The 72,089-nt window shown below is 33.7% G+C and overlaps 3 protein-coding genes across 3 annotated transcripts; 1 reads left to right on the top strand and 2 right to left on the bottom strand.

The window, feature by feature from the left end:
• Positions 1-13,145: 13,145 nt before the first annotated feature.
• Positions 13,146-30,728, bottom strand: LOC123543766 (L-amino acid oxidase-like). The gene is made up of 7 exons (XM_053522352.1): positions 30,433-30,728; positions 20,824-21,037; positions 19,834-19,918; positions 19,189-19,326; positions 17,782-17,883; positions 17,191-17,384; positions 13,146-16,406 (listed from the first exon to the last, which is right to left on the bottom strand). Exons 1-7 carry the CDS (start codon positions 30,513-30,515, stop codon positions 16,356-16,358), a joined length of 867 nt encoding a protein of 288 aa, XP_053378327.1. The 5' UTR covers positions 30,516-30,728; the 3' UTR covers positions 13,146-16,355.
• LOC128547798 (L-amino-acid oxidase-like) lies at positions 15,471-16,304 on the bottom strand. Its single transcript, XM_053520996.1, has one exon. The coding sequence runs from the start codon at positions 16,302-16,304 to the stop codon at positions 15,471-15,473; it is 834 nt and encodes a 277-aa protein (XP_053376971.1).
• An 824-nt stretch (positions 30,729-31,552) lies between the features above and the next one.
• LOC123530242 (peroxidase-like protein) lies at positions 31,553-48,855 on the top strand. Its single transcript, XM_045311011.2, has 16 exons — positions 31,553-31,706; positions 38,222-38,366; positions 38,962-39,085; positions 39,903-40,117; positions 40,325-40,510; positions 41,953-41,983; positions 42,336-42,490; positions 42,692-42,805; positions 43,355-43,453; positions 43,642-43,731; positions 44,054-44,261; positions 44,364-44,537; positions 45,074-45,301; positions 45,567-45,730; positions 47,506-47,602; positions 48,073-48,855. Exons 1-16 carry the CDS (start codon positions 31,701-31,703, stop codon positions 48,164-48,166), a joined length of 2,130 nt encoding a protein of 709 aa, XP_045166946.2. The 5' UTR covers positions 31,553-31,700; the 3' UTR covers positions 48,167-48,855.
• Positions 48,856-72,089: the final 23,234 nt, after the last annotated feature.

Here is a 72,089-nt window from a genome sequence, read left to right as displayed (position 1 = left end):
CTACATTAAAAAAAGACATAAAAAAAATACCGGAATTTCTACAGTGTTAAAATTTTTAAACCAAAAAAAAAAACCAAAAACGACGTCTTTTTTTTTCCCCAAAAGGGTTTTTTTTATTTTGATTTTTTCTTTCTTTATGTTGACAGCCAAAGAATTGGAGTTACTTTAAATCAGATGATAAAAACATGATGTATGAATAACTCACTGCTTCAATTTATTTTTCAATGAAGCTTTAACGTAAATCTTATAAACAAACTTTATCCTACATAAGTTAAAATTTTAAAACACACATATTAACTTTTACGCGGTGTGGACAAACATTTTGTTTTTAAAACAAAGGCGGAAAGTCTCGTTACTTGGGGTACAGGTCTGAACAGCCCCTTCCATTAAAAAAACCAAATTGGAAATGGTAGAGTCAAAAACTTTAGGGGACCTCCTTACAATGATGAGGCCCAGCTTCTTTTACATAAAAAGGGTTATATAACTGCGCTTATCGGGGCGGGTATCACCATTACTGGAAAAATTTAAGGTGCTAGTTCAAGGCATTTCCTCACATAATTCTTTTTAATAAATCAAAAACCTTGACAAATTGAAAACTATGTTTTTATTGCGCCAGTGTAGATGCATTTTATTATTTTATTATTTTTCCCATTATTACTCACACAATTTTATTATGTACGTGGAAGTATCTTGAGTGTGTATTTGTTGATTGTGAGGGGATTGATGTAAAAGTTTTGTGGAATATTTAAATATTTTCATTATGAAGTACTTTTTTAATTTATTTTGCTTTTTTTCGAAATTTCGTTGAATTTTTCTATAAATTTTCTTTACACACAAGTCAGGTGGTTTTTTTGACAAAAGTCTCTAGAAACTTTTAAAGAGGGCCGGCAGTTAATGCCCCAAGCAAAATATTTGTTGAAGCTTGAACCTTAACCGGTTACTTTGATAGTGTCTCAAAAAATTAAAAGATGTTTTTTTGTAAATTAGAGGGGTCAAAAGGGCAGCTTTGAAATTTGATTTTTAAAATTTTTTTTTGTGCTTTCTTTTAATATTATGTATGGCAATTTTCTGGAAAATTTTACCCTAAATGTATTATGAAAATATTTTTAGTCACCTAGAGTTATGAAACTAAAACAAATGACAAAAAAAACAATGTCTGAAAATTTGGGCAAAGGGGCGTCACTTTATCTATTTCGTTGAGACTGTCAATAGTTCTATTAATATTTACCAAAATGATAAAAAAGGGAATCATTCAAAATTTTACAAAATTTTAAGGAATTAGGGGAAAAAGGGTTTTTACAAATACAAAAAATCTATCTAGCTTACTTTTTGAATTACTCCCTTTTTTAAACTTACATTTAAAAAAAATTTTTTTTCCAAAGAATAACTCTAAAAATTTAAACCAAACATTTTTGTGAATTTCCGCAAGATAAAGACCACTGAACTGAAGTGTTAAAATCATAGTCTATCTCGCTCTTTTTAAATTATCTCCCTTTATAGAATTAATTTTCTGAACCATACGTTAAAACACTAAATACATTACTTTCTATTCATGGGCTAAAAAGTACTTACGTTTTCTGGCACGTTATCGTTACAAAACTTTTGTCGAAAGGGTTTTTGGTACCCTACTTGCTTGCTTTAAGGGATTTTTCAATTTAAAGAAAACATATCAGCAGTGGTCACAAACAAAATATGACATAAAGTAATATTTACCGTTTATGTACTTGTTAAATCAGCCTCAGCTCCTTGCACTTACGTTTTCATCAATATAATCAGTACAGCACAACATATGTCCTTTATTTTCCCTTTGCTGCATCTTAATTTTTTTCGTTGGGTTTAACGTCGCACCGACCATGATGGTCATATGGCGACTTTCCGCTTTTAAAGGTGGGGGAGACCCCAGTGCCCCTCCGGCATTTTTCTCACGAGCGGGCGCCCGGGGAGAACCACCGACCTTCCTAACCCTGGGGGCTTCCCCACATGAAGAATTCAACGCCCCCCAGGAGTCGAACCCCAAACTGAAATTTTTAGTAATTTAACCAGGGAGTTTAAACTTGTTTTTAAAAATTGGGGGTTTTTTGGCTATTGATTTTACTCGATTATCGAAAATATAAGGAGGGCTATCCATCGACCCGGCGTCGGCGTCTTCCGCGCCCCAACTTTTTGGGTTTAAAAATTTTTTTTTTTACATTACTATTTTTTCTACCTATCTCTGTAATTACTTGATTGATTTTATTTTTCACTTAAATAATTATCCTTCATACCCCCTATCATCGACCCAAGGGGCCCTAACTTTACCAATATTTTATGATTTTTTTCCCCCTTTTTGCTTTGATTTCAGGTTAAAAATTTTTTATGCATTTCACTCTACTGTTTTTTTGAAAAGGGTTTGATTCAAAATTTTAAAAATTTTTTCAACACATCACCCTCATATAGAAGCAAGTACATAACTCTGGCACAATTTTTTCCCCAATTATACCCCCTTTTTTTTCTTAGAATTTCAGGTTAAAGTTTTAAAGCACTTTCACTTATTCTTTATTGCTGAATGGATCGATTCAAACTTAAAATAAGTTAACACACACCCACCATATGACCAAGGTGCATAAATCTGGTCAGTTTTTTTATGAATTAAGCCCCCTTTTACTTAGAATTTAAAGGGTTTTTTTTGATGCGTTTCACTATTCCCCGTTATTAGAAGCATTTTAAATTCAAATTGAAAAAGTTGTTTTCCAAATATCACCCTCTCATATGACACAAGGTGCTAACTTTTGCACCCGTATTTAATAAATTTTTTCCCCCTTTTTTCTTGAATTCTTATAATGTTTTGAAAAACTTTTTCTTACCTCTCTTTTACTTAAAATCTTTTACCAGGTTATTGCGCAATATCTTCCCACCATTGGAATCACTCCAGTAAGCCCCCGTTTCCTGAGATGTGCCCGTTTTACATCCAGCTTTTCTCCTAAACTATTTAAAACTATTGCTCTAAAAATTAAACCTTATTTAAACCCTCAAAGCTGACTCTGTAAAGCAAAAAACTAACTCAGTCCTTCTTTTTGCAAAAAATATATCCCCTTTTTTGGGCTCAGAAAAATCAATTTTTTGCTTAAAGTTTGCGTTTATCAAATTTTCTCTTAACGGTCAAAGTCCTGCTTTAAAACTTTTAGCATTTTGCTTTTTAAAAAAAAAACTGCAAGTACAGTAACCCCCACATTGTTTTGCAAGAATTTCACCCCTTTTACTTAAAATATCTGGGGATGACAATATTTCTATTATTAGAGACAAAAAACAATGAGCATCTGCTCCGAAGGGGTCCTCTTGTTTTATTTTTACATCTTTCATGGTAACATATGTACCCAACTTATTTTACTTTTGAAAAAATATACTGCATAACCGGGATAATTCGATTTTATTTTATTTGTGAGTTCTAATTACAAGTCGCTTTTTCAGATTTAAAATGAAATGCCCTCCCCCACATTTCCCCCACTTTGAGCAATGGTGTCTACCCCTGATACTATATATCATGCTTTGTTTTGTGTACCATTTATTTCACCAAAATCACGTTTAAATTAAACTTAGAGCCAAAATTTTCAAATTTTCACAATGGCATTAGGTTACAGGTTAGTTAACAAATATCTTTAAAAAGCCCTTTTTAATAATTATTTAGTAATTTCTTTAAATGCATTCTTTTGCCAATGCGCTATTGGGAAAAACTTTTTAATTAAAAATTTTTATTAATAAAAAACCCCAAAAAACCAAAATTAAAACTCTAAATTCCCTTTATAATTCCCATTTCCCCCTTTTCAATACTTTTTTTTAACCACCCCTTAATCTTTTCTACACCCCTTTCCCGGGAAATAAATTTTTCCATCCATTTCAGTACTTTTAAAAATAATTTTAAACCATTCCCATCCTATTTCTTTTCCCCAAACAAATATTTAACAAAACTTATTTTTCTTTAACAATTTACAAACCCCCTATTTACATTTTTAAAAACTTTCCCCAAAAACCCCACCTCAAATACATAAAAATTTCTCAATTTTTTATAAACCCCCAAACCCCTTAAAAACCCCCAAAACAATTCATTCAAAATAATCACAACACCCAAAAACTTTTTTTTTAAAAATTACTTACCTTTTTAATAAAAAAATAAATTTTCCCAAAACCAAAAAAACACACAAAAATTTTCAAAAACCAAAAAACCAAACAAAAAAAAAAAAAAAAAACCTTTTAACAAAAAACATCTTTTCTACAAAACATTTAAAACTTCTCACCTTTACCTTTTTCCCCAAATTTCCATTTAAAAAAACATCTTAATTAAACTATTCATTACCCCCCCACCAAAATAAAAATTTTCCAAACCCTCCAAAACCCCCCCAAAAAAAATTTTTTTTTTTTTTCTTCCCCCCCATTTAAAAAATTCCAAAAATTTTTGGCGCACTTTTTTTGGACGTAAAATGTAAAAGTTTGAAAAAAAAGCGTGCAAAGACTCAGCTCGCTTTTCTGAATCAAGCTTTGCCAGTAAAGGGGGTAATGTCAGAAGCTTTGAAATAACAGAGCTATTGGGAAATAAAAATAATTAAAAATATTCTATTTAAAAAGGGGGATAACCCGTTTGGATTAAGCTTGAGTATTTTTTTTTTGGTGGACTTTGACAGTAAATACTTTCTAAATTTCAATCAAAAGTTTAAAAGATTAGAACACTCACAGAGATTTTTTGATGGTCAAAAACATTGGCCAGCTAAAAAAGCTACATTTTCCATAAATATGGCGTAAGGTTTTGCACTGTTGTTTATTACAATTTTTTTAACAGCATTTTTAAAAGCAGCCCTTTTTTGATTAAGTGACTTAAAAAATGTTTTTTACTTTTTTTCACGATTCGTTTGTTGTGTGTTGGAGGGCAGGTTTTTTCAAACCCTTTGGGACTTTCTTTTTTAATTTAAAAGGGGGTATACTTCTATTTTAAGGGTTTTTTTTCACCCAGGCCAAAAAAAGACAAAAAAAAATTTTTTTTCGCTTTCGTCGCCTGATTTCTCAAAACCAAAAAAAAATTTAAATTATTTTTTTTTTCCTCGCCGCCTCTTTTTTTTCAGAAAAAATCCGGGGTAACCTTATCAAATTTGGTGTGGCCTTAGTTGATAAAGAAAATTTCTTAAACCGAAATCAGAAATATTTGGTTAAATAGACTCAACTGAATTAAAAAAAGTCAAGCGGTCCATAAGACAGCCATCAAATTTTTTTCCCTTGTTCTCGAATTTGAGCTTTGCCAGTAACAAAATTTATAAAAATTTTTAAACCCAAAACTCTAATTAAAAGGGGCCCCCCTGAAAAAAATTTAAAAGAGTTAGTGGTTTTTTTCCGGTGTAGACTTTTAAAGTAAAAAAATTTTAAAGTTTCAATCAATAGCTTTGACAGAACAGAGATATTTGACTTTTTTCAAAAACTTCAAAAACCAAAAATTCTTTTCAAAAAGGGCATAACTTCATCAAAAATTTAAAACAGAGTTATGGGAAATTGTTTCTCCCGTGTAGACTTTTTAGAAAATCCCTTTAAGTTTCAAAACAAAAGCTTTGATGTAAAAAATATAGTTACTTAATCAAAAAATTTAAACCCAAAGGGGACCCCGCTCCATACTGGGGCGAGAGCAAAAGCCCCCTCTTTTTCTTTGAAAAGTCGAGCTAATAAAGCAACGAAAGAAACATTTTTAAAAAATTTACAAAATTTCCGCCGAAGGGGACCTTCGGGAGTATTTCATGATAAAATGTATGAAATATTCATAAATTTCTGGCGTTTTTAAAACTGTAAAATAAAGCTTTTCCCAACACTGTATATAATTAATATATACCGAAAAAATAGCAAGTGCCCCAATATTTATTTGCCCAAAACTTAAAAAAAAAAAAAAAAACTTCTTTTAAAAGTAGTATACACTCAAAAATATTAAAAAATTTATAAATGCCGAACTTTCAACAAAACCCCAAAAAAAAGTCTTCGATTAAAATTCATTCTTTTACGATTTCAACAATTTTTGATAGGTCACAAAAAATAAAAAAAAATGTTTCAATTTTTCATGTCATACTAAAAAAGAAATAGATAATGAAAAAAACTCGGTTTTAAATTGCTTTTTTTTAAAAACGCATTCACCATTAAAGCATATTTAACCCTTCGCTAGAAAAAATTTTTTGTATGAACAGTTCTTTCTTAGAAAGGTATTTACTTGTTCGCTAAAAACACAGCTTTTATTTTTTTTTGGACTTTTTTACAACGGGGTGAGTTTGTAAATTAATAAAGTTTATATGTTTTGGGGTCACTTTATTTTTGAAATTTTATTTTGTTATTAACAAACTTTGTTCTAAAAGTATGCTAAATTTCAAATTTGTATTTACAGAATTTGCAAAGATATTGGAAAAATAGCAAATGCGGTTAGCTATTTTGTTCTGTATATATACTCTATGACCTTTAACCTTTATATATGAGCATACAATACGTTTTCGAGTGCGAGTCATAATTTATATATTGGATACAAGTGTATGGTTTATTTAATCCTAATATTGTAAATCAAATCCTGTATAATGAGAAATTATTCATGAATAATTGCATCAGTGCCAAAAATTATGTGAAAATATCAGTTTTAACGCATGACCTTTTGACCTCTATAACTTGCATATAATGGTCATATATTTTTAGAGACAGCACCCAGATGAACCAGGGATGTTTAAACTTTAATAAAGTCTTTTTATCCTACCTTCATGCAAAATAAAGGCAAAAATCGAGGGGTCAGATAAATTTTGCTTTATCTGGTCAGTGACTAAATAAAGCTTGGCGGACTACTTTTTGGATTTTTTTTTAAACGACGCCATCTTGTTTTTGAGAATAACTGCTAAAAGACATATTTATGCAATTATTTTCATAAACGCGCTTTTATTAGGTATGTGAGACCATCACAAATGTATAGTGTATGCATACCGTACTTGCAATTACTATAAAAAGTTTTTATAACGGAAACGCTCGGAGAAACGGGAAGTGACTCATGTATAGCGTTTGTTCAGAATTTTAGCTTTCTACTCGTCAATCTAGGAATATATTGCATCTGTAATGGAGTGTTATTGAATAAAATCATCGAGGAAACGGTTTGCCTATTCGTTTTGTCAAGCGGCAATATGGCGTGTATATAAGTCTCGTCAATCGTTTGCTTGGTGAGGATGGGCAATCCAACATTCAACTGAACTTCGGACAAAACTTCACTTGGCAGCAAATTAAAATTATTCTTTAATGTTCAGCAGAACAGAGAAGTCAGACACAAAGCAGAACAAGGTTAGCCTTTGTTTTTCGGCTCTAATTTTATAATATTTTTATTTTAAAGACCTGTTTGTGTAATGGTCGGGCGTATTAATTTCTGTGCAAGACAGACTCAGATCTAGTTGGTGGTAAATTTTGAATTTAAATTAAAGAATGATTTTAGATCAGAAGGTAGGATAAATAGAACATTAGGTTACTGTCTTATAAATTTAAATTTATTAAGTTCGTCTACGAAAAAATAAAAGTCTCGGCCGACTCACTTAATAAATTTAAATTTATAAGACAGTAACCTAATATTCTCTATATCTCCAAGCATTAACATTCCGGCCCTCATAAACTTTTTTCAGGGCCTAAAACCACCAGACTACAATGATTGACCAGTTACCACGTTTCGTGTCAAACACCAGTACAATAGACGTGAACTACGTGATATTGGAAGGTATGCCCGGAGGAAATCTCGGCCAGATGTTACTCTTCTGACTATAATAACAGTTAGGTATTTTGAAATACAGAGGTACAAGAGGGGGTAAATATAGAGTTAAGTCAATATGGGATGTCAATGAAGGGGTCCATTTTTAGCTCGACGTTTCGGAGAAAAAGTAAAGCTTTTGCACTCCCCTGGCGTCGACATCGGCGTCGCCATTGGATAAAGTTTTTGATAAAGTCAAATATCTATGTGACTATCAAAGATATTGACTTGAAACTTAAATGGTTATTTACTATCAAAGTCTACACCAGGAGAAACAATCCCCATAACCTGTTTTGAATTTTGACAGAGTTATGCCCCTTTTTAACTAAGAATTTTTGGTTAAAGTTTTTGATTAAGTCGATATATCTGTTAATTCAAAGCTATTGACTTGAAACTTAAAGTATTTATCTACTATCAAAGTCTACACCAGGACAAACAATCCCCATAACTCTGATTTTAATTTCAATGGAGTTATGCCCCATTTTAACTTAGATATTTTTGTTTAAGTTTCTGATAAACTTAAATAACTCTGTTACTGTCAAAGCTATTGACTTGAAACTTAAAATAGTTATTACATATCAAAGTGTACACTTGGAGAAACAAACCCCATAACTTTGATTTGAATGTAGTCAGAGTTATACCCCTTTTAAACTTGTTTAAAGTTTTATCAAGTTTTTACTGGCAAAGCTCTAATTTTGAGTCAAGCACTGAAAATGTCGAGCGCGCTGTCTTACGGACAGCTCTTGTTATACTTTACAAGTACTGTCTGAAGCAATCACAATTATAGTTCGACCACGAAATGAAATTTGTAGCAACATTTCAAGTTGTATGGACAGCCAAAATCTTGAAATTCAGCAGCATAATACAAAAACATTACCAAAATTAGGTATGTATCCATTAAAACTGGGAGAAGTGAGAAGAAAAATCGTGTATGCAGTTTCAATCCAAGATCTGTCAAAAATCAGACAATTTCTCTATGTGATTATATAGTTTGAAATGATTGTTTTTGGTAGCACTTGCTGAAACTTGGCTCGGAACTACTCTGGATAAAACGTGTGTTGGCGAACTTTTACCGAATGGTTATTCAATTGAAAATGTTGCACGGTGCAGCGGCAGCCGTGGAAGGGGTGTGTCTCTCATACATAAATCTGCATGATTGTACTCTTTGTGTTGTTGCATCTAGTCGTGACAAAGAGTTTAAATTTAAAAACATGGATTGTAATTTTAGTATCAATAAACTTTCTGACAGTGACAGTTATATGTAGACCACCACCAACAAAACAAAATTGCTTAAAGACTAGTGTGTTTCTAGAAAAAGAATAGCCTACTTTCCTGGGCAGATATGCTACAATTAACAAAGTAATCTTCATTGTGGTAGACATGAATTTTCACCGACACAATTATAGGTCTTGGTGCAGGATTTGACAACAGTATGGATATGGAACAACAAGTCAATTCTATGTGCCGGGCTGGATATGCACAACTACGCAGAATAGGTCACATTAGACGGTATCTTACCAGTGATGCCGCAAAGACCTCTATCAACAGCCTGGTTACTTCACGGTTAGACTAATGTAATGCCTTGTTAAGTTGGTATTCAAAACAGCACAGCTAACAAGTTGAAAAAGTCCAGAACACATGCAGTCTGATCATGGTCTGCACTGTTCGTTATTCACCCAATAAATTTTCAGTGAACACCCCTTCAAATAATAAATGGTATTGCCCAAATTGAATGCCCATTATAGAAATTTAGCAGGGTAATTGTTAAGGTAGGTAAATGTCGCAAATAAATTGTGCATATGGCTTGTTAGAGTTACTATTTCAAAAATTGGAGATACACAAAGTACTTATTGTAGCATTATTTTTTGCAATGACAACACATTATATTCCCTATAGAATTGCTGTTGATGTATCCAGTGGTTATCAAAATATGGTTCGCTATACGATTACAAGGAATCTGGTTCGACGAGTTCGATATAACCGAGTTTACTGTACATGATAATCGAATGATCTTAGTTTTAACAAAATTACAAGTTTCTTTGAATCCATGATACTAAGTTAGTTCCGAAAGATATTTCTCCAAATTCAAAGTATAATAATGTTCATAACTGGCTTATTAAGTTAAAATATAAAAATATATACTACTGTAGTTTTAATGCAGTTGCTGATCTTGCCGTTAATGTGACACCCTCTGAAGTATGAGATTATGAAAGTACCAGCCAATTTCAGTTTAATTAATTAATCTTTTAACATTAAAACATTGGAGAAATTTCAATTAAAATAAAAAGATGGAAAACTGCAAGTCGTTTAACACGACATAAACGAAAATGCTGCTCGGTTTAATTGAGCCAGTGGCGATGCAAAGTCATATGAGCCGTGCCATGGGAAAACCAACATAGTGGGTGTGCGACCAGCATGGATCCAGACCAGCCTGCGCATCCGCGCAGTCTGGTCAGGATCCATGCTGTTCGCTTTTAAAGCCTATTGGAATTGGAGAAACTGTCAGCGAACAGCATGGATCCTGACCAGACTGCGCGGATGCGCAGGCTGGTCTGGATCCATGCTGGTCGCACACCCACTATGTTGGTTTTCCCATGGCACGGCTCATATTATTTCAGTGTGATTTTTCGAAAATGTAAAATTAATTATTGTAAATATGTCTTACTTTCATACGTTGAATTTTGCCAATATCATATAAAGAACAGGTTGTCTTTGTATTCAGATACACTTTAACAATTATATCTAGGGTAAAATGGGGTAACTGGGACAATGGGGAAACTGGGACACTTTACACTTTTCAGTAAATTGGGGTAAATATTGGTTACGTTCCCAAAATAAGATCATATGTTGAAAAAGGACATTTAGTGTTAAAGCCTAATATGACAAAACTTTTCTGCCGATGGATTGGAAAATATTTTAAGAATCGATTTTCTTAGACATATGTTGAGAGTATTACTAATTAAATAAAAATAAGAAAACATAAAATTACACGCTGTAAATAATTATGCATATTTTTTCAGATGGTGCATTAAAATATTCTCGTTATGTTCCTGTCTAGTGAAACGCACAGTAGAAATAGTCGTCTGACTTTATAGATGTATTTGATTATATGTGTACGGTATATCAATAAGATCTTAAAGATATTTAATTTCGGTACCGTAACGGCTTGATCATAAATGTGACGTCAATTTTGACACAAGAAGCTGGTTCTCGTATACACAAAATATCGCATTTAACTTGTTTCAAATATTGAAGCGTATTATGTATCATTGCAAATCAAGGACATGGCATTATTTTTTTTAAATTCTATAAAAAAGTATAATGATTTTGTTTTATTGACTTTCATTTTGAATAATAAAGTGGCCTGTCATGAACCGTTGCGTTGACGTCAGACAACGACGTTATAAAACAGGTGCTTGTTTGTGAAATATGGCATGTCCAAATATTTATATTAGTATGTGTTTATACCTTCAGTTATGGGAAGAGTTGCAAAACTGTAGGTATCACATTACTATTTCATACAATGGGATTTGTTTTTGAGAAATTACAACATACTTTATTTTTGAACGTTCCTTTTCAAAAGTGTCCCACTTACCCTAATGTATTGGGGCAAGTTGGACACTGTCGTTAAGAACAAAGTTCTCCATGATTTTATTTTTGAACGAACTGGATGCTGGAAGAAAATGGGGATATGCTCCAATGGATAGTACATAAAATGTTGTACATAACTGGACATAACCACTATAAATTGTCAACTTTTAATCTTTTTCCACAAATGAAATGAAAATAGGAAAGAAAGTCTAGTAATGACGAAACTCTGATATTTTGTAAGTATACCACTAGTTCACAGGCATGGTCATAATATATATTACCTTAACTCTAGTGCAACTACTGAATTTTCTACCCGATACCAAGTTTACATGATCTAAGTCACTGTTTAGTCACATATGTTTATTTAAAGGGAGATCGTTCCGTGAACCCCTCCCACTCATTCCGCGTAAAATCTGGTGAGTTTAGAATTTTTGATAGTCTAATAGGCTAATACTGATATTTCTTTCATGTTTAAAGAAACTGTCGGCAAATCTTATATTAATAAGTAGTATTTATACTAGGTGAAGCGCAAGAACCAACTGACAGTCAAGCCAACATAGTAGTTCTTTTAGTTAATTACTCCTTTAAAAGATGACGTTGTGTCAAATATTCAGGCTAAAGCAAACACCAAATACTGGCCAGACAACACATTTTAGGTACAGTTGCCAATAGTTTCCGAGAGCGTATGCCCATGTGTCCGTCTAGATCTCTTTAACCCTGCCTTCATTCCCCTCACATTTCATCCTCTCCTCCCCGAGTCTTCCTGTATGCAAAAAGCTAGTTAATGTCCTTATTTCTTTGTGAAAAAAGACACACATTTTAATTGTCCCGTTAATATTTGATAAAATCTATGTTTTAAGACTGTTTAAAATTTTGATCAGTTTCAAGTGTAAAAATCACATATATAAGTACATAATGGATTATGTCAAGTTTATGTTTAATTCATACATAGTAATTTACACTTATAACATTTTTCTATTTTAAACGATTTATTTAATAAGCATATATTGAAACAAATAATGACATAATTTAGGCAAAACTTGAACATATTGATTTCTTTATGCATCCTTGTTTTACAAAACAGTCATAAATTGTAATTAATACGGAGCTATATTTTCAGTTTAGAATTCGTTTTTGATCTGTGGACATGAACGGTTTCATTTGTCATAAATGCGACTGTAATATACATAAGTTCTAATAAAACTAAAATGTCCCAAGTTACCCCAACTGGGTGGGGTAACTTGGGACACTTGACCAATGTTTAGTTAATTTATAGTTAATCACAGGTTATCAGGTATTTGTAAAAGTTTATATTCGTCATATATTATATAGGTTGCGCATACTGAAATATCAATAAATCAAGTATATATTTTGTCTTTCTAAAATATTATTCAACAGTGATTCTTTAAGTGTCCCAGTTACCCCATTTTACCCTATATGTTGCATAGAATAATTGTTGTATTTGCCTCGATTAAGAAAACTGAAATACAAATTATCTTTACCGTTTTAAGTCTGACAAAATCGAAAGGGAGATCAGTTCTATTGTTTTTGACCAATGTTTAACGTGTCCCATATAACATTCTGTTTGTTAAGCAAAAACGAAAACAAAATCACGAAAATATATGTATATGCACACATTTCCAGGATTTCTACTATGTCTGATGAAACGTAAGTTTAATATACAAATATAGTCGCACTAATTGCTTAAATATAACAAATTGGATCTCAATTTACCACGAGAACAAAGCGTTTAATAAGAGAGGCACACTTCACAAAATACAAAGACAATAAGCAAATTGTACAGCGGTTTACTATATACTCATGGAACAAAGACACTCAGCGACATTAACTGACCAATACAAATAAAAATGTCAAAAAATTTGCAATGCAATCAAGTACTTATTGGGATTTCTTATTAAACAGACAGTACGGCTTTTCTATTCTGTAGATTAGTGACAGAGAGAATAAAACGTAGATCAATCATTTAGCATATTTTCGTACAAAAGATTATAAATAAAGGCATGCAAACGTAGTAAATAGGCATCTGTCTCCTCTAACTCCATTTAACTTCGATTGTTCTAGCATGTTTGTAACAGTACCTTAAAATACATTTGGAACAAATGTTCTGAAATCATTGTAACTAATTTTGTTACCACTTTCCAAATTTGCAGAAGGTGCAATTTTGTAATAATTCTGTACTGATGATACTGTTTTTTTTTTTGGGTGGGGGTTGGGGGGGGGGGGGGGGGGGGGAGGGGTTAACGCAATATTTCAGTTATGTAACGGCAGGCAGTTAACTTAACCAGTGTTGCTGAATTCTGTACCAGTACAAATCTGTTCCGCAAGTAACTGCCAACTTTACCACATAACCTAAAGTGGAGGGCGAATAATTTTGGACACATTGTCTTTTATCAAATCATCACGGGGACCATATACGCCCCGTCCGGGGATCGGACTGATGACCTCGTGATTTGTAGCTCTGGGCCCTCCCTATTGATTTAAGCGAGCGGGCTTGATGCAGTGTCGTAACACCTTCTCGTGTACAAGTGTATTCGGAACTAGACATGTCTAGCCAACAGTCAAATAAAGTAGCTTTATATTTACATAATCCCCAAACCCCTACATTAAATAAAGAAAACACGCGAAGAAAAAATAAAGTCAGACAGAAAAAAAGCACACCCTAAAAAGCCTTTCCCAGAACCAGAATACAGCACAAGATTGTCATTTATGAGTATAAAATGCAAGCATCTAGTTTATGTTATCTCAAAAGAAGAACAAGGTTTTTTTATTATGCAACAAAAAATACTATTTCATACACGCTTGTGCACAAGCTTGAATGGCAAATGTGCTTGAAAAATAATTGTTCTTTTCATTCAAATATTAGGACTTTCAAAGTAGACCTGATATATTTTCAGTCAGTAGGTTGTTTCATCTTTTCCGATGCCCTAGCATAAACACTAACTTTTATCTTCCAGATACAATTTTATGGAGTGGGCGGGTTTGTGACTGTTATACATAAAATGTATGCCCTTTCAAAGTTTTAAATATATGCATATATTATAGACAGGCTCGTGTGATTGGCTAGTTTACTCCTACCTTTTACCTTTGACAATATTATCAATTAAATACAATTTTTTTTTCCAATTACATCGCGTTAATGCATTTAGAAATGTACACAAGAAAATTAAAACCTATTGAAGCTGTCATTACAATGCACGGACAAAAAACACGCGATTTGCATTTCTATAGATACACATATATTGAATCTCTGTAGCTCTCATTCGAGAGGTACGAACGTTGTACTTCGAGATAATCGAAATTGGACTTAAGGTATTAGACCCCTAATAGAAATGTTAAAAATTGGCATTCGCTTGGCATAATTCTTGTTTCGCACTGTGTTGCAATTTTAAACAACTTTTACTGTGTCGGCTTCTTTTATAAATTTTGTATAATTTACAATATTTCCTCAAGCTCAAGTACAGGCAAATTGTAAAGTAATGACCACTCTCCAAAACGCTTGCAGAGAATTAATTAAACATTAAGTTTGATAAAAGAAACGTCAAACTATTGGTAAACAATTATAAAACACAAAATACAACTGTGTCCATTTCTTTCTTTTTCAAGAATGTCTCAAGTAAAAAGATTTCGTTCAAAATTAAGCTTGGCAGAGGTTAAACCTAGCTACATTTTTCCACAATATGTAATCTATAGAGTAAAGGCAAAATAGAGAACTTTTTCTGCATATAACTCAGTATTTTCAAAGATTTCTAACTCTGCCCCAATCTATTTCAGAGGAATATTAACTTTTAACAACAAGAAATCACTTATCAAATGAAAACAAATCACTTTTGTACAACAAATCAATAATAAGTCTCGATAAAAGTAAAAAAAACGTGCTAGAAGAAAAGGAAAATACGGAAAACAATGTAAGTTAAAGTAGGCTTATTGAGTATAGAATACTCTTCAAAAGTAGGTACACTAATACAGATCCAATACATTAAAGCTTACAACTGTAGGTAGAGTTTGTAGTCGGGGTCATAAGTATTTCAAAGCAGAATGGCATAACTTAATATATATCATAATGAAACTAAAGTCTGATTGTCTGCTAATGAGTCATCTATTTCTTTCCAAGCATTAGATATACAGGCGTGACAATTTCTTTGTCCTCTTGATGCGACTGGAAACAGTAGGCTTGCATTAGCCCGGAGAATATAGCTCCCTGAATCCAACCATTTGACCAGGACAGTGCCTCTCCAGCTAAGTATACGGTTTCTGTCGGTTTTGTCAGGCTATTCATATGATTTATGTACTCATAGGGCTTTAAATTCGCGAAAGCACCTTGGGATGTGGGATCGCTATACCATGCCTGAACGGTTCCAACCTCAAATTCGTGCTTTATTTCGGGATGGATCTTGCTTATGTCATGTACGGCACTGCGAATAGCAAGATCTTTCGGTTGTGAACCATACGTCAACGCATTGTCTTGCCAAGTATATACCATCAGCACTCCTCTTTCGTTGTCTCCAATTCCGGAGCTGTCGTAATCCGGGTAATGTAACTGTCCGATCATCATGTCAGTTTTGCTGAAACCTCCATGACCTACGTCTTTCTGCCAGAATCTTTTCTTGCATTGCAGCATTATCTTTGTAGAGGCAGCATACGAAATTTGCGAAATGGCTTTTTGTTTTTCAATGCTGAACGGTATATCGAGCTGTCGCAGGATTTGTAGCGGTAATGTCAGAATAACGGCATCACCTTCAAATGTTTCCTTGTGTCCCGTACTTGTGCTTTCTCCAGTAACCTTGACCATCTTGGCTTTCTTGTCCTTAACATGTTCAACGTTTTCCACCTTTGTTACCATGATTCCAAACTTGATGTGTTTCGAGAGATCGACAGACGGGTTCCAGCCATTTTCATTCTTTTTAGTGAACGCTTTCGGCAGGGTGTCCATTCCAAGCTTAGGTGTTTTGAGAGGATCTTGCCACCATTTTCCAAGATCCTCTCAAAGATGTGTTGCTATGTCCGTCCCAAGTGTTGGTGTATATGTAGAAACCTGTTATTGGAATATAAAAATAATGATTACTAAAACAGAATGATTAAATAAGCATTACGTTTGACATTTATAATGTTCGTTTCAAATTGAGTGGAAGGAGATTGATTTGTTGGATTTTAAGAGACACCAACACAATTTTAGGTCATGCTTTGGTGATAGAAGAAGATATCAGGTGACTCTCTGAGCCTAACTTAAGCGCGGATGACACTTTGGTAGAATCCATCGGGGGATGTGAAAGAACATTAGCAATCTGAACCGCTAAGCTACGACGGTAATAGTTTAATAAGTAAGTTAACAGCAAAAAGGCACAATGTTTGGCTTTCTCAAGTAATCTTCAATTTGACATGAACTTACTGTCTCAAACCGGGGATGTGCTTTTCTTGTTTTTTTTGGTTGTGCTGTTCAAAAGTATCTTCAAACAGATTTGATTATTTGGGGGCAAAATTGTTGGAAATTAATCTGGCAATTTTCACAACGTAACTACACACAAATTTACATTTGTATTTGTGAAAAGATACTTGGAAGCATGGAAAGCAACTAGGCAACATAATAGCAAACTCGGATTGATTGATTCTGTTCATTAGAGGTTATAAAACTTGCAACACACCTCACGTACGCCTAGCACCGGCTATAAATTCATATACATCGTACCCGATTTGCATTTACAATTCTAACTGACACATATTATGCTTCAGGTAAACTTCGTATATTCGTTAATTTTTGACGGATATTCTCTTATCATTTCTTTTGATTAGCAGTAATGTAGTTATTTCGCATATAATACCTTGAAGCATTCAATGGCTTGCTCTGTCCATGGAGTAAGCGGAGAACACTTCATTTCATCGGCACATAACCCTCTTAAGAAATCTTCTGTCGAAAGCTTACTCCATTTATGCAGCCAATCATGCCATTTCTTCTCTGATGGAGAGGGTCCTAGTTCATCTTTAATCGGTTTCATTGTTGCATCGTAGTATTTAACTGAAAGTCATTAATATGTCATTTATGTTTCTTCTTTGTACTGGTTTAGGAATAAAATAGAATAGAAATGAAAGACTAACGTATTATCATTATGTAAGTCCAGCCCTCTCGCCAGAAGTGTTTGCACGTCATAGGACATTTAGCACTATGTTTTTTCTCATTCTTGAAGTATTTAGTATGCTTTATTCACAAAACTGATAAATCCCAGTCAATGATATATTGCCCTTTTAGCTCTTATTACTAAAATAGAAAGGTGGCGAGTTCGATCTCCGGACTAGGCGAATGTTTTCATATATAATTCAAGAGAAGCCAACTAAAGCCATTCAAAACAAAACAAAATATTGTGGGAAATGACATTTAACGCAAAAAAAAAAAAAGAATTTCATGGATCACTTACGTATTCCATCAATCTTATATTTTGCTTTGTCCTCCTCAGTTAGATTATCGTCCCAGCCTGGCCAGAATTTGTCACTATACATTTTGTTGTTTTTCTTCCAATCTGAAATGAAGTTACATTACTTTTGTATTACACCTTTAAAATTTGAAGATTGTGATATCTTTAATTCAAAGGTAACAATTATTGTTTGCAAAACACATATGACCACTATGATAACTTAATAGATGCAGACGTAAATCCGTATCAAGTACTATGTGGCTTTGACTTTTGCCTATAGACCATATAATTATTAGGGTTTTCAGTGACCCGAGGGAGTGTTCTCCAGTAAATGTTATTTATAAGAAACCGTTATCAGCCTGAAGGTCCTGTGATTTGACTTTCAACCTGAAAACGATATGTTTTATCTACAAACCATAAACAATCATCCAATGAACTTTCACGGTCATACACTAGACATGCATTACAATTTACTTTATAACCCTATATATGTTTACACATTTTACATTGTTTTTAAAGATGCTTTACAATTAACGTTTTCTTAACATTTGTTTTTGGCGATATACGGCCTTTTTGTGTCGACTCGCCGTAAAATCTAACTCATTCTTTTCAAGGTCATACACGCAACTGTAGACTAAACTGTTGACATTCTGACCCCTCTAATGAAAGGGCTCGTGTATTGATATTTGTCTCGAGGTCATTACGACATATACTTTGAAGCAATGTCCCAGGAAACAACATAGATCATCCGCTGGCCTATGAAATTACGATGTCGGGGTACGTGTTGGGATTACTTTTATTTACACTGTCCCATGTCTTTGGAACATGGTGGGGGTAAGAGTGAGGTTGGGTGCGCACCATAAGCCGGTTTAAGCTCCCCAGTGGTGTTTTTGCCACTGACCATTCCAAGGCGGTGCCCCACTGTGTTCCTTTGTTTGTTCGTTTTGTCCTCTTGTGTAGGCTTTGTGTATGTGTGTGTGTTCCTTTGTTTGTTCGTTGAACTGATGTCGGAATTTAGAATTCTTCATGTGAGGAAACCATTATAGCTTATGGAAGGTTGGTGGTTCCAAACATGTGCAAGCTCGTGCCCGAACTAATGCCCGGACTGACACAAGGGGTCTTCCTTAACCATCAAAAACTGGAAAATTTGCTGTGTGACCTACATTATGTCGGTGTGACTTTAAATTAAACAAGAACTATGACCACCTCTTTGAGATCTCCCGTAACTTTTCAAAGCTAATCTTAGGAATAAAAATAAAATGTACACAAGGAAAAATATCTTAACTTTTGGCGTAGACAATTTTCATCCTGTTAGTAAAATATACAGGGAGCTGATCGGATAACTGTGGTACTTCATTGAATTCAAAAAGCTAAATAACAACAGTTTTCCGTGAAACCCTCGAAACTTACCATGCATCCTTATCTTTTCTCCATACAAGCATAGGTATCCATTTTCGTTGTAATTCTGGAAAGGTACTGTCTCTACATCGAACAAATTTAGGTAGTGCCAAGTCAGGTAATGATTCGGAGGAAGTCGCATCGCCCCAGCTGTGGTTTTGAATATATAAAGGCTTATCAACTTGAGCATTAGCAATACAATTTAGTGATATAAACATAATCTAATTATAGGTCAATGTGCAATAATAGTACAATGACTAAATGGGATTTCAACATGAGCGATAGACATTTTAACGACAACACTTGACGTTTAATATCAATTTTTTGAAACTAGAAGAGGCAGGTTTGAGTTTAGGATGCAGACATTAACTATTACAAAAACCATCCCGGCACAGGCCATACATCAATAATTCATGGATTAAAGCTTTGTTATTAGGTGAAAATGTCGTCTTTCTGGAAGCTGGTCTCATCATGTAGTTTCGTGGCAATGTTCTTTATGATATGGTACATCTGGCGGAAAGAGACGTGCTCACCTTGTAATTGTAGTCTATTCGCAATTTAAGAGTTTGCTAATAGGTCATCAATAAGGGCTTTATCATATAAAACATTAACAATTTCAGACTAAAGTAATTGACAGATTATATTTGTAGAGACTACCTTCAGAATGAAGACCTTCAGTAAAACCTTCTCTAATTGTCTTCACGCGACCTCCAACACGGGACTGTACCTCTAGTATTGTTACCTGTGAACACAAAAAGATTATTGACCATTTGGAAAGTGTACAACCACTTTATTTGATGGATCTCTAGTGTATGTACAGTTTCAGTTTTTCATATTTATTGTCTTTCTCAAGGGAATGACATATTGTTTCTCTAAAAGACAATTCTTACGTTATACTTGTAGATACACCAGTGTTTTTTACTACCATTGTTGTATTAGCCTTGGGTATTGTTTAATCACCTCTTGGATATGGTGCCTGCTTTTGGGCTGTTTCTGACCCAATATCCCCGCTTGTTTAGTTCCGTCCGTTGTTTTCTCGTTTAGGGCAAACCCATTATTGTAAATAGGGACTGTACGCCCGCTTTTCATGGAATTGCACTCTGTGTGTCATTGAAGATTCCATGTACACCGCCGTATGAATACATCTGTGGATGTCTCTCAATTCTATTTTTTATTTGTAACATGTATAAATGTTGAGGTCTGTTCAACCTGGGGTTTGAGGGCACATGAACGGTAGCTTGCATTACCACTACCGTCCATAAACAGGCTCTCTTTTTTTTCTATCGTAAATTCACATTAACTCTGATTATTTAATTACACTGTCATATAGACCGGCTAATATAGAAAGGAGACACTCTTTACGTTTATCCAAGAAGGAAACAATAAATAAATTGCCGGATTTATTACTACGTACTGAAGACATGTAAACGATGTTGACCTCTGTACCATACATGTTTATGACCAATTCCATATTTGTCGTTTTATTGTCAATCACTCTTTTGACAAAGTTTGCTTTTAAACTGCATGGACATGTGAATGCGTATTGTAATTGAAATATATTATAACGTGTATACCTAAATACATGTACGAGTATAAGTAAACGTTCCAAATGATATAAGACTCAAGATTTGAAGATCATCTCGTTACCTTGTGACCAATTTGAGCCAATTCATACGCTGCAGACAGGCCTGCCATTCCCGCGCCAACAATTATCACGTGACGTTGATGATCTTTATCCACTTTCTTCCGGTAAAGGTTTACTCCTGTGTCATGGTACATCGCATACGCATGTCTGAGCCCGCCGTCGGTGACCCATCCCATGAAATCCTTGTAATTGTCGTCCTGTTGAATTCCTCTTTCACTATAATGAAATGTAATAACTTAAATAGGTTTTAAAGACGTTTAATCAGATTTTAGTCAAGAAATGGATTTGTTCGAAACTTTACATCAGATTATTTACATTTTTATGCTTACTGAGCGCTGAGATACCTCTTACATTTTCACTGGAGCTGTTTAAAATTTAACTTTTCTGTCCTGTTTTTCCAAACAAAATAGCAATATTTAAGAATTAAATGTTGTTTTTGTGCGTTCATACGGTAGTGATTATTGTATGATTTGCAAGAAGGCCCAATGTGATTTATACCCGTATAAACGCACAAAAAATAGCACTCAATTCTTATATTTACATTTTTACGGTAGCTTGCTACAAAAATAAGTGTTTTTTTCCGTAACTATCAGAAAATCAAAATAACTGTCCACGTTCAATTGTAATTTGCCGTCCGATGAAAATACAGTTCCTGGTTTTTGTGTAAAATATCGTTAAATCCATTGAAAAATCATACAGTCAAGTCGATTCAATTCTGATCTTTAACATCAGAACAACTAGTGTAATGTTATCTTTGAATTTTTGGCGTCAAATTTTGAAAGTTATTTTTCGAACGACGCCATTTTGTAAACGCTTTTCACGATTCACGTCAGGTTGCGCGTACAATCTCGTGGAAAGGGCCGTCTTGGATATTATTACACCAATGTTGTTTATACATTACACGTACATAAACATTTATGGGAAGTTTTCCAGGAGGAAGAACAGCGTTGTCCACTAATGCATCTTAACCAAACTTATATGATGCGTAACACTTACATATTAAAACGACCCTTTTTTCCCCTTTGTACATAGTAGTATTTCTGTGTCACTACCTGTTTTATTTATTGACTTGGCCGATAGACAAAAAACGAACACAGCATTATTTGGGTTTTCGAAAGAAGTAAATAAGCAAACGTACATTATTTATATCATTATTAGCTGATCTAAACACGAAGTGCTCATGATGAGCTATTGTGATCACTCTGTCGTCTATCGTGCGTGCGTGCGTCCGTCCGCCCGTCGACAACAATTTCTTTAAACGACATCTCCTCCAAAATCACTGAATAGATTTTGATGAAACTTTATATAAATGATCTCTGGGTAGTCCTCTTTCAAAGTTGTTTAATGGTTCCGGTTCATTGAACATATGTGTCACTATGGTTAAAAATAGGTTTTCAGCAAGTCTTCTTCTCTGAAGCGATAATAGCTAGAGCCTTGATATTAGGCTTGTGATATTAGAGTCTGACTCTCTACCATATTTGTTAAAATTATTGCCCTATGGTCAAAAATTGCCACGCCCCTGGGTGTGACATGTATATACTATAGGCTTATGTATAAGAAACTTTGAAAATCTTCTTCTCTGAAGCCATAATAACTAAAGCTTTGGTATTTGGCACATGATATCAGGGTTTGCCTCTCCACCATTATTGCTCAAATTATTACCCTGGGTCAAAAATGGTTACGTCCGTGTGTGTGACTTTTACTTACTATAGGCTTATATATATAAAACTTCTTTTCTGAATCCATAATAGCTAGAGCCTTGATATTTGGCGTGTGATATCAGGGTTCAACTGTCTACCATTAATATTATTGCCCTAGGTTTAAAAATGGTCATGCCCATGTGTGACCCGTTTATAATGTAGGCTAATATAAAAGAAAATTTGAGTATCTTCTTCTCTGAATCCATAATTTCTAGAGCCTTGATATTTACATAAACCTAACATTTTACTTGTACCATTACATCATACAAACACACCTGAAGCCTTTTACACAGGTGAGAGCTTTAGGGTCAATGACCCTCTTGCTTTTCATATTCATATTGATACCATTGAAATAAGGCCATTTTTAGTTTTAAAACTTCAGGCAATACAAACATTTCACTACAATTATTTTTCAGCTTTTTCTTTGATTTTTCTTTGTGAAACGTTAAGTTATAATTTGGGACAAAACCATTTATTTTGTTCCTAACTTGGAAAAGTATTAAAGCAGCATGCCTCCAGATTTGGCTAAAAATAATCTTTCTTTCAAATTGAAGTTTGGTCATATTATGAACATTAGAATATGAATTTTTGTTTCTAAAATATTTTAAAAGTTCCAAATCAAGAAAAAAAGATGACCGCGTCGGGAATCGAACCCCGGACCGCCACGGCAATAAAGACATTTTGCCGTCGTCGTAACCAATAGCGCTATAGCTGAAGTAGTGAATAATGACTTCTAAATTTCTAAATATAGATATTTATAATCGAGACAGTTTACCTGGAGTAAAAGCGTGACAAACGCTTTTCAATTTTCATCGTAAAAAGTAGTAAAAACAGCAAATTCTCATGTGTTTCCGTAACATAATGTTTGTCAGTAATTATGTTTTAAAGCCTTTTTGTGTTAAAACTGAAAACGTTATAAACAAATGTTCTTACTGTATAGTCAAATATTTGTGTCCTTGCACTGTCATTTATTGTCTTAAATGTTTTAAAATATTTATTTTCTGTAATAAATACTAGAGCTCCGTGAAAACTGCCTTTCCAAAATGACAAACGTATTCAAGTTCTCAGAAAGTATCAATACATACTGGTTTCCCAGTAGTTTCCGGATCGAAATCGCTATTTTTTGACAGTAACTTTCAAACAAAACATAGTAGAAACATAAAAATTTCACAGAAAAAAAAAATAGGTTCTTCGTTAACACCATGCAGAATTCGTATTACACTTGCGTTCATAACACAAATGTAGATGAGGCCTCAAACGGGGCAATTAATTCCATTAATATATCAGTTAGTCCGAGTAGTTTTCCGGACCTAGCTTTCATTGTAAAAGTTATAACCTTTCTAGGCGTGATGATGATTTGAAAAGAATATTTCAAGAATTTAACAAATACTAGATTAAAATACGCTCATTACAGTTACGTCTAATTACGTTTGAATGACGTTTGCAGCGTCGCGCTCAAAATGACGGGACGTATTTAGCGGAGTGGTAATATTACAAAAAAGAAATTAAGAACTTTTAATATGATTAACAAATTAAAAAAACAAACAAACAAGACCGGTCTCAAAATTGGTAGTCTAACGCCCTGACCACTCGGGCATGGACACTGCTGCTAAACATTTGATTGATAGACGGTATGATACTATCGTAGGTAAATCCGGCCTGTCTATTTTGGTTCCTATTTTTAATCGATAATTTAATGCCGTAGTATAGTGAATAGGTCGAATTTTTCTGACTTTCATTGTTTTATTTTATTACTATCGGAAAGTTTTACTGTATCGTCTGTAAATGGGAGCATCAATTGACTGATGTTTACCTTCAAGGGGCCTCAATTTCTGCGCATGCGCACTGTAACTGGAATTCCCATGCAGGTGACAATTTCTTGTATAAAATTACATCGAAGTAAGTTAAAACAACCGGGATATTCAAATAGTAAATGAGTTTGGTAATGCTAGGTTTTCGTTGCTATGTAAAGGCAACAAAGGTCTAGATGATATGATATTGTTACCCAGATGCTTTACGACGGCGTAAAGTCTATACAGCACGAAATGTAAAAGGTCCGGAAAACTACTTGGGTCCGGAAACTACTGGGAAACCAGTAGAGGACATTACAGTCACCGGAGAAAATCGGATGGTAAGGGGCATATGTTAGGCTATTTAACATTATCTAAATACCTTATCTAATACCTTGATTTTTCTGCCGAAGCGGGAGAAATGTCGGCCCACCACCATTCAAGGTCACGTGATTCACCACACTGGCGTTGATAGGAATATATGAACTTTTGTATTGTATGTATTGACAATTATGTATTTAGCCAAAATTCATTAGAAATGCAAGTGTGTTTAAATTATTATTACCTCCCATTGCTTATCTTGGTTTAGCAACTAGATAGATTCGAAATAAATGAATACCGAAGGTTCACACCGTTTTAGAACATTTGATTCAGACTGTTGAAATAGACCATACTCTATCAAATGCAAATTTAGAACTAGACGTTCTATTGAAATCAAAAGGAATATTCAACTGTTTAAATACTTTGAAATTATAGTGGGGGATTATTACAAAATTTAAAAAAAATGATAAAACCCCAGGTATCTAACTCTATTTAATAGGCCTTTGTGTTAATGAAGTTAGCTAAATAAAGAACAATAATAAATTGTAAATTAAGAGGAGCAATTTGAGCCTTTGAGAAGATTATATTGTTTATTTTTTTTCGACATCACCGTAACATCAACTAAGTTCGATTTAAACTTACTGTTGCAGGATTTGGTCACACAAGTATCAACATACCGATATCTCGTATAAATAACATAAAGTGTGCAACTATCGAGGCCCACGAACAGAGGCTATAGTGCACTTTATGAAAGCAAACTCCTTGTAAAATCTAGTTAAGATGCACTCGAAGAGGCTGAACAAAATTCAAGACCATAAATGAACATACAATATTTTGATAAAAATTGCATGGGTGAAGTATTTGCAATATTTGTAGGTTACGTTTTAAATTCAGGTCAGCGTATTTTTGTGAAGAGTTCAATTCGTGAATATTTCCCTAATGGAATTGGCTTGAGTAATAAGTGTGCAATCTATGTGCACTTTAGAAATAGTGCTAGGTCAATAATGATTTTGTGATTGCAATATTTGATATTGACATTCTGATATGCAATTATAATTGTACTTTTAGCAGTTTCAAATATATATTGGTAAAACAATGTTGAGCTCCAGTTGAATAACAAGGTTAAAAGTCGCGTATTAATATCTCTGATAAAAATACTCGTAACTCACATTTTTGCTTATTCAGACGAAAATGTTATTTGAAGGTCCATATCTTTTGAGTAATTTTCTCCTGTACTATTGTTATTATCTACTTGCCTTATAGCAAACGGCCTACGTAGTGTATTACATTACAGTATGCTCCTTCGAATGAATAGGAAGTCCTTATCAGCCATCTCTGTGCAAAACCCTGGGTTTCAAAATATTGTCAAAATACCTTATTTATTAACTTTTGTACAAAAAAATCAAGGACAAAGTCTGGTATAGTATCAATACCTGTATGCAGATACTGTATTTTACTTTCTTAAGGCTACAATGTCTATATCATGAGAAAATAGATCCTTCACTTGTGTGCGTATTTAATTTGTCCTTACACGCATTGCAAACAGCCTACGTAGAGTATTAGATTTCAGATGCACTTTCGCATGAATAGCAAGATGTTATATACGGCCACCTTGGAGCAGACCTTCTTGACAAGACAATACCTGTTTGGATTGCTATCTCACGAAAAATGTTGTAAATGCTTCCAAAATGAATACTGTTAATAACCCGTGTTAAACTAAGCTTATACCTAGACGCTGTAATTGTTATAATTCTATATTCTTTTATATTCATTTGTAGTTCACACTCCCATGCGATATGAATAGGACACGGTGCAAATATGCACATTTACCTTGACCGGTTTAAGTTGTATATAATGCTGACATGCAGATTTATATTGTGCAAATAGTGCTTTACGTGTATGCAGACGATTCACGTAAACAGAAAACCGACATTTATGCATTTTTATACCTATTCATTTTACAAGAACAGTCGTGAAATTCGTATTTACTGCATCGAAGCGCACCTATAGCTGCTGCATTGGTACATATCATTTTCTTGAACCGTAGACAAACAGTCTAAAGCGTTTTCATATTGCAGTTGTAAGAACAGGTGTGTGAATTTGCAACATTTGTTAGCCGGAATGACGCATGTTTTTTGGTATAATGAAATTTATAGAATTTCGAGGGATTTGTTGGTGCCAAAGTCTTCAGCATTAAAGATATTCTAGCTTAAAGTACACCAAAAGATTAATTAAATGCAAAAGATATGCATATCGATATGCGTTCATTTCCTTTGCCATGGTACATACATACATACATAGATATACACATATATGTTAAAAGGTTTTCATCTCCTTGTTACACACACCTCAGCTTCACTTCCGCTGAACACTCTAGGGAATGTTAGGCTTCTATTTCCTTCTACAAACTAACTGACCAATCACAGCATTAAGTAAAACTACTTTTGACCTGCTCAACCTGCACAGCAATTAAAAACCGGAAACCAGTCAACCATGCCTTACAGTAGAGTTGGTAGAATTCAGCTCTTAGTTTAAGGTAGCAGGGTACACTTAGATGCGAAAATTTTGGGCACGGGCGGTCTTACCTGCACTTCCCTTATGAGCAGAATCAGGGTGGCCATTTTATAAATTGCGTGCATGTTTTGTGCTTTTAATTAATGGCAAGATCAGGATTCTCATACAAGAATAAAGAAAGTTATCAAAACGAAAGGTTTACACCATCCATGAAAAATAGCATGCCAAAATCATCAATTTTGCACTTTTTGAACAGCCTGCAATGATCCCGCTGCAAGAACAATGCCCAATTTTATTGCATTTCTCAATTTAATAGCCCTTACTGAACGTCAGGATATAAACGGAATGGGGGCCCATCCAGCTCGTTTTTTTCACAAAATAGCGAAAATGTTCCTGAGTATCAATCAACAAGCACAGAACCCTTCCGTGATTTGAATTTTTCCGCGAAAAGGTGTCTCATTGATCATACAAAGCTACCAGCAGTTAGTTTTCCAACTGACATCAGAATTTTATATGTATCGGCTGTATAAATTTTCTAAAGAATTAATGATCATTATCTCTCACCTTAATTTACAGACATCCAAAATCACGAAGTTCTATTTATAACAAATATTGACGGGGCCAAAATACGAAGTGAACATGCTACCTTAATTATGTGAGGAAGGTGTATTAAGTAGTTACTAGAGTTAACCGTAGATCATAAGTTGAACTCTCTTTACTCTCCTGCTGAAACACACCCTTTGAATACTGCCATAAAACAGTTTTATGCTAGATTATTTCATATAATATGAATGTTTAAGCATATGTCTAAGGGCAAAAGCATGCCATTATTTTTAGGCTCCAAATAATTTACCAAAGGCATTTCAATAGAGTTGATAAAGTACACACTAGAACGAGATTTTCAAGAAACGGATTCAAGAGTTCATCAACGTATAGCAAAACATAATTTTTATGTGGATGTAGTTTACAAACCTCGTAGAGCTGATCATTTTGATCATTTTGTGCTCGTTTTCTTAATGGTGTTTCAAATTTGATTATTTCAGTCAAACCGAGTATACTTTGCTTATTTAATATCCTAATATCCTTTCGTTGCATAGGCAAAATTCACACATTAAGGATATACTAGTTTTTTTTGTTGTTATCGTTTTTGAAATCTTTTTCAATGATGTTTAATTTAATGCATGACATCTGCACCCACATTTTGACAGATTTTTGATAAATGCATCTGCTCACAAATTGCAAATATTTCAAGTTTTCTCAAGCGAAATGTAACTTTTTTTCTAGGTAACATAAACAACATCTAACATTGGCAAACGCAAATTAAAACTGCGTAAATTACTAAATGGTATTTCGGTATCCAAATTTGGATATAGATAGATAGATTTACTTGAATTGCAACCACTAAAAATCTTCAATATCACGGCAAGTGTGACCTTTTTCTTACTCGATCGGCTGATCTCATTTTTGTTCTCCTGCTGCTCTCTCGATTAACTAATAAAACACATTTCATTTGAAACTTGAACAGCAGAGTGAGACGGGTGTCATGTTTTTGTGCAAACAAATTTTCCGACATGCCCAAATTGAGTACAACGGGTTTCAATGGACATGCATAGTGTCATGATGGTATGTTTGTAGTGAACGAACACTCGGTCGTTGCCTTAGAAACTTGCATGCACAATAGATTTGTTGGGTAATTGTTCATAATTTCAAATGCAAAATTTGGATCTGGTATACCTTTGAGATATGGCCTGTAGCTTGTATCCGCTCGTATCTTTGTATGTTCGAAACCCCGCACGAGGTATCTATTTTTTAATAAGAGTTAGCCATCAAGCTGGATTTGTGAACAATTCATGGCTTTATCCAGGTACCAGTTCATGGCTAAAGAAATGTCCGAATACAAATACAAACTTTCATACTTTCTTCATAAGAAACCTCTTTTCACACTCAGTTTTAAAATTCAACATACAGTATATATCTGATTATGTCCCTTTTTAGTATGTATCTTGAGAAATAGGAGTATTTTTGGGCAAACATTGTATATTTGTCAATACCAAATGGTTGTCGGTCTATGTCAGTAATATGTTATCCATCTTTAGATAAGATGAAACATTACTATACAGATGAATTTCTATTTAAAGGAAACACTACTTTTTTCAAGACATTTTACCTCCCTTTTTTAAATTGATATAAAAGAAGGTTCCAGAGCAGATAGAGCATGTCTCCTCCTCTTATATGTTTTGGGATCACTTAAAGTAATTTCATGCAAAATTTGGTGCTTTCTTCACAAATGGGAACAACTTTGCCATTTGTTTTGTTCCATATCTTATTCGCTAAATAAGACGCATGTAAAAACGTGGATATTTGTTTCAGGGTTTTAGTATGCTTGTCAAGTACAAAAACAGGGATTCGAGAGAATAACAGCATTTTAGACCCTTTTATAATCATCAACAAGACCATACTTTTACCTGAACCTTTTTTTTCAGAGATAGTCAACTATTCTTTTATGTGCCAATGTCACGTATACACATTGTACACAAAGTCATGCTACTGAAGGCATTCAAATCTGTCACCCTTTTTTCAGTATTTTACTGAGTACATTTTTAAATGCGATCTAATTTTTATTTTTGTTGAATTCTGTAAAATTATTAACTCCTTTTCTTCGAATGGAAATGGAATTTTTGTTCTGTTTCTCATAGCTGATTATATCTTTTTATCAGTACTATTTTTGACCTCTTCAGTAGCTGTTTAACAGTAACATAAAACCTGATGCAACATGTTTGTGTTCGGACTTAAGAGGATACATTTAGATATACATCACGGCTTTAGAATTTAAAAAAAAAAAAACAAACGGCAGCAAAGCCTATAAAAGCGTAAATAACAAATTTTTTAATGATTTTAATGAATCACATTTTACTGCGTGAATAACGCAGTAGAAAGCTGGACATGTTATATATATATACACGAGTGCCTAAAAGGTGATGAACAGTTTTGTTTTTACATTTTATAACTGTTGACTAACATATAAATGTGCTTTTTCATCTTCTATGTCTTTGACATAAAGATGCGTGGCCATTTCTTTAAGATATTTTAAGCTTAGTTTCTTAATTAGCGTTTAATTATTATACAAACATCATATTTAGAAAAGTCCCAACAGCTATTCTCAATCTTAAAATTTGTCAATATTTTTGTTTTGTCAGCTTTACATAATGCATTGAGAAAAGAACGTTTCATAAATGGAATACATAAATATAGTATACGGTAGGTTAAAATGATAAACATTTCTCACCTGCTTTGTGGTCCATCTTGTTTCTTTAAATGTTTCTTTGCGGGCACGGCTGTGACACCTTTCGGACCTTTCCTTTTGTTCATTTTGTCCTGTTTCTACTGCACGAAAGGTATGATGAAAATAAGCCTTACTGTTAAAACCGAGTTATAGATTTGTTTTTCTTGCAACGATATCTTTAAACTAAATCAAACCTACCAAGAAAGACACTACTTAACCGAAAACACATCCGTCGTGAAATGTAAAGATCGATTAGTATTACGTTGTTTTGTAAACATTGATTAAGGTTATGGTTATATGAAGCGCAAAAAATGCAGTACCTATCAATGACCAATCGTGGTGAATAGTTTTGTCACGTGAAGTATAAAGAAATACACAGGCTTGTCTCGTTATGGTGAAGTTTTTCTTATTTAAATTTACAAATATTTCATGTTAAGTCTGATCATGTAAGGCTGGCCCTTGACGTTTGATTTTGACTAAAGCTATTTTTAAGATATAAGCATATATTTTCACCCAGCTGCTGATTTGGCAATGACAATTTATATGATTTCTCGATTTGAAAAGTACACTTCCTATCTCAGAGCATATTATGTGATATAAAGCAATTTTCATTACACCAACAAACACTCGGAAGAATCGTCGAGTTTTTTGGCTTTCCCTGTTGGATATTTATCCTTGATATATTTACTTTTTACATGGACCGTATGTCTTTATCTTTTTGATTGATACAGATGAATTTCAAAGAGAGCTCCAGGTGTCATTAAAGAAGGAACTGACGTAAGCGCACTTGGTGATACATTGATTATATATTTATACAATATATAGCTTTTTTCTGACTAAATGACTGTGCACCATTCCTCATACGCTCACTCACACATAAATTTGGAAAACATTTACAACGAAAATCCGAGAAGCCTGTCCCACTATACAATTACATCTTTTGATTTATTGATAACGGCACTATACAAAGTCCACAAAGTACGAATAAATGTATATTGACTGCACCCTAGACGGTGCTTATTTTACCTTGTCCTTGCAGGTAGATCTATACAAATTGATGTAACTTGACACGCATTATCTGTTCACTTCTTATCATATTCCAATATATGCTTGGTTAGCATTTTTTAAACATAAGCTAAAGTTTTCCACACCTGGCTGCCAAGTCCCCGGATTTATTTATATAAATAAATACTTATAATAAATGTTTTCAAAACTTAACACAATTTTAATTTGGCGTAAGAGTGTTTTTATCACTCTTTGCTTTGGTTAACATGAAGGTAAGTTTAATATTTTTCTATTTGTACACATTCCAAAATTGATCTTATTTATAAAACATTTCTAAGAACACAATAGCACATTTTTTATATATTTTGTTTTCAATAAACATCGTTTTCCCCTTTTTTATTATATAAGGGGAGTATTTCATATATGACGAAAATCATTCATCCATTTCTGAAATATTAAGATAAATTACTCAGATTCAGAGTCATTTTTACAAACACTAAATCATTTCTGGATAATCATTTAACAAATACTTTTTCTTCTGCTTGTCTCTGACAGCCTTGATTGTTAAATATGATTTCCTATCAACTTTCATGCTCCTAGACCCAAGCGTACTTCAGTTATCATCCAGAAACGGATTGGTCCACATAGAAACTTTTCTTTGTTAAATAATGAACAAAAATTTGTATGGTTAATGTTCTCGGAAGATCCTGGCATTTTGATATTTTCTAGATATTTACATGATATATATAATAAAAGAACTCTCTTGCTAGCTAACTAGTCAGATCATGTAGCACCAACAATGAATGAAAGTCATAGTTATCTGTGGAATTTACTTCAATCTCAGCAACTGTTTCTTGTCTTTTTTTTTTTCATTTTCATAAGCGTATGTTAATTATGTCTTAAGAATACGAATGAAGCTTTATTTGCCTTTAATGTCCTTATTTATATTTTTGTCAATTATGTTCTCCCTGTATGTTTGTGATTATACATGTCATTATATATGACCCTTGATTGGCTTAATAAAATATTCTATTCCATTCTATTCTATTCTATTCTATTCTAATTCTAATTCTAATTCTAATTCTAATTCTAATTCTAATTCTGTTCCGTTCCGTTCCGTTCCGTTCCGTTCCATTCCATTCTATTCTATTCTATTCTATTCTATTCTGATCAGCTGATTGACCTACTGCCCATCACTCGCTTATCCACCAAAATTAGAGCCGACTGATGAATATATACGTAAACCAATTTACTCTGTTTTAAATATCATCGAGGGCATTATTTATAACAGTAATAACAACATTTAAAATACTGCTAAATTGTCTAATTTACCCATAATTTCAGAAGAAATCCATCTTGACCAAAAACGCTAAATTTGGGGAAGCAAAACCCCTTCTGGCTCATAGTCTAATAGTTTAGTCATGTGAAGCATAAAAAATAAAATAGGCTTGTCTCGTTATGGTCAAGTTTTTCACATTTAGATTTACAAATATTTCATGTTAAGTCCGAGCATGTAAGCCGGGCTTTGATATTTGATTTTGACTAAAGCTATTTTTAAGATATAAGCATATATTTTCACCCAGCTGCTGATTTGGCAATGTCAATTTATATGATTTCTCGATTTCAAAAGTACACTTCCTATCTCAGACTATTTTATGTGATATAAAGCCTTTTTCATTACACCAACAAACACTCGGAAGAATCGTCGAGATTCCTGACTTTCCCCGTTGGATATTCATCTTTGTTTCTTTTTTACTTTTTAGATGGACCGTATGTCTTTATCATTTTTGACTGATACAGGTTAATTTCAAAGAGAGCTCCAGGTGACATTAAAGAAGGAACAGATATATATATATATATACATATATTATGAAGTATATAAATTTTATAGAAGCGCACTTGCTGGTTGTATATAATACAATATACAGCTCTTTTCTGCACCCTTCCTTATACCCTCACTCACGCATTTATTTGGAACACATTTGCAACGAAAGTCCGGGAAGCCTGTCCCACTATACAATCACATAATTTGATTTATTGATAACGGCACTGTCTATACAAATTCCACAAATTAGGAATAAATGCAAACTGACTGCACCCAGGAAGGCGCTTATTTTACCTTGTCCTTGCATATTGACCTAGGTAGGTGTAACTTGACACACATTATCTGTTTACCTCATATCATATTCCAATATATGCATAGTTAGCTATTTTTTTAAACTTTAGCTAAAATTTTCCTCATCTGGCTGCCAAGTCCCGGATTTATATATATATATAAATAAATGCTTATAATAAACTTTTTCAAAACGCAGCGCAATTTTAATTTGGTGTGGGAGTGTTTTGATCACTTTATGCGTTGGTTAACATGCAGGCAAGTTTAATATTTTTCTAAATCTTTAAAACCAAAAAAAAAAAAAAAAAAAAAATAAATAAATAAATAAAAATGCTTCACGCAAAATAATTAATGCTATTAATAAAGGTGCATGTATTTATGAATTTCCAATATTGCCTATAATCTGACTTTGGTTTGCGTATTCATCAGTTTTTGTAACTAACAAAGTATTAACTATTAACTCTGTAAATCCTTCAATCTGGCACGACAGACTAGCGTCTGAAGGCATTTTCTAGATTTTGTTTATGTAGACAAATTAAAAAGCATTAATCTACTTCAATATATCAAATTCAGCTATCATTAGGGTATGTCACAATGTCAATTTTAAGGTATAACTGCATGAAAGTACAATCTGAAATGGGAACCTAGAGCTGTAGTAAACTATGAATACAATTTGATGACAGAAATATGATGACAAAAATTGATTAAATTTCATAATATTTTTACTTCAGCACAAAAAATATTACAAAGTTTTTAAATCGTACAAATAATTATACTTCTACAAATTACAAAATTAATCTTATTTAAAAACATTTCTATGAACACAATTGCATATCTTTTTATATATTTTGTTTTCAATAAACATCGTTTTTCTAATTTTTATTGCATTACGAGAGTATTTCATATATGACGTAAACATTCAAAATACGGGAATCCATTTCAGATTCATAGTCATTTTTACAAATATTTTAAATTACTTCTGGATAATCATTTAACTTTTTTTTTGCTTGTCTCCGACAGCCTTGATTGTTAAATAAGATTTTCTAAACATATATCAATAAAATAAATAAACTACCCCTATAACATGCATACATTTTGCATGAAAATAAACAGTAACAACTGCATACTACTTTTCTTTACTTTCCGCCTTTTTACTGGAAAACAGGCATCTATGTCCTCTTTGCATTTACCGTTCTTTTTAGAAACTAACCTTTTCGCTTTTTTACCAACTAAAACATTTTCACACATTTTGCAGAGAATTATATTCCCATTAAGGACTAAGTTGCTACTATAGAAAAAGAAAAAGAAAAAAGGGGTGGTAATATCCTTTTCACTTCTTCCAATGTCTCTTTTCGAGACATAAAATTCTTACGCCGCCATTTTTACCTTGCATGCCGATTTCAATACAATGATACACATACATACTGAACGTGGTAGAGTTAAAGAAAACGATACTTTCGAGAATGACAATAGGGGTGTAATTTAGATTGTTGCAGTGACAGAATGCAAAAGGGGAAGAAACTAAATGAAAAATTATTTTGTTTTTGGTGGTGATGGAGGGTAATATAGATTATTGCAGTCTGCACATCGTCTCATTATCACCTGTCTTTATCTAAAGATTCAATCCAATACCTTTAATAGTTTTTAAGTTATACCCTGGACACGAAATATCATGGGCAAATTTGACTTTGTTTTGACCTTGAACTTTGATCTAGCAACTCGGTTCATGACACTGCACATCGCCTCATCACCACCTAACTACAGGCCAAATTTGAATTCAATACCTTGAAAGGTTAGTAAGTTATGCTCTAAACACGAAATATAATGGGCAATTTTAGCTCAATTTGTGTCATTGATCTTTGAGCTACCGAGCCGATTCAAGCGCTTTGAACATCGTCTCATCACCATCTACATATATCCGTAGTTTAAAGTCAACATCTTAAATGGTTATAAAGATATGCTTCTGATACGAATAGTGACGGACGGATAGACGGACAGATAGACAGACGCACGCGCTATCACATAATACGTCTCATTTTTCCAAAACGGGCGTATAAAAAGTGTTTAACAATACACGCTTTTCGCAGATCATAATTGTCTCGTAATTCCCAATTCTGATATTGCTTGCATGAAAACTACATAATATTATAATGACGGCACACATAAAATAAATGAATGGTCAAAACAACGGTTAGTAAACGTTTATTTAACAAAACTGATTTTTCCACAACACGTCTCTTTAATATGATAATGTTTTGTTTTCCATTTTGATGACAGCCATAGACAAAGATAAGATCACATTCAGTTTGATGATATCGTTTCTAAATTTAACCTTTAATGTAAAACGTTATATGTTATAGATACAGTACGAGTTTGTCTTCAGAAGTGTCCTCTTACAGATGTAAGAAGCCGTTTCGCTAGGACGAACACCAATATTGTCAGAGACGAATCCGAGGATAAAATTGGTGTTCGTCCTAGCGAAACGGCTTCTTACGTCTGTAAGGGGATACTTTTGAAGAAAAACTCGAAACTGTTTCTGACTTATACGACGATAAGTGTACTGAATATATTAATGAATGAATGAATGAATATAAATGGATTTTTTTCCCGAAAGATACACATTAAATTATTATCATGTGCCTTTCTAAATACATTGTATCAGCTAGTGGTATTACCCGAAATTTTCGTGCATTCAAATTTCAATTTACGGGTGCTAGTACATGTGTTTGTACATTGGTATACATCATTAAATGATATATAAGTTGTTAAAAATGACAGACGCTTTTTTGACGAGGAAACGAACGAACAAGACGAAATCCTAGACTTCTTAGTACCATTCCTTACTGTTTACATTGAGGCATCGTAACTCCTTTGCTGGAGGTGTCATTTTGTAATGTAGGTATCATATATTTTATCTGTTTATATATATCACGTTTAAACAGTTAATAGAGGTTTGTTGTAAATTTAATCTTGGATATCGTAAATGGGGTCTATAATATCTGTTAGCATTGCATTCACCTTAAGTGTTCTAAAACCGCCTGTTAAACGGAAAGAGGTAAAGTGAGATATGTAGGCTCACAAAAAGAATGCTTACTAAGCTCACCTGAGCACATAATGCTCATTGAGGATCGATGAATGTGTGGTTCACATTAACATTGATTACACTCTAATGTCACCCTTTTTAAATCATGGCATCAAGCTTGAACACAATATTCAAACGAATATCACCAGACAGGGTGTTATTTATAAACAAGTAACAAATTGTTTAGTCTGCTCGTGAGAAATTAAAAATATTTATTATAAATAATATTTGATTAGGTCTAGAAAAAGTTGTTTATTTTCGCTAATCTGAACGACCCTATTTATTTATTTATTTGTTCATTATTATTTTTTTGGGTAATCTGTGTTCAGTTCTGTTCTGTTGTATCTAATAAAATTGGATTTTTCTTGCAAATTTACGTTACACAAGATTATTAGTAATTCTAATATGCTTGTCTCTGGTAAAACGCGCTTACGGTAGAATGACATCACGTTCACGTACGGTGACGTCAAAGTTTTTGTTGCGACCAAGAAAGAGCGCTACTACATTTTATCTACTGTTTTAGATGAAGGGCATTTTTAGAATCGAAATAATATATAGCACTCCGTGTTTTAACACTATTTATACACTCGAGCGGTAACACGTCGTACAAATAAGTTCTACGCATGATTGACAGGAAGGCAACAGTACGATAATGAAGAACGAAGATACGATGGCGAAGCCATTGGACTGTAGTATTATCGCCATCGTACTGTCGCGCTTCGTCATCGTACACTCGTACCGTTGCCTTCATAGGGAGCAGGCGCTGGCCCTAGCGAAACACCGTAGTTTTCACATGGCGCGGCCCACTTAGTTTTTGATTTGTCAGGTATTGCAGATGTTCCATTCTGACTACGGTATAAAGCTATCATTGCCGTTCTGTTTATAATTGGAAAATAATAAATCTTAAAAGCTTTAATCACATTGCAATTCTAAAATATTGATACCTTCAACAGAAGATAGTCAAAAATTGATACACCTTGAAAATGGACATCCTTTTCATCAGGCACAGTTTATGACTTCGTTCACGTGCAAGTAGTTAACTGAGAGAGAGCGTTCATACAAGACAGTTCTATTTATAAAGTGTCCGCTTACAACCGTAAGGAGACACTTATACAATAGCTCTGCTGGGGTATAGTCGTATAAGAGATGTAATCAAAGTTGCTGAACATTTCTTGTTCATCAATCTACCTATATAGTTTATTCTCTAGAATTCTCCAAACTGTTTTTTCGCTAATGAAATGTTCAACAACACATGTGTAAGCTTCCATTATAGAACTTTTCCTGTCCTTCTTGCATTATAATTGTATTTGCTAAAATTTTCATTGTTCCTCTAGCAATAAACTGAGGCATTTACGTTACATGTTATTGTGGTCCGGCGCTCTTTTGCTTTAATAATACTTTGTATATCTGTTATATATTTACATGGTATATGATGTCACAAAGAAACAGAATTATTATTTAAAATTATATCTTCACATTTTAAATTGCAAAAGAGGTATTTAACATAAATTTAGCAGTAACTCCTCCCAGCCAGCAATGAATGATTACACATATAGACTCACATAGTAATTTTGTTTATATCACATTAACAGGTGTTTTGGCAGTTCGTCCCTTGTCTGATTGTCCTTCAGTCAGCCGAGTCTGTTCCGCCGGGAGAAGACAAAGTAAAAGCGGCTTTTCTAAAAGCCGAAGAGACCACTCAACAACAGATAGAGACAAGTCGTCTTCAAGAAGACAGTACGTTTTTTAAAATTGATATTAATATGTACACTTATGCTAATACAGATTTTAAATTGTGTGATTTGTTTGAGACACACTGCAAGCATAGAGTTCAGTCTTTGTACAGCTTGACAATACGCTTCTTTTTCCGATTGTGTCTGATGAAATAGGTGGAAGAATCCATGATGGGTAGTACAAAAAGTTCACTTTGATACTTGCCTTCGGGCCCTTAATTCATTTTCTCTTGTAGCTATTCTTTTATATACGTTTCTTTGTAGCAGTTAGGTACATGGGCATTTTATTGTTTTATGTATCGTTCATTTAATTGCCTTGCTTGAATTACAACACGCGTGTATGTAAGACATCAAGCGTAAGCTTATTACAGACGGTCACTGATTACGACAGGTAAAAGGTTGCTTTGAAAGCAAAAGACATTTGGCATAAGTTCAATGAACGTTGGCGCAACGACTATAATTTATGATCCTAGAAACGGGTGAATCTAATGGCTTCTTTCGAGGTATAGTGTTATACACTTCTTTGTTTTGCCATAATTCCAATTTTGTTTGCATATATTTGTGTCAATTATATTCCTGCTCGAAATATGACATTCCAGCCAAACAACAATTTCCAGTGCATTGTCCTCTATCACACTTCAACGGTTTACATATCTTCGGAGATGGTTCTACAGATAGAAGAGTTAACGTAGCATTGCTTGCAACCAAACATTTGATCGAAATGTAAGTGTTTCTTGATAACTATATATCCGGCAGCATTCCGAGAATATTTTGTAGAACAGTATATTACTTTCGACATTTCTAGTTAAAATCATGAAATTTTAATTGTAGCAGAGATTTCATGCTGCGAATAGAAGAATATGCATTTAATTTTTGTCCTAGCATGTGCAAACAACTTAAATATGTGCGTTTGAGCCAAATATTTTGGATCTAATATACCTTATATTGTTGTTTAAAACAAAATTGTATAACAGAATATCTTTTCCGCCGGTGTAAGGGAGCATGTTGCACATTTTTTAACTTCTCTTGAACAAACATCATTCAAACATAATTCTTAGATGCGTTTTTTTTGCTGCCAAAGGACCTTTTTATAGATTATACAATGTGTTATCTATCACATTAGTAGATATTGCCATTTGTGCGGCTGTAAAATGTCTTACCTTTAGTAGATGCAGTAGAATGTTATTTTTTTCTGATCTTTTGGGATCACCAATGTCATCTAACATCTATATAATGGAATTCCGCTAGAGCCGGTGTAAGCGGGCGTGCAGGCGGGTGTTGCACATTCGCACATTCCGATCACACTCATGAACATACTCATTCTAACAGTTCAAATATTCCGGCAGCTTGCACTTACTCACAGAAAACTCCATAATGCAAACTCCGTTACAGAATGACTATTAGATACACTCCATGATCCTGAAGGATTAGATATAAAACACGCTAATTCAACAACATTAAGTCCAAGTACTGGCAGACATTGCATATGACATAAACTTGTGCCGATGTGAGTCAAAACCCGAAGTGTTATTCTTTCCAGTGAAAAACAAAGTGCAGAAGATCTAAATCATGAATCAGTTCGAGAGATGTTTAAGAGAGCAAGTGGTGAGACCTGCAATGTTGTAACTAGGCATGCCGACGACTGTGACTTTAACTCGGTTTACAGAGAACCCGACGGCTCTTGTAACAACAGGGAACATCCTGAGTGGGGAATGGCGGGGCGTCATCAAGAGAGGGTTCTGAAGAATGCTTATGGTATTACTGTTTAGTTAAAAATGAATAAGATTGGCCTTCCACTTGTTGATATAAAATACGAAGTACACATAATTCATTGTTACTTAACAGTGTCAGTTATAGTGGATGTATTATTTTAATTTTTGTTTGAAAATAAATTGATTATAGCAGATGCTTGAAGTTGTTGCTTGTCGTTCTTATATTATCATCAAAGTTATTTTCTAAAAGCTGACGGAATAAGTGAACCGAGAAAGTACAGCATAGACGGAATACTTCTCCCAAACCCGAGAAATATTAGCAATGTAATACATCAGAATCCAAACCGTGAAGAAAAACGGAGTCGTACACTTACTCTCCAGGTGTTTTTCGGCCAGTTCTTGGCACACGATATTACCTTAACAACCGATCAAGCAGGTAAGACCCTGATCTATCCAAGAAGAAAGCATCCTTTAAGGGCCATCATTATTTTGCCTCTTTGTCCCGTAGATTGATATAGGTGATGGCGCCATATTACAATGCAAACATACGATTCAATGGCATGATAGTAAGATGCGGAAACGTGAAAACACGATGTGAAGTCACGACATCAATATTGCACTTTAGCGTTGTATTTTCGCATTTTCTCATCGTATTATCCCAGTATCACCACCCGCCCAAAAAAAACAAAATTATGGCAGTACGATGTAAAAATGCAAATTTGACATCGAACTATCGAACGCTCGTGATATCGCTCTTTGGGCGAAGGGGCGAGAGAGCGATATACCGATACAAACACGCGAAAGCAAGATGCGAAAGTGTTATGTTAATTATCGCATTTCCCCAATCGTAGTATTGCACCTTGTATTCACGTGTTTTCGCATCGTGATATCGCATTATCGCCTTTACCAATCTACAGGGCGAAGGGCGAAACAATGATGAACCGGACGGAACACTGTACGTAACTGCTTGATCATAGAAAAAAAATAATGAGAAATTTATCAAACGAATATAAAGTCAAAACTGTAAGGAAATGCACATTTATCTCAGTCATTTATTCTACAAATCTGAAATAATTTGCTTATATTGTAGAGATTTACCCTAAGCCTTCTTTACGCAAGGGAAGCAATCTAATTATATAGTGAAATTGTTGAGTGAACACCGTTTCTTAATCCTAATCCTGCCCATGTTATATCAGTGCAAAGGAAAAGTAACCTATCTATGATAAATGCCATGTATGATTATACAGTTATGCATCTAACAATCTTGAAATTGATATCTTCGATTTTCTCATATTTCTAGACATTTTTCCCATACTTTGACGCATATGTATGGGTAGTTGAGATTGTTCTCTTTCCAGAAGTAGCCTTTTCAACATATCTCACCTTGTGAAATTCTGTGGGTTTTGACTTTTTAAAAAAACCCGTCTGTTTGTTGACAAATTTCACCACAAAAAATGTCCTACTTTCCCCAGGGCAATCAATTATTTGATCTTTAAATAGTTTTGTATTCAGGTTGCTAATCCATGTGGCAAGTATGCATGCTTTTTTCATGATTAGAGGTAAAAAGTGGGTAGCTTGCATGAGGTACTAGGTCAATTGTCACCTAAGCCTACCATAAAGTCTTTGCGGAGTTGTCTCCATTTTTTCCAAATATTTCATCCGGGATCATTTTTTTCAGCTCAAATAACTCTTTTTCTAGAAATGATATTTTAATAATTTTTTCAGTTCTTGTATTCTGATGCAGTTAACTTCACATACATATAATATAGATAGCTCCTAGTTGAAGTTTGCTTTTTCAGTTACAATGCCTATATATTGATTTAATTTGAATTGTCACTGTATACATATTGTTGATGTAACTGTTTGGTTATATTACAGTGGTTTCTAATTGCTGTAAAGCTGCCAACGAGTAAGTATGCTAAAATTGTTTAAACTGGTAAAATTAAACTGACTCAATTTATTTTCAAACTATATTTCTAGAAATTTATCGTCACTCTTTAAAAACATGGAGGATTTTCTATTGTTCGTTTACACATAACTAAAAAAAGCATTTGAAACTCGAGTTTCTTTCTGAATTCTCATATTCTACTATCATACCTTTCTTATTGGTAGATCGAACTACATTTTCATTCAATAAGAATATATCTAAATAACCTTTGACTAAAATGTCAAAAGACAATGTCATCGTTATCTTCAGAGTTAAGTTTGTATTTTACTTGCAATATGTAAAAAGCATGAATAAAGCATATTCCTTCTTTTAGTGTTGACAACTGTATCAATATCATCATTGGCAAAACACCTCCTCTTGATTTACCCAACGATATCTTTCCTCCGTCCACCGACGACCCATCAGATGTATTTTACAATGGTTACTGTATGGAAATAAAGAGATCTTCCTTCTTACTATGCCCAGATGGTAAGTATTTCACATGACCTTTTTTTGCACTTTACGATACATGTAGGAAGGGCATCAGTTTTGAATATCCCAAAGCGAACATAACCTTAGTTATTCGGAACCTTATTTCCATTCCGTCATTCTAGTTTGATTCTTTCTTCTTTCAATGCTATTATTGATTTACATTGTCTTTTGAATTACAATTTTTACATTGAATTCCAGCAAATTCCGACGGTGTTCCCGCACGCCAGCAAAAGAACTCCCTGACTACATTTATTGATGCATCTAATGTTTACAGTCCGAGCAAAACAAGCCAGTTGCAGCTTCGAGAGATAGGTATATAATCTAAGGACTAGAGTAATTTGAATCAAATGAAACTTGACTGTTTGTCTTGAATAAAAAATTTAATTAAAGAAATGAACATAATCACAGTTCTCTTAATCTCATTCTAAATATTGTTCTGAGGTCCGCTATTTTCTCATTGACAAAACAAACATTTATTACAAAACAGTTTTTGACATATTGGATTCTATTCACTAAGTAAAATCAAACAAAATATGTATAAGAGAAACATTTTATTGGGTTTAAGTTTTTTCAGACTGATATTGCTATAAACTGGTATGTAAGAAAATCGTTTGAAAGCAAAGATGTGTATGCTAAGCAGACTCAGGCTGGAGTCAGGTCATGAAAAGAACTACACTCCTCACGCCCTAACACCAGCATAAGTGGAGCTCTTAAAATAATTGGGCTCCATGATCCTAAATAATCAGAAATAATAACGACCACGAGTATGTGGACACAAATTATTGCAAACACATAGCACTTAAGTCAACTGATGTGCTACTTGGAATCTTAAATGAGCATTAAAACAAGATTTATTTCTAGGTACTGGGTTTATGAAAACGGAAAAACACGAGCGATTACCTAATGGTAAGGATGCCGATTGTACGTTAACAGTTCCAGACGAGCACTGCTCAGCAGCAGGCAAGTGACAACCTTTGATGTTTTCCTTTCTATAATCACATATTCTACAAAACATTTCTTTCAGTTTTTTCCTTTGTAAGATTTGTGACTGATTACTCTTCTCATCAATTGATCAGGAGTCCACAAATGTTAAAAAATAATTCCTACTTTCTTTTCATGCTGCATTTCTATATATGAAATAATTTCAGGGGACCATCGTGTGAATCAAGTTCCAAGTCTGACAGATTTTCACTACGTGTTTGTCAAAGAGCATAACAGAATAGCTTCTGTTTTGAAAGGTATCTATGTACCTAAGTACATGATTCAGATCTACATTTATCAAACTGGAAGGAAGCAAATGTATTCATAAAGCTGTTTTCTTTGTTTTGTCTGACTGCCACTGCCTAAGGTGACAAAGGTCCTGAAAGAAGTTTATGGATTTCAAAATTTAACAACAGTTACTGTATGACAGATAAGTTAATTGCTTCAAATCAAATTTAGTTATGGCTAAATTTTCGGGAAAAGATACCAAAGTACATATCGAAATGTAGAAATTTGAATAACCGTATCTGTTGATATGATTCACAATATTAATATTTGCACAATTAAACTATTTTTCAGACTATTATCCTCAAGATCCCGAAAAAGTTTTTCAAGAAACAAGAAGAATTGTAATCGCCATTATGCAGAAGTTTGTATACGAAGAATTCCTACCGTCTTTTCTTTCTCCAAAAGGCGTTAGTGATAACGACATTCTAAGTACGGATTCTTACAAGTACGAACCCGACACAAACCCAACAATGTTCAACGCATTTGGAATAGCATACAGGTTTGTAATTTCTATTTTACGAGTATGTCAAATGTTTGTGGATTTCGATATTTTTTTGCGTTTTAAAGCCTTATCATTTATGATATCTTTTTAAATTTACAGACTCGGCCATTCGTGGATTTCACAGAAAATGACATTGTCCGATAAAAGATTTAAACCTGTACTAAAGAGAAACACTGATGACACGTTTAACGACCCTGCTATGACGTATGAACCCGATGCATTTGCAGAGTTATCATACTGGATGACTGGTGTTAATTCTCCGGACACTGACAGGTATGGAAAATATGGAAAAAGAATGCATCCTTTAGTGTATGTATGAACGTTAAATCAAAAGTTGAAGTAGGTTTTGATTTTATTTTTAAGTATAAAACACATTTTAAAATTATCCATAGGACTTTCATTATTTGTACTGATAAAAATTATGTTTGTTCTTTAACCGCTTGCACACACTTTTATCGTCTGATATTGCCAAGGCTACATACTGTTCACAATATGTTACTTTAATTCATGTCTTTTACTTCACTGTCTATGTTACGTACAAAGGATGAATGTTAACATTATTATGTTCCTGGACCATATGTTAGACTGGCTATAGCCAAATATCTTGTCCTCTTTAAATAAAGCTATTATTATTATCATTATTACATAATGTTTACGTTTGAAAACAGCTATTGTTAGACGTGGGAAGTTTTAGGGCTTTGGACCATTGACGGAAATACATTTATTTTGCCATAATTGTAAATGTGAAACAATGTACAACAGTTGCATTTAAGAGTTTGCATTAGATGTGTTCTATTACGTCATTATAGGATAATAGAAGAAGTCGTCCGATCCCGACTGTTTATTGACACATCCGTAAACAGAGCATTTGATCTTGCCGCGATCAACATTCAAAGAGGCCGGGACCATGGCTTACCTGCTTATAGCAACTACAGAGAGTGGTGTGGTATGAACAAACTGGGCAGGTCATGGAAAGACCCAGGACTTAAAGACCACACACCAGAGACAATCCGTTTGTTACGACAGGCCGGTTATAGGTGCAAAGATTCTTCTCCCTTTTATCATGTTTTAAATACAAGTCATCACACTTGGATACGAAAAATTATAACGTCAACATTTTTTTACTATCAGCCATTTTATCATGTTTAGTCTGAAGTACAGAATATCATATAGTTCAACGTAGAGACAAAAATCAAATTAATAAAAGTTTCCCATTAAATTGGTTCATTTTTACGTTCTGAAACTATTTCAAAAGTGCATAAAGTTACTCAACGAATTAGTCTATCATGATTTTACTTAAAGATCTCCTTTGGACATAGACCTGTACACTGGTGGTCTGACCGAAGAACCTGTGAAAGGTGGAAGTCTCGGACCGACGTTTGAATGCATTGTGGGAAGACAGTTCCGACGGTTTAAGTTTGGAGATCGCCTTTGGTACCAAAATGAAGACGCTGGTTTCAACAAAGGTTTACAAAATAGAAAAAATTAAAACTTTTATGTAAAGTGTTTTATTTGTGTATTTTAAAACTGAATGCTTAAATATGCTACAAATAACACATTGCAATGCAGATACATTTTTCATAAAATCGTATGTATAATTTTCTGTTCGTTTCATTTACTAACATAATCTCGAGTTAATTTTGTTGTTTAATGTACGGCTCCACAGACAACGCACATATTGCTTTAAATGACAAAAATATTATAAATATATGTAGATTTACCGAAGTAACAACAATCAAGCATAGAAAGACACATCAATATTTTCAGCAGTAAAACAACAATTAAGTGTGATATAAGACATATCTGTATTAACAATAGTAAAATAAGTAGTTAGTCTCATCAGTATGTAATAAGCAGTAACAACTATCAAGTGCGATCAGACATATCAGTATGTTAACAGATCAAAAAAAAACCAGCAAGTGCGATTAGACATATCCGTATGTTAACAGAAATAGAATATCAAATAAGCGGAATTAGAAATATAATTGTACGTACAGAAGTAAAATAGGAATCAAATTAGACATATCCGTATGTTAACAGAAGTAAAAGAGCAATCTTGCGCGATCAGATATATCAGTATGCTAACAAATAACAATTGAATGATGAGAGACAAAAATCACAATCAAGATCACACTATCTTAACAGAAGTTAAACAGCAATCAAGCACGAATAGATGTATCAATATGTTGATAGAAGTAAAGTAACAATCGAGCTCCATTAGACATATCGTTGTATCGAAAGTAAATCAACAATCAAGCGCCAATAGATATATGAATAAGTTAACAGAAGTAAAACAACAATCAAGCGCAAATAGATACATCAATATGTTAACAGAAGTAAAACAATAATCAAGCGCGAGTAGATAGATCAATATGTTAACAGAAGTAAAACAACATTCAAGCGCGAGTAGATAGATCAATATGTCAACAAACGTATAACGACAATCAAGCGCGAGTAGATAGATCAATATCAATATCTTAACAGAAGTAAAACAACAATCAAGCGCGAGTAGATACATCAATATGTTAACAGAAGCAAAACAACAATCAAGCGCGAGTAGATACATCAATTTGTCAACAGAAGTATAACAACAATCAAGCGCGAATAGATACATCAATATGTTAACAGAAGCAAAGCGCGAATATATACATCGATATGTTAACAGAAGCAAAACAACAATCAAGCGCGAGTAGATACATCAATATGTTAACAGAAGTAAAACAACAATCAAGCGCGAGTAGATACATCAATATGTTAACAGAAGTAAAACAACAATCAAGCGCGAATAGATACATCAATATGTTAACAGAAGTAAAACAACAATCAAGCGCGAATAGATACATCAATATGTTAACAGAAGTAAAACAACAATCTAGCGGATACATCAATATGTTGACAGAAGTAAAACAACAATCAAGCGCGAATAGATACATCAATATGTTAACAGAGGTAAAACAACAATCTAGCGCGAAAAGATAAATCAATATGTTGACAGAAGTAAAACAACAATTAAGCGCGAATAGATACATCAATATGTCAACAAAAATATAACAACAATCAAGCACGAATAGACACATCAATATGGTAACAGAAGTAAAACAACAGTCTAGCGCGAAAAGATAAATCAATATGTTGACAGAAGTAAAACAACAATCAAGCGCGAATAGACACATCAGTATGGTAACAGAAGTCAAACAACAATCAAGTGCGATTAGATATATCACTTTTATATTTATCATAGCCCAGAAGAAAGCTATTCAGAAGTATACATTCGCCAAGTTGTTATGTATCAACTACAAGTTTAAAGAAATCAACTCTCCAAATGCGTTTAAGTCGACGTAAGTAAATAAACCTTTAAGTCTGCTGAAAATGTTCCACAGATTTAACAAAAATAAGAACAGTTTGTCCTGTCTGAGAAAACAGTCACAGCTTCAAGTAACTAATATTAAAGACAAAGTCTGAAAGATGGAATTGTCTTTTTTCAAAGTCACGACTAGTAGATTTTTCGACCTGAAGTTGCATATGAGAGAGATGCTTTATACAGTTGAACTGATTTTCATACTATATTGTTATTATTACACGACACTTTATATCAATCTCTGGTCTATTACTTTGTGCTATATCACCAGTCTATAGTCAAAACTATGCTTTGCCGAAGCAAAATTTGACGAAAATAAGTCATGAACATTGCTTTCAGGTGTCATGTAATGAAACACTTATTCTTAAAGCATATTTGAATTTTGTACATATATATACATATACAGAGAGCAATACAAATGTGGTATATTTATAATTATATATATTTCAGTGACCCAAGAAAACCGTGCTCTGCTATAGATGCAGACCTAGATTTGTCCGCCTTCAAACCAAAATCGCCATCGTCTTCCAAGATAGAATTGTAGTTCAGCTGGACACAACATTTATTTAGGATGTTTCCGACGCATAATGAATTGAATAATAATGTGTGTCATCCTTTGCCAAAAAAAATGAACTTTACATTGGCGAAAGTATGTTGTGTTGTGTTACTCGGAACAACTAGAAATATTTCAAAATATTTCATGCACATTTTATATGACAAACAACTATATATATTTCATGCACATTTGATATGACAAACAACTAGACATATTTCATATACATTTGATATGACAGTATGTGATTGTATCTGATTTGCTCATATTCAGCTCAACGAAAATGTTGTCAGTTTCTAACTGACATTTTTTATATTTCTTCATTTTAAATCAGACCTTTGTGAAGAATGTCTTTAAGTGTTCTTTTTGTTGTGTATGTAACTTTCTTTATTTTTTTGTATTGTTTGATCAATATTTAACTTAACATTTTTAGCTTTTGAGCTTTGTTTTCTTTTTAGTTGATCAATTAATTGTAAGTGAAATAGTGTTTTCCCAACATGTGGCAAGATCGTAATGAGAGAAAGTCTCTGCGAATGATACATGCCATGTAAACATAACAGGGATGACACCAATGTTTACTTTATATACTACGAGGTTTCTTAAGGCAGTACGTGTGGTTAATGTGTGTGTTGTTTACCGCTTTAATGCATAATTTGATAAATAAAGCTTTTCTTATTAGATGCATCGTTAAAATGTATATTTCCATAAAAATATATTTCGTTAATATCTTCAAAAGTCGTTCTGACGATCTCAGAAAAGGAATAATTCCAATATCTGTTCTTGCGGTTAATGTTACATTCTCTTAAATATGGAAATATGAAAGCCCCAGTCAATTTCAGTTTAATAAATCTTTTGACATTGAGTGTAATTTTCGTGGAAAAGTAAAATTATTCATTGTAGAAATATGTCTTGATTTCATACGTTGAATTTTGTCGGTATCATACAAAAGCAAGTTGTCTTTTTAATATTGTTTTGGATACATTCTAACAATTGTATTAATGTTGAAATAGCATAAATTCATGGAACTAAGACATTCAGCGACAACAGCTGACTAACTGACAACACGTCTGTCATTCTTTTCAAATTACGCAAATCATGTAACATTGTCTGTTGTATTCAATACAATCTAGTATAAAGTAGAGTTTCTTATTAAGCAGACAGTACTTTTAAAGATAGTTTGTAATTCTGTAGATTAGAGACAGAGAAAATAAAACCAAGCACTTAGCACTATCATTTAGCCGGCTTATTCCAGTTATTTTCGTATTAAAGATTATGTATAAAGGGATGTAAACAACGTAAATGAACAATTGTCTCTTCTAAATCAAAAGTTTTCTGATTAACGGCCATCTGTTCTAGCATGTCTGTAACATTACCTCAAAATACATCAGGAACAAATGTTCTAAAACATTATAACTTTTTTGTTTCTAATTTCCAAATCTTCATAAGGTGCAATTTAGTATTTATATTATACTGATGATACTGTGTCTTTTGTTTGTTTGTTTTGGGTTTAATGCCATTTTTCAACAATATTTCAACTATGTAACGAGACGGGAAGTTAACCTAACCAGTGTTGCTGGATTCTGTACCAATATCCTGTTCCCCGCAAGTAACTGCTAACTTGCCCACATGAAACAGGGGTGGAGGACGAATGATTTTAGACACAATATCTTTTATCAAATAACCACGGAGAACATACGCCCAGCCCGGGGATTGAACTCCAGACCTCGTGATTTGAAGATATGAACTCTCTCTCTTGAGCTAAGCGGGCCCGCTTGATACTTTGTCGTAACGCTTTATCGTGTACAAGTGTACCCGGAAGTAGACATGTCTAGCCAATAGCAAATTCATGTCGCTTTATATTTACATAATTCCAAAACCCTAGCATTAAATTAAGAAAACACGAAGAAAAAATAAAGGCACACAGAAATATCTTATACACTACAAAGCCATTCCCAAAACCAGAATACAGCGGAAGATTGTCATTTTAAGTATGAGTTTTCTCAAAGAAGACATACAATGTTTTTATTTTGCAAATAAAAATTACAAAATTGTTAAAATACTTGTTCATTAACTTGAATGAAAAATGTACGTGAAAAACAATTGTTCTTTTCAAATTTTAGGATTTGTAAGGAAGACTTGATTGTTTTTCGTCAGTCTGTTGGTGGCCCTAGAATTAACACTAACTTCTATCTTTCAAATACAATTTGATGGAGTGGACGGGGTTTGTTATTGTTACACCTACAATCTATTCCCTGTTAAAGAATCAGTTATATCAATACAGTATGGAAAATTCATGTGCCTGGCTTGTCTGCAATGATAAAATTACCTCAACGTTTTACCTTTGAAAAATATATTTATTAAATACAAAATTGATACAAGCTACATCGCGTTAATACATCAATAGATATGCACAAATTTAAAAACTGTTAAAGCTTACATTACAATGCACGAAAACAACACCTCGTATGTATTTCTATATACAATTGAATCTCAGTATCTCGAACTCCAAAGGATAGAGCGTTTTACTTTGAGATAATCGAAATTGGACTTCAAAGAAGAACGACACGACTGAACATAATATCATAATATCAAGTTTGAATTTCTGCCAGTGAGTCCATCATTTCGGCCAAAATTATTTCTTGCCAAACATTAGTGATACAGGCGTGACGATTTCTTTGTCCTCTTGATGCGACTGGAAACAGTAGGCTTGCATCAGCCCAGAGAATATAGCTCCCTGAATCCAACCATTTGACCAGGACAGTGCCTCTCCAGCTAAGTATACGGCGTCTGTCGGTTTTGTCAGGCTATTCATATGATCGATGTACTCATAGGGTTTCAAATTCGCGAAAGCACCTTCGGAGGTTGGATCGCTATACCATGCCTGAACTGTTCCAACCTCAAATTCATGCTTTATTTCGGGATGGATCTTGCTTATGTCATGAACGGCACTGCAAATAGCCATATCTTTTTGTTGTGAACCATATTTCAACGCATTAGCTTGCCATGTATATACCAACAGCACTCCTCTTTCGTCGTCTCCAATTCCAGAGCCGTTGTAATCCGGGTAATGTAACTGTCCGATCATCATGTCAGTTTTGCTGAAACCTCCGTGACCTACGTCTTTCTGCCAGAATCATTTCTTGTTTCTTGCACTGCAGCATAATTTTTGTAGAGGCAGCATAAGAAATTTGTGAAATTGCTTTTTGTTTTTCAATGCTGAACGGTATATCGAGCTGTCGCAGGATTGATAGCGGTAATGTCAGAATAACGGCATCTCCTTCAAATGATTCCTTTTGTTTCGTACTTGTATTTTCTCCAGTAACCATGACCTTCTTTGATTTCTTGGCCTTTACATTTTCAATGTATTCCACCTTTGTCACCATGATTCCAAACTTGATTTGTTTTAAGAGATGGACAGACGGGCTCCAGCCCTTTTCATTTCTTTTAGTAAACGCCTTCGGCAGGGTGTCCATTCCAAGCTTAGGTGTTTCGAGAAGATCTTGCCACCAAGCTCCAAGTTCCTGTCGAAGATGCGTTGCTAGGTCCAACCCAACTGATGGTGTGTCTCTAGAAACCTTTAATTAGAATATAAAAATAAGAGAAACTTTAACAAAATGATTAAATAAGCATCACATTTGACAGTTATAATGCTCTTTTTCAAGTTGATTGAAGATTGGTTGGATTTTAAGTGACACCCAACAATATTTTAGGTCATGCTGTTAATGAAAGGAGAAGATCTCTCTGACCCTTACTTTTAAGCACTGGTGGCACCTTGGTAGAGTCCGTCCGGGGAAGTAAAATCAAGTTAGAAACCTGAACCGCTCGGCTACGGCGGTCCTAGATTAATAAGTAAGTTAACAGCAAAAAGGCACAATGTTCTCAAGTAATCTTCGACTTTGAACTAACTACCTCTTAAAACCTGATGTGCTTTTCTTGATGTTTGGTTGGGATTTTCAAAAGGATCTTCATACAGAGTTGATTATTTAGGGCTAAAATTGTTGTAAATTTTCCTGGTAATTTTGAATTGATTGAGACTGTGCTATGAATTATATACATTGTACCGGATTTGTATTTACAATTCTAACTGACACATAATATATTTTAGATAAAATTCGTATATTCTTTAGTTTTTGAGGGAAATTCTCTCATGATTACTTTTGATTATTTCACATATAGTACCTTGTAACCTTCAATGGCTTTCTCCGTCCATGGTATCAGCGGAAAACATTTCATTTCACCGGCACATAGCCCTCTTAAAAATTCTTCTGCTGAGAGTTTACTCCATTTATAAAGCCAGTCATGCCATCTCTTCTCTGATGGGCAGGGTCCTAATTCATCCTTGATCGGCTTCATTGTTGCCTTGTAGTAACTAACTGAAAGTCAATAATAGGTCATTCATGCTTCTTATACTGATAACTCATAGAATAAAAAACTAACATAGTATCATTATATAAGTCCAGCCCTCTCGCCAACACGGGTTTGCAGGTCACAGCACATTTGGCATTACGTTTTTCACATTCTTGAAAGACTTAGTATGCTGTTTTCAAAACATGATAAATCTTAATCAATGACAGCTTGCCCTTTTAGCTCCTATGACTATAAATAGAAAGGTGGCGAGCTCGATCTCCGGACAAGGCGTATATCCTCATAAACGATTTGAGAGAAGACAACATTTTTAAAATAGAAAAAATGGAAACTACACGACAAAAAAGAAATTGTTGCAGGCTCGGTTTGATTGAGCCTGTTCATGGACGGTAGTGGAAATGCATTCTACCGTCCACGCCCTCTAGCCCCGGGTTGAGCAGAACTCAACATTTACACATGCTAAAAGTACAAAAAAACAATTTAGAGACATCCGTAGATGTGTCAATGATACACTAGCGTGTAATTCCATGAAAAGCGGCGTATGGTCCCCAGTTAAAATAATGGGTTTGCCCTAAACGAGAAAACAATGGGCAGAACTAAACAAAACTGGAATTTAGAAAGGGGATCTGAGGTTATGGAGCCTGCATATCACAGGAACTGCCAAAAGACAAAATTAAAAGCAGGCACCATATCCAAGGGGTGATTATACAATACCCAAAGCTATGAAAGCGGGAATATTGGAACCACCCAGGTCGAAATTGTCATGCTGGGGAACTAAACAGTACCAATAACACGACATAAAAGTCGTGCTGAACGATCTGAGAAGATCGAAATATAACAGCCGCCATTCAAAACAAAATATTGTGGGAAATGACATTTCATGGATCACTTACGTATTCCATCAATGTTATAATTTGCTTTGTCCTCCTCAGTTAGATTATCGTCCAAGCCTGGCCAGAGTTTGTCACTATACATTTTGTTCTTTTTATTCCAATCTAAAATGAAGTTACATTACTTTCTTATTACACATTTGAAATATGAAACAATTATTGTTTGTAAAACATATATGAACTCTATGATGACTTGTTAAATGATTTGAAGTACTATGTGACCTTGACCTTTTGCCTAACGGTCATATAATAATTAGGGTTATTCAATGAATAGAGCGAGTGTTCCCCAGTTAATTGTATTAAAACAGTCGAAACCATAATCAGCCTGAAGACCCCTGTGATTTGATCTTCAACTTCAAAACGATATGTGTCATCTACAGACCATAAACAACCATCCAATAATTTTTCACAGTTATACACGCTACTGTAGATTTAACTGTTGATATTCTGGCCCTTTGGATGAAAGGGCACATGTATTGTTCAATGAAGTTTAAAAGCCATAGGCCCAAACAGTATCCTCTCATTATTCGCAAACGTTTTTCAGTCTAAAAATTACTTTGTCCTAGACCTTTAAAAATGACTCAGAGATGTAATTTACCGGCTGAAAACAAACATTCTGTGATAGTTTTGAGGTCGTAGTCCTGAGGATTTTCTAGCTTTTGTCTGGAAATGGTCATATTGTCATATACTTTGAAGCAATGACACAGAAAACCACATGGGTCATCCACTGGCTTATGAAATTTTGATGTCGAGGTATGTGTTCTTTAATAATTGAAACTATGATCAGAAAAACGTGTTCAGCCACAAGGTCATTGTCACTTTTACGTACTTACCAAAATAGTTAGTTAACAGGATCGTCTACTGATCACCTAGAATTAGCACATTAAATTTGGCGGCTATAGACTCAAGCATTATAGATAAGAAATGAAATTGTTTATCGACGGACAGACCAAATAATAGAACGACGAGAGAAAAAATAATTTAACACCACTTTCCTCAAAGTAAGACGTAAGTATTTGCACTAAACCAATGAAGTTTAAGATTTAGGATTAGCACCATGGAGTCTGTTCTATTTCAGCTGAGTTCTTCTTTGTATCAAGGAATATATATTTTTGGCCTCTGATGTTATTGAGACATCATGGCTAATGTGATGGATGACGCTGACTTTGAACCACTTGCTCCTAACTGATGTGAGTTTAAAAGCTTGCTTGGAATGTAGGGTTCTTCATGTGTGGAAGCCATTATAGCTCATGGAAGGTTTGTGGTTCCAAACAGGTGCCTGTTTGTGCCTGTACTAATGTCCGGATTGACAAAAGGGGTCTTCCACAACGATCAAAAACTCAAAAATTTGCTATGTGACCTAAATTGTGTCGGTATGACTTTAAACAAAACAAAGGCTATGGCCATCTTAAGATCTCTCGTATCTTTTTAAACTAATATTGGGGATGAAAATAAAATGTACACAAAGGAAAAATATCTAAACTTTGGCGTTCACAATTTTCACCCTGTTAGTAAAACCTAAATTACAATAGTTTTCCGTCAAACCCTCGAAACTTACCATCCATTCTTATCTTTTCTCCATTCAAGTATAGGTATCCCCTACCGTTATAATTCTGGAAAGGTACTGTCTCTACACCGAACAAATTCAGGTAGTGCCAAGTCAGGTAATGATTCGGAGGAAGTCGCATCGCCCCACCTGCGGGTTAAAATATATAAAGGCTTATCAACTTGAGCATTAGCAATACAATTAAGTGATATAAACATAATCCAATTATAGGTCAATGTGCAATAATAATACAATGACTAAATGGGGTTTCAACATAAGTGACAGATATTTTAACGACAACACTTGACGTTTGATATCAGTTTTTAGAAACTAGAAGAGGCAGGGTTGAGCTAAAGATGCAGACATTAAATATTACCAAAAAAGGGAAGGAAAAAAACATCACTGTACCTCTAGTATTGTTACCTGTGAACACAAAAAGATTATTGACCATTTGGAAAGTGTACAACCACTTTTATTTGATGGATCTCGTGTGTATGTACAGTTCCAGTTTGTTCATATTTGTTGTCTTTCTCAAAGGAATGACTTATTGTTTCTCTAAAAGACAATTCATACGGGATATGTGTTAGCTTTTTTACTATTATTGTTTTATTAGCCTTGGGTATTGTTTAATCACCCTTGGATATGGTGCCTGCTTTTGAATTACAGTCAAACCTGTCTGTAAAGACTACCCTTGGGAGAGCCAAAATGTGGTCTTTATCGGGAGGTGGTCTTTATTCACAGGTTAAAATACCCTGTAACTGTTAAAATGGGAAAAAAACATGTGGTCTTTAGAGCCAGGTGGTCTCTGTTCAGAGGTGTCTTTAACACAGGTTTGACTGTATGTCGTTTGACAGTTTGTGTAATATGCAGGCTCCATAACCTCAGATCCCCGATCTAAACTCCAGTTTGTTCAGTTACGCCCATTGTTTTCTCGTTTTTGGAAAACTCATCATTTTAACTGGGGACCGTGCGCCGCTTTTCATGGAATTGCACTCTGTTTATCATTGAAGATTCCATGTACACCGCCGTATGAATATATTTGTGGATGTCTCAAAATTGTATTTTGTATTTTTAACATTTATAAATGCTGAGTTCTGCTCAACCCGGGGCTAGAAGGCGTGGACGGTAGCTTGGAATTCCACTACCGTCCATGAACAGGCTCAATCAAACCGAGCCTGTAACATTTTTATTTTTGTCGTGTTCGGCGACCTGTGTTATTTCCACCTTTTTCTTTTGTAAATTCACATTAATTCTGTCTCGACTACACTGTCACGTAGACCTGTTTAAATAGAAAAGAGACACACGTTACGTTTACCCAAGAAGGATACAATAAATGAATTGCCGGGTTTACTACTTCGTGCTGAAGACATGTAAACGATGTTGATGTCTGTACCATACATGTTTATAACCAATTCCATATTTGTCGTTTCGACAAATTTTGGTTTTAAACTTCAAGGACATATAATTGCGTATGCTAAATGAAATATATTATAACGTATATCATTAATATACATGTTCTAAATGATATTAGACTCAAGATTTGAAGATCATCTCGTTACCTTATGACCAATTTGAGCCAATTCATACGCTGCAGAGAGGCCTGCCATTCCCGCGCCAACAATTATCACTTGACGTGTTTTTCATCCAGTTTCTTCCGGTAAAGATTTTCTGATGTGCCGTGGTGCATCGCATACGCATATCTGAGGCCGCCGTCGGTGATCCATCCCATGAACTCCCTGTAATTGTCATCCTGTTGAAAGTGGAGTTTTGTAAATAGATCTTAAAGACGTTTAATCAGATTTTAGTCAAGAAATAGATATGTTCGAAACTTTACATCAGCTTATTTACATTTTTATACTCACTGAGCGCTAAGATACCTGTTAGATTTTCTGTTGAACTGTTTAAAATTTGGCTTTCCTTTCTTGTTTTTCCAAACAAAATAGAAACATTTAAAAATTAAATGTTATTTTTGTGCGTTTGCGATTCTTGCATGATTTGTAAGAAGTCCCAATGTGATTTATATCCCGTATAAACGCACAAACATAACAATCAATTCTTATATTTACATTTTTACGGTAGCTTGCCAAAAATAAATGATTTTTTTTTCACAAGTATCTCAAAAGCAAAATAAATGTCAGGATATCGATCTTTTCAACATCTAAATGGAACAGCCAAAAAGAGCCGCCCACGTTCAATTGTAATTTCCCGTCCGATGAAAATACAATTCCTGGTTTTTATTCAAAATATCGTTAAATCTATTGAAAAATCATACAGTCGACAGTGTCGATTCAATTTTTTATCTTTAACATCAGAACAATAGTTCAAGCTATAATTTGATGGTATCTTTAAATTTTTGGCGTCATACAGAGATGTCAAAAAAGTAAAATACGCATTCTATGAGGAATATGCTGAATTTTATATCAAACAAAATGTCGAAACGGAACCCAATAACTTCAAATTAAGCGCATTCTACCTTAACGTTTTCCTTGAATGACGTCAGGTTGCGCGTACAATCTCATGGAAAGGGACGTCTTGGATATAATTACACCAATGCTGTTTATACGAAAATGAAAACTGTTTTCGATCCATGGAAAACTTATAATGAATGTAAATATTTTAGCATAATAATAGATTTTATAAACGTAAGTGTTCAGTGTGGGGAATCACGTGACTTAAGATGACGAGGTGCATGGGAAAATTGCTGACATTTTCTCTCGCTTCAGGAGGAAAATCAAGGTATTTTACATCGTGTATATTGTTACATACCCTGTCATATTCCCCTTACCTTCTGATTTCTCTGGATACCCGTAATGTGTGTCATATGTTGATATTTTCTCAAAGCACTTGGAAAATTTGAAAGTATTTATCATTTTTAAGGCGCTTTCCACGGACCAACCATGTTTTTGAAAGAAAATGGCTTTAAATGGAAATGCAATAATATGAAAATTTGAACAAACATGTCAAATAGTTAGAACATTTGTACATGTGCATAAAATATGCTGTGCAAAAGATAATATTGAAATTTATGAAATGAAAGCTTACATGTACATCTCAATCAATGGCAGCTTACATGTACATGAACATTTATGGGAAATATTTCAGAAAAAAGAGCAACATTGTCCGCTACTGCATCTAAACCAAATTTATATGATGCATAACACTAACGTATTAAAATGATCTTTATATTTCGTACATAGATGTATTTCTGTGTCACTACTTTTTTCATTTATCGGCTCGGCAGATAGACAGAAAACGAAAAGAACAACACAGCATTATTTGTTTTTTTTACCGAAAGCAGTAAATAAGCAAACGTACATTATTTAAATCATTATTAGCTCACCTGAACACGCAATGCTCATTGTGAGCTATTGTTATCACGCTGTGTCCTACGTCATTCGTGCGGACGCTGTGTCCGTCGTCCATCGTGCGTCTGTCCTTCCGTCCGTCGTCAACAATTTCTTGAAACGAAAACCACTGATTTGATTTTGATGAAACTGTGTTTAATGTTTCCAGTTAATTGAACATATGTTTCACTATGATTAAAAAATAGGTTCTCAGCTATCAAATTTTAAAATTCTTCTTCTCTGAAGCGATAATAGCTAGAGCCTTGATATTAGGCTTGTGAGATCAGGGTTTGACTCTCTAACATAATTTTTCAAATTATTGCCCTAGGGTCAAAAATGCCCACGCCATGGGTATGACATGTATATACTATAGGCTTATATATATAAAACTTGAAAATCTTCTCTGAAACTATAATAGCTAGAGCTTTGATATTTGGCATGTGATGTCAGAGTTTGACTCTCCACCATTATTGTTCAAATTATTGCCCTTGGGTCAAAAATGGCCATCTCCTTTATGGCGACTTGTACTTACTATAAGCTTATATAAAAATACTTAGAAAATCTTCCCTGAATCCAGAATAGCTATAAACGTTTTTCTGAAAGTTTTGGACAAAACTATTGCTTTTGATTTTTTGTTTCTAACTTGGAAAATTATTTAAAAGACATTTCTGTGACATTTAGTCGGACATCATTAGATGATTGTTAAATATAAAATATTCAACAGATTTATAATGAAAAGAAAAATAATATAGCGCATTTTTGTTTTTATACACGTGAAGCAAGTACATTCTATTATTAAACAATAGTTTCATTTTTACTTTTGTAGAAAACGTGATAATTGATGACATTTGACAAAAATTCAGACAAAGAATGATATCTTTTAAATACCCACAATGAAATATACCATTTACATACTTTGAAGACAATTAATATTTCAAATGTATCAACAAATATTTGAAAACGTCACACAAATATAAGTTTGCTTGCCCTAAAGTTTGGAGTATATCATATAAATCACCTTTGTGGCACTTTTATTTCAATCATATTTGTATTTCTTTTTGTGACACCAGCCGTTACTTTGTTTGTAATGTAAAAAGCAGAAAGGACGTTATCAAGTGAACGTCTGCAAAAACGTGCATGCAAATTACAGTCGTTTGACGCCGTAAATATCACCAGAAACAGAATAAAATCGATAACTCACGCACAAAAATTGCAACGCGTGACGGTCGATTTTTCCTCGTCTGTGCTTGACACAAGGTTTTGATGAAATATTTATTGTGTTGGCTTTGTTGAACTTTACTGATAAACACTGATTTTTCTCAGTCATTTTCTCTATGATCTATTTTTAAATTTCGTGTTGTATATTAGTCAAGGACCATAAATATAACCATAAATATAACCATTGCCATTTATGTCATTCTATACAAATAAAGTCATATGACGTAACGTCAAAAGTTGCGACCCATGCTAAAATTCTTTGAAGAGATATTAATAAATGTAAAGTTTTTAATGACTATTCATCCTATTTTCTTGAAGAAAAAAATCAAAATATACATCAATAATTAGGCTGTAGTAGAGTATTAAAAAAGTTATCGTTTATTCACAGTTATATGAAGAAACAACACCAATTGCGTGAAAACATTGACGAAAAAGTGTATGTAATTTGTAACAATTTTTTAAAGAAACAGTACCTTTAGGGAAATTATTATTTTTTTTACGTGACTGAAATTGCGGGAAATTTTGCATGCTTTGTCATTGAACGTGATAACGTTTGTGAAGTAATTTAGACGGTTGTGAATACGTTAAAAAAAACAAGATGGATGTGTTTTCCGCTGAGTTATGTAATTTTCACTTAAAATAATACAAAATCAAGACATGTTGAGCTATAAAATACTGAGAAAAATTAATTATCTGATAAAATCTAACTATTTTCAGATTATTTTACTTCGCTGATTTCACTGAATCTGTATTAGCAACGCTAAGCTAAAAATTAGTCTTTTCTTTGTGTGTAGTTACAGGAATACAAGTTCTTAAAATTGTCACAACAACAACAACAACAACAACATTTATTAGCATAATCGACATATATATGCCTTTGGCTAATGAACAGTATACAGTTCTTTCAAATCATGCGTATAGATAATTTGTAATCAAGATTTCAAACCCTTAAGATGACAACAAATTGTCAAACATTTTCAGATTTGGCATTGGTCTCTAAAATATCAGTCATGATAGAATCTCCATCATGATAAATTTTATTAAAAATTTTAACCAAATATGGTGTTATAAATTGTTTGGCATCTATAAAAAAATCTGCAACAACAAGATCACATCCTGGAGATTTATTCCTACTTAAAGAAGATATGGTTTTGCTTACTTCTTGTACGTCAAAAGGCTTATCTAAACAATCAATATCAACAGATCGATCCCTTTCGTTTATTATTTGTACATTATCTGAAATAAAACTACTTTCAACAGGTGTATTTAGAATTTTAGAAAAATGATTTCTAAATAATGAAACATCAACATCGGGATTACTTGTTTTACTTGAATTTCTATACTTGTTTATCTTTTTCCAAAACATTTTCGGTGATTTGCGACTAAGTTCAGAAATGTTGCGCTTTTCCTTTGCAAAAAAGTTGTACTTGGCTTTACGTTTTACATCACAATAATATTTACGACTCTGCAGAAATTCGACAATATTTTCAGAATTTCCACACCTCTTTACTTTCCTTTTGTTATCTAAAAATAAATTTTTAGCCCGTCTGCAATCATCATTAAACATCTCATTTCTTTTTTTAATTTTGTTTGGTTTATAATTTACAGACTTACCAAAAATCTTAAAACAGTTTTGATAAATAGTTTCAGATAACCTTTCTATATTCGAATCAATATTTTCATTATCATTCACAATATTATTCGTTAATCGATCAAAAACCTCTCGATTTTCTTCCAGTGATGCTAATAAATCCATAGATCTTCCAGAATCCCAATATATCTTATCAAATTTAATATGTTCCCTGCTATTCGAGAAAGCTGTTTTCTGACACATGATATTATATGCTATTGGACAATGATCAGAGTATTCCGTCAATTCCATAGTTGTCATATCAGAAATATATTCAAAATTTCTTATATTTGTTAATAAATAATCGACTACACTAGCCCCGTATCTCTTATTATTTAGACAATAGTAAGTACATTTTCCCGGCTCCAGACGCCCATTTACAATAAGCAGATCGTGTTCTTTACACAATGCAATCAATCTGTGCCCAAAAGAGTTAATACCTTTATCTTGTGAATTTCTAACGGGTATATCAATGTCATTATTTAGCGGTATGTTTACAAATCTGTCTAACCGTAAGTTTTCAACATAATCCTTTAATTCTGCTGTTCGACAGTTCAAGTCCCCAGCAAGAAAGATTTCCCCTTGGGAACTATATTGTAAAATATCTTCACTCAAACATTCAAAGAAGTCATATTCAAACAAACACGATTGTGGAGTTTTATATACAGACGAGTCCTCCGGCGGAATGTACGCAACACCGAAATAAATTACTTTGTCACTATTAGATTGCACACAATTCAACCTAAACCACAAAATACCGTTATTATTAATCTTGACTAATTCAACTTTACCGATCAGTGATTCCTTATAATATACTATGACTCCACCACTACAACGTTTCGCCTTTCTATTTGTTCTCGGTCGTGGACAACTGAAATACTCAAAACCTTTAATTTCAATGTTAGTAACTTTTGAGTGCCAGGTTTCCGTGAAAATTAATATTTCGAACTTAGAAATAAATTGCAAAAAATCACTGTCATTTAATTTGTTCGCTAAACCTTGTACATTCCACTGCAGAAAAGAAATGGACTGTTCATTTTCAGCCTATCCGTCACCATTCACTGTACCGGATGCGATTTCTGTATCCCTGACTGCAGCCCCGTTTCCGGCGCGCTCTGCAAATGTACCATCACTTCCGGTGCGTTGCTGATTGAGTCGTCTGCCCTTGATAAAGATCTTGTCATATGACAGTATAGCGTCCATGCCATCCCGCCTAGCCTTAATGAGTTCCGGTACTAATTTGCGGCGTCTCTCTTGTATAGCTTTAGGGTACTGGTCACTAACGCGATATTCGGTGTTTTTGAGCTTTTCTGATGCAGCGTTTCTTATCATTATTTTGTCTGTAAAGTTGTGAAATTTGGCAACTACGGGCCTAGTTTTCTCCGACGAGAATTTTCCGATACGATGAGCGCGATCGATTTTTATTCCATATGTATTTTCCAAACCTAGCGTGTTATTACAGAATTCTTGTATTGCATTTACACAGTTCTCATTTTTGCGAGCCTCAGGAGACACTTCTTTTTTAAATCCGAAAAACAGTAAGTTATCACGCATTGACCTGGCTTGAAGATCTATTACCTCTTCTGTTAATCTTTCATTATCCTGTTTCAACTGCTCATAGTCGAGCGAAATTTTCTCTCTCTGTTTTCTTTCATTTAATATAACTTTGTCAATCTCTTTCTGTCTATTTCCTAGCTCCTCACAAAACTGCGAGTCAAAATTTCTACTGGCCTCAATGTCAATCATTTTTCTTCCTTGATCATGCGACTTTGATTCAAGTTCCAATATACGAATATCAAGCCCTGCAATTCTCTCATTAATTCTCATCACCTGTTCTTCTATTGTGTCTAGTTTTGATAACCTTTTATCCATTATTTCAAGTTTATCTAAAACCATTTGATTATAACTTGGCGGCTGCGGTAATTGCGGCCCTTGTTGAGTTATCTGTGCCTGTGTATTTTGAGGTATTTGTGGACCCATATATTGCTGTGGAGTCTGGTAGCACTGATTTGAATTCATATTGTTCATATTATTCATATTAGAGTTCTGCAACAGTGTGTATTGACTAGACATATTGGGCGGATTATAGTATACCTGTGATCTTTGAACACAATTGGGTGACGAAAATCCCTGACTCGGAGATATATCGCTCATGGCAAATCTTTTTTCTACCTGAATTTCGCTCACCAAATTTGGAGAAGCCTCAGATTTGGTCCTTTTTTGTGATGTTGAGCGTCCCGTACTGGACTTATCTGATTTATTTTTACCCATTTATATTAGTTTCTAGAAACATATCACAGAGTTAATCAATCCATAAGTGCACATTTTACACCAAAACTGACTGTATATATCCGTATAAATCCGTTATTTCACTCCTAAAATTATCCAGATTAAAAAACACGTCCACCATTTTTTACGCATGCGCAATATTATTCACATTTGCGGTTATTAAACATATAGAAAATTAACCATGTTTTGTAAACTGCGATAACAAAAAAAAAAACTGTTTTCTTTTTTGTATTTTAACACGTTTGATCAATTTCGCTTACTTTTCTCTGTAAAATGACTGTCTGATTTTGAAAATGCTTGCAAAGATGATATTTTTATTTACAGATGAATGAGTTCTTAAAATTGTCACACTTTAAAAAAAATAACGTCAAAAGAAAATAACGTCAAGATGCGTTTTATTCTGTCTTCTTTTTTATTCAATAACGGCAAAATACAATGAATATACCTAGAATGATAGAAAGGTTTGCCATTTGTTTAAAAAAGTGGATTTTCAAAGAGAACCATAAAAATTGATATGTATATTTCAGATTATTATCGCGGTCTTTACTATCCGAAAACAGGATCCAGTCTGTCATACAAGATGATAATGAAAAACGTGTACTACTTCATGATAGTTTAATAATGTGTGTTGTTAAAGAAATTGATTGCAAACACTCTCTTTCGTTACCGGTTTATTTACACGAAACCATTCTTGACATTGTGGGCGAAAGCTCACAGCTATAAAGAAACACAGACTTACGAGACAGAAAAATGTTCTTTCACATTCAGATGTTATAAAAGGGAATATCTGTACTGCTAAAATGTTTTATTACATTTAAATGTACGCTTTAATATAAGTATGCATTGTTTTTATAATATAACATCAAAAAAATATGCCTGAAATGAAATAATAGCATTTAGACGTCCCGTTTTTATCATGTGTAAACTACTGATTTTCATGATTTTGACGTCGTTTTTATGTTACACTAATGGGTTGCAACTTTTGACGTTACGTCATATCAGATATGACGGATTTAAATCCAGACACCTAGAAGTTTTCGTCCTTCAATAACAAAGAGCGTCCTTAGGTACAAGTATTTAAAGCCATTTATGTTTTGATACATAAAAACATGATGTAGCGAAACTAGCTTTCTAGAAGGTTTTTTTTCTAATTTGACAAAAGATGAACGCCCTTGAATATATCGCCTTACTTACGTTGAAGTATAAATAAATTGTTTATCTGCAAACATTTTGTGGTCTACTCGTGTACGAAACAAAAACGGCATTTACATGCGTGATCCATACACGAGTCATGTACAGCTAGAAATCCTATATAGAACAAGCTAACTGTAATAAAGTTTGCAAAAGAAATATAGTAATGCCCTAGAAATGTTACCTTGGTTGTTTGGCCTTGCCATTCATGTAGCTAATAGATATGTGTGTGCTTCCTCTACTTTTTGTCGGTTCATTAGTGTATGGTAGATTTTACTGGCGACAACACATTTAGTTGGTTGTTGTCTTAGTTAATTATAACAAGACATCAACTCAACCTTAAGTAATATGCCAGCATTTTCGTCGAAGTACTTTCCAAGCCAGTTGTGTTCCAACTTCCATCCCTAGTTGTTATGCTTTGCAGCTCCTAGATCAATATTTCCTAGCGATTTCTATTAAATCCGTGATGATATTTAATTCTGCAACTTGATTTACCGAGGACATTCGGATATTCTTCAGTTGTTTACGTTTTTCGTGTTTTTTTTTTTTAAATCTGACCTTCAGCGTGTGTTTGTGGTAAACAAAGCAAGCTTCCAGTTATTTAACGAACTGACGGCATTGACCCGATATGTTTAAAGTATGCTTACTTAAATACTGACATGTTAGCCGTGGATTGTGTATTTTGTAAACAAAATATTTAAATGCTTTTTTTTGTTTTTGAAAACAAAATGGCGTCGTAATGATTTCACGGACCTAATCACCAATATTCTATATCAATTTGCCTTTGTGTCCATGGTAATTTAGCGGATGCATCATATGTAACACGGTAGCCAAAATAAATCCGACATTGGTCTTATTTGAACATGTAAACATGTAGTAAACAGAAAATTCGTTGGTCTTCATAAATTAGCATAAAATAAAAAGATTTTTTTTTTTGTTTTCAGTGAGATATCGAAATATATCTTCACCGATAAAGGAGACAATTCTGATATTTTCACTCAGATTCCGCCTTCGTGAAAATACTCAATTGTCTCCCTTATCGGTGAAGATATATTTCGATATCACACTCGGACAAACAAATATCCTCTATGGATTAGTGCAAGTGATACGATCTACGGTAGTAATGTTACAGCGTACGAACTGACTATTGACTACTGACCTTATCGGTACAGTAGACGGACAGGTTAATGATGTTAAGGAACCCAAGTACACTTGCTAAGCTAAATGAATGACTTCAAGCTAAACAGAACAAACACGAACATAACTAGCTGTTTCATTTATAATATCACAAATGTATTTGACATTCTCGCTAATTTCTTGAATGCGTCTTACATATTTATACATCTGTACTTTTATGATATGTCAAATTAACATGAAGCATATGATGTGCATTACTAGATTTAATCAATATAACTTTTATGTATGATCTCAGATTTCACCTTCCCGTTTTGACAGTCACCGACACATATAAAAGTGTATATTTTATCAGCACAGGGGAACTTGTCAAACGATATACCAATAAGTTTCTACATGGCCAGCTGGCTTATTCGTATAATCTACAATACGTTCATGAAAGTTTAAAATAGGTAAATAATGGTATTTGAGACATGTTTCATGTAAATAATATTAGGAGCTATTTGCATCCTATGACATACACCTACTACAGCTTTTGAAAATTGATTGCCAAATCATTAAAAAAAAAAAAGTGAAGTTACCCTTGAGTGTACTAGATATCGAAACTAATACTCACTTTTTCGATATTATATGAATGTCGAGTGCGGACTTACTTTTTGCACCTATAATGCTATTGTATTTCTTCTTTAATTTTTCTTCATTTTATAATTGTTTCAAATAACTGTGTTTGTTAAATGAATTAGTTTGTATGATTCAATCTCTAAAATAATTATGTCTTTTTTGTAATTTTATTTAAGTAATTTTTCATTTATGTAAGCATACAAAAATACATAAATGGGTTAAGTCAAGAGAAACCACCCGTGGTTGCGTATTCGAGAATAATAATACACTGTACCCTTCGGGTCTCGAGCATTTTTTTTCACGAATCCACGCATGGTTTCTTCTATATATATTTATTGAATTCTTCTTGCAGTTAGATATATATTATATTTGCGGTCGTTTATGAATTGGTGGTTATTATACCAGAATAATGCCTTAAGTAAACATCGATATTGTGCTAAGGATGTTTAATATGATTTTTTGTCTGTTGGTCTCGATTCCGTTACAAATTTTCAAGGCTGCGTCTGTCTCAGTTTACGACTTGGCGGGTTAAAAGTAGTTCAACTAGTGAAGTAATTATTACTAAGTGTTGAACGAAGTTTATATAGGACGATATTCTAGCTTAATATTGTAGGGATAATACGCGTCGGTCTCGGTCACAAACAATCCCGCGGGCTTCTGCAGACGTTAATACACAAAACAAACGTGTATTGTCGCTATTCTTGCATAAAAAAACATTACACGACAACTTTATATATTGTTTTCATATGTGATCCCGGTACATTTTTTATTTACCATTTTGTTGTTCTTGAAAACGGTAAACATGTTTTAGATATCCGTATCCAGGGCCCAGAAATAAACAACACTATCAAAAGCACATCCTTAAGGTTTTTAAATGAATTTTTATCTCTCGTTATTACAGACGTAAAATTACCAATAATTGTTCATATCACTTCACAATTTGGTGGACTCGATCACAATCTTCACATTCGAGTTATATTGAGTACGGACACAGTTGGAGTACGGATGAGTACGAACGTAGTGTCAAGCTTCCAAGCTGTTTATATAAATTCTTCGAGAAATTAGATAAAACATACCGACTGATACTTACCAAAATCATAAATATGATTCCTAAAAACAAAGAATCGCACAGGTTACACGCGATTCTTTAACATTCACGGTTGTCCACAAAATCTGAATCGACGCCGAGTTCTAAAAGGGGAGTAAACAAGGGAAGAAACGAGTACGAACATTGTTGGGGGCAGCGCATTTGGCGTTAGTTACTGATAGTACAGCAAAACATTCTATGGTTTAGATTGCATCTTTTATGCTTCAAGAAAAGGTTTTCAGGAACAAGACGCAGATACCAAATGTCAATCTGCGCAGAAATACATATACGTCCCTGGGAAAGTATTTCAAAAATAAAAATCGGGTATTAACAGCACGTGAATTGCCTTGTTTGCACACGATTTTTCTCCCGTTAATACATGGGCAGATCCAGTGAAAAAGTAGTTTTTATGCAAGAATACATGAAGACACTAAATTCTCTCCTGTGCATTATTTAAGACATGTGCAGACCAGGTTAAATTGAAGTCATGAAATTTTGAATTTATTTTATGGTATAATTCATTCATTTATGGATATTATAAATTCATTTAATGATATCATTAGTTTTTATACCATAAAAAATATTTTTCAATCTTATTTGTATTTCTTTACGTGACACCTTCCGTTCCTTTGTTTGTAATGTAAAAAGCAGAAAGGGCGTTATGAAGTGAATATAATCTGGAAAGTAGATCCCTCGGAAGCACCGAGAACAATGCCAATAGTGAAAATTGCAGACTCGGTTTGACTGAGTTTGTTTATGAGCAGTAATCAATGATCCCGAAGTCTGGCGGAGCTAAAATTAAATTCCATATAAATATTTCTTGTAATTAAAAGATCATATTCAGTGCTGATTCTTTGTTTAAAAATGGAACTCATTTTGGTATATTTGAACGCTTTGAAGTTTTACAAAACTTAGTGTGCATTAATAGTTATTCATGCTTTGTCCATTATATGTTTGCAGTTTTATAAAGGTCAAATAATATGATACAATGATGAATCTAGGTGAAGACATTCTAAAACGTATGTTTATATTTTTCAAATATTATCAAATGCATTTTTAGCTCGGCTATTCGAAGAATAGGTAGAAGTACTGGACTCACCCTTGCGTCGGCGCCCACGTTGGCCTCGAGATTTGGTTTCGTTTTTATGTAAGCTGGTATCTCAATAACCACTTGAGGGAATCGATTAAAACTTCGCACATTTATTCACTGTAATAAACAGGTTACATAACTCTATTTTGCAAGTTTACAATGTTACGTCCCTTTTTCGATTTGTTTGGTTGTTTTTTTTTGTATGTAAGATGATATCTCAGTACCCACTAAAGGGAATGAATTGAAACTTCACACACTTGTTTACTGTGATCATCTAAAATGCAGTGCACAAATTTCATAACTGTACTTATTAATGTCCCTTTTTCGACTGGGCAATTTTGGTTTAGTTTTTGTATATAAGCTGGTATCTCGGTATCCACAAATGGTAATGAATTTGGTGTTTACAATACAGAAAATGAAATTTATCAATCTCAAAACCACAAAGTCGAAGATATTAATTCGGAAAAGGTGAGCTTTTTATATCGTAGTTACGAGATCTTTTGTCATTATTACAAGAAAATTACCAGTAACACTAACTATGAGACCATTTCTCTTTATCTCATTATTACGAAGATATATCTTTATAATGTTACATTATGTTCCGTTGTCTTTTGTTTTGAGCGGCTATACTGCACAGATGCAAACACACGGCTAACATTGTAACGTTGTAGTTATCACACAGTGTCAAAGCTTTGGAACAAAATTAGGCGCTTATATGTAAAAGCCCTAACCGATTCCGAAACGAAAGAAAAGCCCGGATCGTTTGGGTTCGATGTACATGTGCAATGCCCTTAATTTAATTTCCTTACTTACAGCACTTAAATGTTGGGCTCGATATGTCTGTGTACGTGTAAGCTGCCATTCGAAATGCGATGTAGGCCTACGTGTTTGGCACCATTTATTAATTTCAATAAAGTATCTTCTTACAATAAAGTTGTATGTGTATAATCAAATGTCCTTACTGTATAGCAAAATATTCGTGTATTTGCCTTGTCATTGTATTGTCTTAAATATTTTAAATATGTATTTTCTGCAATAGATACGATGGGTTCGTGAAAAAACCTGCATTTCCAAAATGAAAAACGTATTCAATTTTCCGGAGAGTTCTCAGAAAGTATTAATACATTGAGGTCATTACGGTCACCGGAGAAAATCGGATGGTAAGAGGCAAATTAACATTATCTCAACGTTTATCAGCATAAGATATCTTGATTTTCCTGCCGAAGCAAGAGAAATGTCGGCCATATTTCTATGCACACCGTCATTCAAGGTCACATGATTCACCACACTGGGGTTGATATGAATATATGAAACTTTTGTATTGTATTCATTGACAATTATGTATTTAGCTTAAGTTCATTAGAAATGCAAGTTTGATTAAATTATTATTTCCTCTCTTTGCTTACTAAATAGATTCGAAAACTAAATGAATGCCGAAGATTCACACCGTTTTAGAACATTTGATTCAGACTGTTGAAATAGACCATTATCTATCAAATGCAAATTTAGAACTAGAGGTTTTATTGAAATCAAAATGAATACTTAACTGTTTAAATACTTTGAAATTACAGGGGGGGGGGGGGGGGGGGGGGCGGGGGGTAATTACAAAATTTTATAAAAATGATAAAACCCCAGGTGCCTAGCTCTATTTAATAGGCCTTTATGTTCTTTAATTTCTTAGGTTATCTAAATAAGGAAGAATAATAAATCGTAACTTAAAAGAAGCAATTTAAGCCGTTGATAATATTATCTTGTTTATTTTTTTCGACATCACTGTAACATCACTTAAGTTCGATTTAGACCTACTGTTGCAGAACTTGGTCACGCAAGTATCAACATACCAACTATCGAGGCCCACGAACAGAGACTAGTACATTGTACTTTAAGCAAAGAAGCTCCTTGTAAAATCTAGTTATGGTACATTCGTAGGGGCTGACCAAAATGCAAGACCATAAATGAACTAAATACTTGGATAAAATTGCATGTGTGAAGTATTTGCAATATTTGAACGTTACGTTTCAAATTCACGTCAGTGTGTCTTTGTGAAGAGTACAATTCGTGAATATTTCCCTAATGGAATTGGCTTGTGTGTGAGTTCGGGTTTAACGTCTTTTTCAAAAATTTTTCAGTCATATAAACGACGGTGTCTACTTGTAGCAGTGAGCACAATGCCCAACTTTATAGTGCTGCCTCACTGGAATATCTATTTATCAAGTAAAATGTAAAATATGTGTTCCGCCATATAATTGAAACTTTTAAAAACTTAAAAATCTTAAGTAAAATGACCATGTAGTGTCTGGATTACGTTCATAATAAACTTTCATATGTAAAAAAAATCTTAGGCCCTCAGAATTGTACCTTCAATATGAACAGCCTCGTATCAAATTTATTGTAATTTACATAACTAATGTGAGAAATTCAATATTTTAGTAGTTTGTATAGTATACACTGCCTGGTTGGATGCAATACATTGAGATGTGTTGATCAACCTTTTATTACACACCTGGGATTTAGTTTTGATCAGTAAACATTTTTACAAGATAAAGTTGCATCACAATAATCAAATTAGACAGTTTGATGCAATAAAGCATCTAAGAATATGATTTGAATTAAAATATTTCCATTCCATATTTATTTTCTACAGAAAATATTACTTTTGTATCAACAACATTGGTGAAATAATATCAAGGGCGACCTTTTCCGCGAGGTTGAACGTGCAATCTGATGTTGTTGAAAATCAGTAATCAAAATTTCAAAAAGAACACTTTTTAAAAGATAAAACTGCAAACAATCAAACTTGAACTGACACAATTATGCAGTGTTTTCTTAGATTTAAAGATATTTCAAATTAAAATCAGGAACTGTATTTTTATCACAGGACAAATTACAATCTATTGTGGCCGGGTCTTTATGACAGTTCTATCTATTTATTGTAAAGATCAATAGTCGAAAATTTATAATAATATTTTCTTATACATATGGAAAGAAACCTCATATTTTTGGTATTTTTAAGGTACGCTTAACATGTAAAAAATAAGGATTGTTCCTTTATACTGATATAAATCACTCTGCAACATTGCTAGTGCAATCCATGGATTTGCCAGATGTCTCAGTGTGGTTTATACCCTTGTAAACACAGAAGAAATAAATAACATTCACTCCTTTGAAAATGATAAAATAGTACAATTACATAACAATTACATAAAGCTCTTAATTCCAAGCTTGTTGTAGGTCTAATTAGGTCTAATATTACAGTATTCTTGGAATTGAAATGAAATAAGAGTATGTCAGGTAGTGCCAAAATTAAGTATGTTGTTCACTAGTGTCACCAACATAATATTTCACTTGATTTTCAAGATAATACCTGGTCATTAATAAAATTAAGAATGCATGCAAATGCAGGGCTGTATACTAGTAATTAAAACTTTGACTGATTTACTTTATACAGAGAAAACTGAGTAAATTGTTGAATGATAATCCAATTTCATTTATATCAGGTACACTTAAGA

Source organism: Mercenaria mercenaria, chromosome 13, assembly GCF_021730395.1.
Source record: "Mercenaria mercenaria strain notata chromosome 13, MADL_Memer_1, whole genome shotgun sequence".
Lineage (NCBI taxonomy): Eukaryota > Metazoa > Mollusca > Bivalvia > Venerida > Veneridae > Mercenaria > Mercenaria mercenaria.
Note: the sequence above shows the minus strand (reverse complement) of the source record. Positions and strands in the feature narration are given on the sequence as shown.

What these genes read in the sequence shown, in the direction of transcription:
- LOC128547798 (XM_053520996.1), bottom strand. Translation starts at nt 16,304, where the DNA reads ATGGACACCCTGCCGAAAGCGTTCACTAAAAAGAATGAAAATGGCTGG.
- LOC123543766 (XM_053522352.1), bottom strand. Translation starts at nt 30,515, where the DNA reads ATGAACAAAAGGAAAGGTCCGAAAGGTGTCACAGCCGTGCCCGCAAAG. An exon ending in TGAAGGTCTTCATTCTGAAG is followed by an intron (nt 19,327 to 19,833) that starts GTAGTCTCTACA and finishes TCAAAACCACAG; the next exon opens with CTGGGGCGATGCGACTTCCT. An exon ending in ATATAAGATTGATGGAATAC is followed by an intron (nt 17,385 to 17,781) that starts GTAAGTGATCCA and finishes AATGACTTTCAG; the next exon opens with TTAAATACTACGATGCAACA.
- LOC123530242 (XM_045311011.2), top strand. An exon ending in CTTCTTACTATGCCCAGATG is followed by an intron (nt 42,491 to 42,691) that starts GTAAGTATTTCA and finishes ATTGAATTCCAG; the next exon opens with CAAATTCCGACGGTGTTCCC. An exon ending in GCATTTGGAATAGCATACAG is followed by an intron (nt 44,262 to 44,363) that starts GTTTGTAATTTC and finishes TTAAATTTACAG; the next exon opens with ACTCGGCCATTCGTGGATTT.